The following is a 72,089-nucleotide window of genomic DNA, read 5'->3' as shown; positions in this document are numbered from 1 at the left end:
CCGAGTAATACTGAGACCAATCCTAGAGAGCATGTGAAGGCAATCACTTTGAGAAGTGGTCATGAGGTTGAAAGTAGGCTTCCGAGTGAGAAGCCCAATGAACACACACCCGAGGTTATAGAGATTAAGGAGGGAGTAAGCAAAGAGAAGTAGGTAGCACCCCCACCTTTCAAGCCAAGAATTCCTTATCCCTCTAGATTGAAGAATGACCAAGGGGATGAACAATACAAGAAGTTCCTGAGTTTGTTTAAGCAACTCCACATCAATATTCCTTTTGTTGAGGCATTGACCCAAATGCCTAATTATGCTAAATTCTTAAAGGACTTATTAACTAACAAGAGGAAGTTGGAGGAGATGCTTCGGTGATTTTAGATGCGTCTTGCTCGGCGGTGTTGCAAAAGAACATGCCGAACAAGAAGAAAGACCCGGGAAGCTTCATCATTCTGTGTAATATTAGCAATTTGGATGAAGAAATGGCATTGGCTAACTCAGGGTCAGTATCAATGTCATGTCATACACCTTCTTTCAGAAGCTAGGCTTGGGAGAGCCTAGGCCCACTCGGATGACTTTGCAATTGGCGGACCAAACGGTGAGACATCCGAGGGGCGTCATTGAAGAAGTGCTTATCAAGGTGGACAAGTGCATAATTCCTGTTGACTTTGTAGTGCTAGACGTCGATGAGGATGCGGATGTACCTTTGATACTTGGGAGAGCGTTCTTGCGGACTTCCAAAGCATTGATTGACAAGGACGACGGGGAACTAACATTGAGAGTTGAAGATGACAAGCTTACATACCGCCTTGCTGAAGCCATGCGGCATTCTCTTGATTTTGATGATGCTTTATATTTTCTAGATATTACTGATGAGATTGTTGATGAATACATGTAGGAAATGTTTAGTCCGGACCCGTATGAAGGCTTGTTCGACCAAGAGGTGGACAATGAAGAAGTTATGATGTTTGGTTCAACTGAAGAAGTACCATCTACTCCGGGGATCCTGAAGAAAGTGCTCCGGAAGATGAAGAGGACGAGGAGATCCCACCGGAAATGCTCTAAAGCTGTTGGAGACGGGCATGAACCGAACAAATTGGATGCACCATTTCTAGGTGGTCCCAAGCCCGATAATTCACCCTCTACCTTTAAGAGACTTTGCTCAACATGCTTTCAAGTCATGGGTAAGAGGGCAACCTTCATCTGTAAACCCCCGTGAGGTAAGACAAGGTACTTCAAGCTTAGTGACATAAAAACAAGCGCTTCTTCCGAGGCAACCCAAATTTTTAATGTTTTTCTAGTTTTTAGGTAGTATTTGCATGAATAAGGCTTTAAATGTTGGTGCTTTATCCTTATATGCTTTTGCTGTGATTTTCTTGTGGATATTACGGTGTTATCATGTGCCTAATCGTGTGTGTGGTGAAGAATTTTGGTCATTTGAGCGTGTTTTTCGTATTTTCTCTGTTAAAATTGCATTGTTCGGCAGGCTCTGAGAGTATATTTGTGTTCAAGAATTGTCTGCAGAGCCTGCAAAGTTTTCTAACTATCCAAAGAAAAAACACGCCCGTGTGGAATTTCCGCACGGGCATGCGTTTTCATTCAGAGCTCATCCAGAGATGGCACAAGGGCGTGGACTCGCCCCTGTGAGTGACCTCGTGACTTTCGCACGCCCATAGGTAATTTACACACGGACATGCGTGTTCCTGCAGAGACTTAGCAAATTATCCCGAGAGCACACAAGGTTATGGACTCACCCATGTGGGCGAACCTGTGACAAACGTACGGGTGTGGGTATTTTTCGCACGCTCCTATGGATCTCTGCAAAAGAGCTCTCCATCCTGAGAAGGCACAGGGGCGTGCACTTGCACCTGTGAGTTGGGCCTGTGAATGTCCATGCTCGTGCGGAATTTCCACACGGGCGTGCAGAACATTTAGTGATTTTTTTCGCTCGGACAGAGAAGCCACAGGGGCGTGCGACTGCCCCTATGGGTCGGGCGCACAGGAGTAGGTATTTGCCCCACGCCCGTGTGTATGTGTTCAGAGATGTTGAGTGTTTTTCCCGAGAGCGCACAGGGGCATGCGTCTGCCCCTATGAGTCCTTCATGTGGAAGTGCACGGGCATGGGTGATTTTTGCACGCCCATGCGGATCTCCAGGAATCAGAAGGCTTCATTCTCTCTTGATAAATTGTTTAAACCCTATTCATCAGCAGACCTTCAAACGCTCAAAAACATTCTCCGACATTCTCTCGACCTCCCATTATTGGTTTTTGAGTTGTTTAATTGAGTATTTTGCCGATTTCAGGGGTCTTAGCTTCATCTCATCGGTCAACCCTTATTTTTTCTCGTTACCGATTTTCTTTGATTCTATTCGATTTTCTTCAATTAAACTGGCTAATGTGCCTTGGTTTCTTGCTAGAATGATTATGATTTGTTTTTGACGAGCTCTGAAAGTGAGATGGAGATGATTTGTGGAATTTGCCACAAGGGCCGTGTGGTTTTCATGGCCCATGAATCCACACGGGCGCGTGGAATTTCCACACGCCCGTGTGGATCCCTGCAGTAGTGAGTTATGAATGAATCTAATTGAGTTCTTTCCAATACATGTAGTTATGGTCCCCAGATCGAAGAAGGTAGCTGGCAAACGTCTTCGAGAGCCTACTCCTGAGCCAGAAAGCATGGAATTCACACTTCCTGAGCATCGAGCTCGATTGAGTGATTAACAAAGCTTAAGTTTGGTCAAACACGAATCTCGGATGTAAACTCACTTATGGAGGTGCAACAAGCACATGACATGGCTGATGAGGTCGAGGAGCTACTATCGGTGGGTGGTTGGCGCAAGCTGTTGATTATTCGTAACCCTGTTATTTGCCTACTCACATCAGAGGTGCTCGCCTCATTCGAGTTTGACCATTTTTATGCTCATTTCGATAGCGTCGGCGCCATTCAGTTCAGAGCTTTTGGGAAGCATCATAGTATGAGCGTCACGCAGTTCTCCGTTAGGCTTGGTTTATATGATGAGGAGTACACTAAGACGGAGGAGTATGAGTATCTCCCAATTGACATGACGGAAGGCTTATCCCCTCAGGAGGTATATAGAATACTATGTGAAAAGGGGCAATATGAACCAGGAGTGTCTAAGGCTTCATGCCTTTCTTGACCTAGTTATAAATATCTCCACGCTATCCTTAGTAGGTCAGTGAATGGTCGAGGTGATAACACGGAAGTCCTAAGCAAGCAGGAATTTCCATATTTATACTCCATGGTACAGAATGAGCCGATTCATTTGGGACACATTTTAGCGGAGTATCTGAAGTATCGAGGACAGTATCCCAAGGTGGGTGTCATTTTCTCGGGCCTATACACGATAGTACCAGCACCCCTCGGGTTAGAGACAATGGGGCTCATGGGTATGGTCAGGAAATATCCGGATGGTGTTTATGTGCTGAACATGCCATTTGTATTCGAGTAAGCCACAGCAGAAGCTCCTCAACCAGCTTTAGAGTCACAGCCTGAGAGGGATCAGATAGAGACAGAACCTTTTGTGACAGAGGCTCCAACACCAGTATGCATATTTTCACCATCTCGAGCTCATGATCACTTTGAGAGGGTCGAGAGCGCTGTGGGGGTGCTACAGACAAAGATTACTGAGGTCCGAGCAGATGTTACGGAGGTCCGGGCTACACAGGCCTCATATTATATAGAGTTTATGGCACGGTTCGATATCTTATAGAAGTTGCTGGAGCAAGACAAAATATTTTCATTTGAGATGCGAGCCTCAGCAACAGTTGATCCACTGAGAACTCCTCAGGCCCCTCCAACATCACCATCACCACCTCTAACAGCACCCTTTGATCTAGCACCCACAGCAGCAGAGGAGCCAGAGCACGGCACCGACACTTGATTTATTTTGTTTACGTTGTTTTATTACTATTTGCATTTTATTTTGGACTTGTTTACTTAGAAAGGACTTTCCTTCTGAGTTTATTTTCGTTTTGTTGTCTCGAGTTGTATGCATTGCCCTATCTTTTATATACTCGAGTTGTTTTTGTTTTATTGAGCTTCACTGAACCCCCTCATGTATGCGTGCAGATGGTCTTGTCATCATGGGAATTGAGACTTTGTCATGGGCGGCAAATGGTGCTTCGATACTTGGTCGTGTGTGCTTCACAACCTGTTGGAACATCACTCCCAAGGATTTACCTCCATCAATTGCAACTCTAGGAGTCAGGGGAGTATTGTTTTGATTGCTTCTCCCACATTTGTTCTTAATGGATATACATTATGAGTGAGCTTGCATGTGTACATTGGGGACAATGTACAACTTAAGTGTGTGTGTGTGTGTGTGTGTGGGGGGAGTTTCATAGTGCACACATCTCTTTTATATTAATTTTGGTTGATATACATGCTCACATAGCCAATGGCAGTTCACCTTAGTTGCAATGATTGTATTCTTGAGTTTAGGAGAAATTTTAACATTGAATGTCTTCATGCTCTAGTTTTTGCTTGAATTTGCAGGAATTTTTGCCCGATTGACACTTGTTACACTGCTCACTCTTTAAACTCTTTTGGAAACTCATGTTCGATGTTAAAGGGACTAGTTATTTTTGTTTATTTTGTTATTTGAAAAAAAAAATGGTGAAATAAGAAGAAAGAACAAAATAGTTTTGTTGTTTATTTGTGCTTGTTGGGTGGAAAGAGCTACCGCCGAGTCAAGAGATAGCGGAGCATCCCCTTTCCTCTCCGGTGTGATTTATCCTACCTCCATGTTCCAAGAGTTCTTTGCGGTCACAATAGAGTGAATGGTTAAGGGATGAACTCCGCTTGGGCTTAGTTGCGCGAGCAACAGAGTGAAGCGTTGAAGTGACTTTAACACCTGGGGCTTAATTGTGACTAGGGGTCTTTCGCCTAGACCAAAGGGTTAGATCTATATATAGGAATAGGATTTATCACTTGGAATTTCTAGAGCTTCTTGCAACTTTACACAGTGTGAGGTGTTGAGACTGGTTGATTTCTCCACCGGGGCATAGTATAGAGTTAGTCACGGTTGACCTTAGGTTTGGGACCGTGAATTTAAGGATGTCCATGACTCATTAAGCATTAGTTAGGAAGCATAATAGTTGGTTTTGCACTTGAAGCAATAATCCTAGGAGGAACAATATCCGAGTGCCCCACTTTTATCGATTGCCTTTCCCTCTCATTTTATTGTGCCTCTCTTTCTTATTTTCTTTAGTTCGTTTGCATCGATCTTTATCCACACATCATTATTTCATCTCCACTTAGTTAAGTAGCAATCTTGGTGTTTCTATTCCTAATTCCCTATGGATACAATACCCCACTCACCTGGGATGTATTACTTCGACAAACCCGTGCACTTGTGGGGCACACACAAGGGGCGTTGTCAAGGTATTATTTGACGACCCCATGCACTTGACAGTGATTGCATCACGAGTCAATGATATCCTTGATAGCAACCTTCTTCTTCCCCTTACGGGTATTTTCACAGTTTATGGACATTTTCACGACCGTCAGGTTGCCCATCAACAAAACCCGAGACTTCACAAATTCTTCATCCAGTTGTGCTACATGGCTTGCTACATTATCACTACAGTGCCTAAGACCTTAAATGTCATTTTTTGTGTTGATTTCTTCCCGAATGCATTCTTGGGCTCACCTAAGCTTCTTCTAAGCTTGTAACGCAAATAGAAACAATTAAACCACACAAAGGGCATCGATTCTTACAAATACCCATAAATAGTCACAAACATATACATATAAAATTTATACATTTAGGCTTTTATCAACATGTGAATGTTTAAAGAAAGAAAATGCATGTGACACTATTCATGAAGATTTTGAAAGTGAAGAAGAGTTGGAATAGGATAGAGATAGTGGGGCACTTAATAAAGTGTACCATGTAATCATATTTGAGTGCCTTCTATTTATTTTAATAATATAGATGTTTAATTTGATACACATTCTTTTTTATTTTTTTACAGGCTACAGTTTGAGAATTATGTTTTGGATTGTGAAATATGGTTTAAAGTTTCATTTTAATGGGTAATTTGTTGTTGATGTAATCGCTTGTGAAACTTAGTTTATTAAACCAACTTATGCTACTTGATTCCTAAACTTATGTTGTGAAACTTTTTGTCATAATGATGGTCATTTGCTAGTGCTATTGGATTCTGTAATGGCTTAGAGTAGGTTGAGATAATAATGTTTAACTTGAGATTATATGATGTTAATAAAATTTTGACTGTGTAATGTCTCGTATATTATAATATAATTAGATGAAGTTAATTTCCTAGTGGGGTTGTATATAACAATATGGATAATTTTTAATGTATATTTTGATTATGAATATTTTAATGTGTTTCGAGTTTTTTGGTATTTTTGATTTCAAGGTCGGAATCCCCCAACACAAGTAATTCCTAAGGCAACAATGATGGGGAAAATTTTTCCCTGTATCCTGATTTGGGCCAAAGTTAGGGATGGTTTCACAATTTCAAAGCCAAAGCCGGGAAGTATACACTCAGACAATTTCTATCCCACTGACATTTCTAGTTCAACCTCACAATTTGTCTTCTATTTGTTTATTCAAGGATGTAGAGGAGTTTATGCAAATTAGACTCTAAAGGAATATATGTATATATATAGATATATATAACTTCTCTGAACATATAAAAAATCAAAGACATTGTTAGGTCTGGAGACTTGGATTGGCATTAGGTGACAAGCCAAGGGTGATGACATGGCAAAAAGAAATGATGTGGCAATGGTGACGAGGTGACGAGGATGATGATGTGGCTAATGCATGGTGACATGGTGCAAGAAGACATAAGAACTAGAAGATCATGATGGAAGATTATATTTAGAGAAATTCCTCTCATTGGTTCACATGAAGAATAACAATATTTGGAAAGAGCATCAAGGTATAAGGAGCTCTCCTAAAAGAGTAAGTTTTATCTTATGTATGACTTTATCTATCTTTGGTAAGATGCGGGATGATAAACCATATCTTTGGTAAACTCCTTTTATGAGATGTCTATTTCCAAAGAGAGGAGTAATTAATGGATTGACAAGATCATCATGAAGATTGCATAGAGCATAAATTTGAATGAATTCTATTTATGGGCAGAGCTATACAAGGTTACAAGCTATATATGATGAGATGAGATTGAAGATTTGAAGACCCAAGCATGGATGATTGAAGATCATGCTTGGAAGATATTGAAGGCTAAACTCAGATAAGAGGAGATCAAGTTTAGTAACAATATGTTGATGGATCAAATGAAAATCATAATTGAAGACCAAACTTGAACCAAGTTTGGAAAGAAGATTGGGAGATCTTTAGTGCCCATCTTTGGTTAGATGGTTGTTAGCACCTTGGTGGGTGCGATCCTCGAGAGAGGGTCTAGCTGAAATGAGTGAGGAAGGAAGTGGTTGCAGGCAGGAGGAGCTCAAGATGATTCAACTACTATGAAGCAAACTGAAGGAAATGAGAGGGTTGAAGGTGTTGCAAGTTCGGTTGCAATTGGGCTAGAACTCAATAAGTCTTAACAAGGTGGGCAGTGTTGCAAGTTCGGTTGCAATTAGTGTTGCAACACCTAACTTTGGAAGGTGTCCAAGTCAGGAAGCCGGGGAGAAATCTAAAAGAGGAAGATCTATTGGGACGTAGGTGCATCTATATAAGATACCCTGCTTGAAAATTTAGGATGAGCCACGCGTGAGAGACCCCAAGGTGTGTAGGCCGAGGAGAGTGGGCATCTAGCGATCTCAAGAGGGTTTTTCTTTGTCTTTATGTGAGTGAGAGAGTGTGTTGTACTCTTCATTGCTTACCACATTTAGTAGATTGTTTCTCCTGGCTTGGCCCCCTAGATGAAGACAAGGTTGTGCCAAATTGGGTAATCAACTTGTGTATTTTCTCTCTCTTGCATGATTGTTTGTGTGTGTTTTAATTTCTTGTGAGGTTGAGCATTTATTTTGCACACACATACCCCTTCGGAACTAACAGTCATAAAGCTCAAGAAGGATTTCTAACATGATGCAAAAACATATAAATGAATTTTTTTTAAATAAAATATTTAATTTCTCTTAATGTGCTTTTGTCATCAATATCAATCAGACCCTGTGGTCCTTAAGCTAGGGTCTGTGTTGTGCCTGCCAGTATCACAAACATAAGCACCATGATAGGCTTGCGCTAGGTCAATAATAGGATTAGTACCAGTCAATGTTAGGTGACAAGCGGTATTGGCCCTAGCACTCGTAGTCCCCAACCAACTTCTAGCTCGTCCCACACCCGTTGATATGGCCCATTTGACACCTTGATTATGCCACATAAAAACTCAACCTAAATAGATAATTTTAAGTATGAAAATACATTAAATATTATTTCAAGGCTCCACAAACCTTCAACAAATTTACAATGAAATATATATATATATATATATATATATATATATATATACGGAGAGAGAGATAAAAGCCTATATTATTAATTTAGGTTGAGCTAACTCTAACTTGAGTTCAACTCGTTTATTGTTCGAGCTCAAATTTAAGTTCAAGTTCAGTTTGTTATTAAAATGATCGAATCGAACTCGAACCAATATCAAACTGAACTCGAGTTGCTCGCGAACAGTTTGATTGTTTGCCAGCCCTAGTATATATGTGTATGTGTGTATATATGGAAAACTTAATTAATGACTATTATTATTCGATGTTAATATAATTTAAATACTTGCCATCAAGTATTTTTTATATTATTATTATTTCATTTGATGATTAAATTATTTAAATAGGTTAGACAATATAATTTTTTATATTAATAAATACTCAATAATTTATAACTTTTATATATGAGAAATATAGTTTTAGTTATTCTTAAAAAATTGAAAAATAATATATTAACATTTAAAAAGGTTATAACTATGATTACTTGAAATAAATTAATGTTAATTTTATAAAGATTCATGATTAACTTTATCCAAATTTAAATATATTAGAAGGATCAATTTAGCGGGGTTAGGAAGGATGTGGGACTGCTTTTGGATAAAATAATTTGGAATTTAGGTAGGAATTATAAAAAGGTTTATATTTAGAAATTTGTATTTTTCATGAGTGTCTGTTGGTGCTTGATATCGGGATTAATGTAGGACTCCCGGGAATATAAGTTAGGGAATATATTATTCTCATGCTTTATATGATGAAATTATTGTCGGGCATTATTTATTCCTATGAATGCTGTTAGAGTAGTATTATACATGTATTCGTATATTATACTTATGTGTATATACATACTCGTATACTTCATTCATGTATATATATATATGGGTTGTTGCCCTAATGAAATTCATTCACTTTGTTCTTTCATATCTTGTCTATCATGGTATCAGACTCCGGCCGGCCTGCGCCGTGTATTTGTTAGCTCTCCGACGAGCTTTGTCTTGCTGGACTTTTGGTTCCTTCGGTCTTTGTTGGCTCTCCGATGAGCTTTGCCTCGTCAAAGCTTTGTTGCGTTCATCTCTGTTAGCTACCACACGAGCCTTGTATCATCACCGGCACCTTCTTCTGACGAGTGTTGTTCTGCTCTCTGACCTTTGTTCTCTATTACGTTCTGATCCTTGCTTTGATCTCCGATGAAGCGTTGTCCTTATCTTTTTCGTTTGCTTTGACATTCTGCCAAGATTTCCTAATTGTGTTCGTTGTAGCGCCGCCTTGCGACTCATCACCGACAAGCCTCTTCGTCGTGATCCACAGTCACCACCAACCTTTCATCCGGCAAGTCCATCACCAACCTTTCATCTGGCAAGTCAACATCCAAAACTATTTTCTTTCTTTGATTCCCCGACAGCCGTGCATCCATTCAGCAGCTCAAGTTCAAAGCATTTGTTTTATTTTTTTTGTTTAGATTCTATTATTATCATTAACAGTATCTATTATATATATATATACATATTAAAAAAAAAAAAACTCAAGTCCCGGAGGTAATTAAAAAAAAAAAACAGCTCAAGTCCCGGAGCTAATTGTCTTTTTCCCACGCCTTTTATCTATAATCTCGCTTTTTACTTAAAAACAAACTCAAATCCCGGAGCTATTTGACATTTTTCTTTTTTTGCTCTAATTCCACGCCTTTTATTCTAATACACAGTATCCCTTATCATTACTATTATTTATTCCCTGCTTTTGTTAAAAAAAAAAAATGGCCACTTCTTCCTCTTCACATTTTCTTGCTCCAGTTGATGTTAAATTAAATGGTTCCAACTACAAAGAGTGGTTTACTACCGTTCGCATTGTTCTACTTGGCATGGATCTGCTTGGCCATGTTGATGGTACTTCTCCCCAACCCTCTACACCCGATGCCTCATGGACACTTGCTGATCATCGTACTATGACTATTATTTGTCAGTCTTGTGAAATTGATATTCGTATGGAAATTGGGCATCTTTCTACTGCTCATGCAATGTGGGAACACTTGAGTCGTATGTTTGAGCATTCCAGCTCTGCTCGTCAATATGCCATTCTTCAGGATCTCACTCACATCCAGCAACGTGAGCGTTCCATCAGGGAATATGTCAGTGAGTTGCGATCTCTGTGGCGTCAGCTTGATTCTTTGGAGAAGTCTATTTGCTTGAAATGCACATGTTGTACAACTCGCATTCAGTCACGCCAAACACAGTGCACCTTCGAATTTTTGATGCGCCTTCATCCTGAGTTTGAGGTTGTTCGCAGCCAACTGCTCAATCGAGATCCTCTTCCATCTTTTGATGATGTCATTCGCAGTGTTATTGCTGAGGAAATCCTTCTCAGCACATTATCTCCACGACTTGCCTCTACTAACACAGTTCTCGCTGTGACCACTCCACGCTCCTCTCGGGTACCCTCTGGTCTTTCTGGGCAACCACCTCCTGCTTCATCCACAGCCTCACGATCTTCTATTATCTGTCATTACTGTAAGCGTCCTGGTCATATGAAAAGTCAGTGTCTCAAGCTTCTGCACCGACAGCAGCAACAGTCATCACAGTCTCGTCCTTCGTCTCGATCTTCTGCTTCCTCCCCTCAAGCTGCCTTAGTTTCAGCTTCCGTTTCTCCTTCTAATGATATTATCTCTCAAGTTGCTCAGCTTAGTGAACAGATTCATGCTATGCAGCGCGCTCTACCCTCCAGTGCTTCCTCTGCTATGTCTGTTGCATCTGGTATGTCTTCCTCCTCTTGGATTTTAGATTCTGGTGCTACTCATCATATGACTACTGATATCTCTAGCCTAGTCTCCATTTCCAAGCCTCACACCCTTTCCAGTGTTCGTACTACTGATGGGAGCCTTCATCCTGTCACGCAGTATGGTCATCTTCTGACTACCTCTTTTGACATTCCTAACGTTCATCATGTCCCTGGCCTAACTCTCAACCTCCTTTCTGTTAGCCAGCTCACTGATCATGGTCTTACTGTTACCTTTTCTTCTTCCACTTGTTCTGTACAGGACCATCTTACAGGCCAGAGGATTGGGATCGGGCGTAGAGTTGGTGGCCTCTATCACTTAGATTATCTTCGTCTTCCTGCTCTTCCATCTTCTGCTGTTGCCGCTTCTGTGTGTTCTCTTGATCGTTGGCATAGTCGCCTCGGCCACTTGTCTAGTTCTCGCCTGAAACTCTTATCAAGTTCAGGTAGTCTTGGTTCTGTTTCTTCTCCTTCTTCTCATCCTTGTCTGGGTTGTAAACTTGCTAAACAAACAGCTCTTCCTTTTTCTTCCCGAGAATCTATATCCGAATCTACTTTTGATCTTGTTCACTCTGATGTTTGGGGTCCTACCCCCCTCTCATCTCTTGGAGGATTCCTCTATTACATATCTTTCATTGATGACTACTCGCGCTATACTTGGCTTTATTTAATGCGTTCTCGATCTGAAGTTTATGCCATTTACTCTCAATTTGCGCAAATGGTATATACTCAGTTTGGTAAACGTATTAAGATCTTTCGCTATGATGGGGCACGTGAGTTTATCTCTACATCTTTCCGAACAATACTCTCCACTCATGGCACTATTCCTCAGCAATCTTGTCCATACACACCTGCTCAGAATGGGGTCGCTGAGCGTAAACATCGTCATATCCTAGACACTGCATGTGCACTCCTTTTTGCCTCATCTGTTCCTCAATCCTTCTGGGCTGAGGCCATTCTAACCTCTGTCTATCTCATTAATCGAACTCCTTCGTCCCCTCTCTCTGGCATCACGCCATATGAATGTCTTTACTCACTTTCTCCCTCTTATGGCCATCTTCGCACTTTTGGTTGTACTTGTTTCGTTCTTTTGCCTTCCATCGAGCGGAACAAACTCTCTTCACGTTCTACAATGTGCATTTTTCTCAGGTACAGTTCTGAACATAAGGGCTATCGCTGCTATGATCCTCATTCTCATTGTCTTCGTATTTCCCGTCACGTCACCTTTCTTGAAGATACCCCTTACTTTTCTTCCTCCTCCCCGAATCTTTCTTTTCTTCAGTCTCCTTCTAGTGCATCCACTTCTCTCCCATCTATAGTTCTTCCGAGTTCCACTAATACTTTCAATCCTGTGTCTGTTCCTGCTGTCTCAACAAACACTTCCTCTGTTCTTCCTTCCTCCAGGTGCATTGATGAATCTAGTGATTCACCTTCTCTCACCTCCGATCCACACTCTCCTGAAGATGTTCCTGTTATCTCCCGTCGTTACCCAGACCGTCTTCGACGTCCTCCTGCTCGGTACGCACTCTCTCTTCTCTACCTACTCTCCTGATTTCCAGGCCTTTCTTGCTACCATTCACTCTCATTCCGAGCCACAGTCTTATCGCGAGGCAGTGAAACATCCCCATTGGCAACAGGCTATGACAGAGGAACTTGATGCTCTTCAGCGCATGCATACATGGGATCTTGTTTCGGTTCCATCTGGTGTAACTCCTATCAGCTGTCGGTGGGTTTATCGTGTCAAGACAAGAGCTGATGGTAGTATTGAACGTCACAAAGCACAACTTGTTGCTCGTGGCTTTACTCAGGAATATGGCATTGATTATAAGGAGACATTTGCTCCTGTGGCCAAGTCGACTACTGTTCGACTTCTTTTTGCTATTGCTGCTGCTCGTCACTGGTCACTTCATCAGTTAGATGTGACTAATGCCTTCTTACATGGGGATCTCTCTGAGGATGTTTATATGATTCCACCTCCTGGTTTCTCTCATCCTTCTCAGCATGTCTGTCATCTTCGCCGTGCTATTTATGGACTCAAACAGGCTCCTCGTGCTTGGTTTGAGCATTTTCACAATGTGGTTCTTGGTCTTGGTTTTACCGAGAGCTCTCATGATTATGCTCTTTTTACTCGATAGACTTCTCGAGGCATCACTATTCTTCTTCTTTATGTTGACGACATGGTTATTACTGGTGATGATGTTGATACTATTCTTTCTTTGAAACAACGGTTACATACCGAGTTTCAAATGAAAGATCTAGGACCTCTTCGCTATTTTCTAGGTCTTGAGGTTGCTTATTCTCGTCGAGGTTACTTGGTGTCCCAACAGAAGTACATCTCTGACATTTTTCAACGAGCTGATATCACTGATCTCTGTACTGCTTCTACTCCTATTGAGCTACATCATCGACTCTCCTCGTCTGATGGTGAGCTTCTGCCAGATCCCACTCGCTATCGTGCACTTGTTGGTGCTCTTATCTACTTGACTATTACTCAGCCTGATATTGCATATGTTGTTCATGTTCTTAGTCAGTTTATGAGTACTCCTCGCTCTACTCATTATGCTGCACTTTTACGAGTTCTTCGTTATCTTCGTGGCACTATATCCCGCTCCTTACTTTTCTCTGCCACATCCTCTTTTGAGCTGCGTCAATATTGTGATGCTGATTGGGCAGGTGATGCCTCTGATCAACGCTCTACTACTGGTTTCTGCATTTTTCTTGGAGATTCTCTTATCTCTTGGAAAAGCAAGAAACAATCTACTGTTGCTCTTTCTACTGCTGAGGCTGAGTACGGTGCTATGTCCTCTACTGCTAAAGAAGTTCTCTGGTTGCGTCAGATTTTGATGGACTTTGGTGTCTCTATCTCTGCCACCACTCCTATATACTGTGATAACCAGAGTGCCATAAAAATTACTGCCAATCCTATATTCCATGAGCGTACGAAGCATCTTGAAGTCGCTCTTCACTTTGTTCGTCATCATTACCTTGCTGGCAGTATTCTTCTTCCTTATGTCCCATCCACGCAGCAGATTGCTGATCTTTTCACTAGGACTCATACTGTACCTCGGTTTCAGCTTCTTGTTAACAAACTCTCGGTTCATGACCCACTGTGAGTTTGAGGGGGAGTGTTAGAGTAGTATTATAAATGTATTTGTATATTATACTTATGTGTATATACATACTCGTATACTTCATTCATGTATATATATGGGTTGTTGCCCTAATGAAATTCATTCACTTTGTTCTTTCATATCTTGTCTATCAAATGCATTATTCACATGACCAAGGAATTTCCTCATTACCATGGGGGGATCGGTATAAATTATGCCAATGACGTTGGAATAAGCATATATAAATAAAATGACTAAAACCTTCACCAATTCTATTTCTTTCATCACATCCTCTTTGCTATAAAAGCTTTCCTCTCTCGCTTTATACACCTAAAGCTGCATACAATAACTAAGAATTGTTGTTGTTATTGTAGTATCAATAATAATAATGATAATAATAAGTTTTTGTTCACTTATTTTAGTTATACATAATTTTACAGCAAAGATGAACTATCAATTTAGAGGAAGAAGAAGATGATAACAATATTGATAATTTCTTTTAAGTCCTTAAATTATTATATTTCATTAGCAATGATGGATGTTGTTGTGTTATAATTGGAAAATATATGAAAATGAAATAAAAAAGGGAAGGAAATTGAATTGATTGATGTTTATATTTTTGTTTAATAAATATGGCTTTATTTGTAACAAGATCATTGCTTAATTAATTATGTAATGTTTGATCATTTTCAACAAGAGAAAGTAATTTGAGTTGATTTATGTATTTTTTTTAATTTTATGTTTAGTGGTAATTTTGGAAAATTATTTATAGTCCCAGGAAATTTGAGTCTAAACCAAATTATTAAAGGAAATGTTCCTTTGTATTAGTAACATATTTCCAACAATATATATTTAAACCAAACAAGAGAATGAAGTATTCAAGAGTTTATCATTCTCAGAAATATATATTCTTGGGAAGCCACATTCATAACGGAACATTTCATATCTTGTATCAAATGTAGTAGTTTATTTGAATCATTATTTTAAATTTTTTTCTTTCAAGTTGTAGACAAAGATGTTGATTTTTTGATAATTAATTTTTTTCTTTACTAATTTCTATGGTGTCTCTACCCCTAACTTCTAACAAATCACCTTTAATAATTTTTTTTACACTTGCAATAACACAAATTGACTTCCCAATTATTCTAGCAAGAGTGCTTTTGTCAATATGTTTTATGTGAGTTTATATTTTCTTTTAATTAGTGGGAATTTTTAATAACAATTGAATACAATTTATTTTATGGAAAAATGTCTCCATATAATACATGTACATGCAATTATTAAGGGAATGGAATGGATTTCTTTTTCTTCTTGTTTTATTTCCTTTTGACAAAGGCGATAAACATCATTGAAGAGATGAGTAGGTATAAAAATATACTAGTTACGGTGTCTTAATTGTCATGCCTTGATCCGCAGGCCTGGCACGAGACAACCGTTGCGACAACTCAAGGAGGGACACCCTCGCCACTCAATCCTTGAGTTGCCACAAGGCTGACAAAAACCTGGGATAAATCAATACTAAACAGAATTTACAAGTTCAAGATGCACAAATAAAGAACACAAAGATATACAGGGAAGCAAACATTCTAGTGGATCCATAGTCTTGATGCAATGAGTTCATGTTCAACAATAAACATACATAGGATTTAACATGAAAAAAGACAAGCAATGTATGGCCAGCACTCCACCTCGTTCAACAGAACTGGAAGTTAAAACCTGAAAGGAATGGAGAGGGTGAGTAACTAGTGTTACTAAGTGAGTATGTTAGCACAATTCTAGGAGAATATACAAATAATCGATGAAATCAATAACATCAAACTAGGGCAATATTACATATAGACAAGAACCCTTCAACATATATAAGATATACATACATATATATGAAAGGAACCATGGCTAGTATATATAAAAATAATTTTTTTCTCTAAATTGAGTATCCACAATTCGGAACCCAAGAATTTGCATTAAACAAGTTTGAATATCTTTAACATGTAAAAATGCTTTCATTCAAATGATATACCACAAGGTATACAAGATATATTACATTTCGAGAGTCCTTTGGCATAAAAACATCAAAATTTTCAAAGTATGAAACCAACATGTCGATCATCAAGTAATGGTCTAAAAACCTCTCTAAACTCTAGCCGTGATTGCGGCTAAGCTTAGAGCCATCAAGGCACTCATGCCCTTGATGTTGACCCACCAGTTCTATATGATGACTCTAGAATCACGATGTATCATCCAAATCAAGAATTCTACGTGCCACCTAAAAAGGAAAGAAACTGGTCTTCACACTACCTCAATAGGCTGCTTATGAGGACCCACTGATGCAACAAGAGGGTTACAACCCCATCACAATCAGAAACTAAATATAGAACAGGGCCAAAGCCCATATAACCTTGAAAATCACCAGCAGGTGTATCAATAATACAATTCACGTAAGCCGTATCACATGGTCCTTGTTCAGGACAATAATCACATCTCGGGAAAGAGCATCAATTCCTCATAAATCCATGCCACAAGTATCACAAGTATATAAGCATCAAATGTCATTTAAAACCCGACATACCAATGTAAACATAAGCTTTTTCATCATAGTTTAATAACATAGAAACCCTTTCCAAATCAATCAAATCATCAAAAGCATAATTATATGAGTGAGGTTTTGCAAATTGTTCCAAACCTATTACCAATATAGTCATGCTAACGAAGGTTTCACAAACCAATTCCTGTAATAAATACCAACACTATCAAAAGAGAAAGATTAAATATGCTTTTGAAATATCTTTACAAAGAAAATAATGAAACTCAATAGAACAAACCCTGGCATTTGGCGCAATTAAACACAAACAATACCCATGATTGTTGTAGCTTTACCCTCAAGTAATTCATTAAATATCACCCAAATATAATAGTAAGTCCAAGAACCATTCAAGCGTAGTACCTAAGTCTTCCATAAATAACATGATCATACTACCTCTATTGCATTCCTCTCAACTCGATATCACCCTTGCAATATTCCTCAAATAGTGTCATTACTCCCAAATATCCAACATTACTTTATTAATATTAAATTAGATATAAAAGCTCTCAAAAGTGAACTCCCTCTTCTTAGTAGCATTATTCCAAATAATTCTAGGGAAATCACAAGAACCTTCAATTTAATAATCCAAATTCATTCCAACACTCTACACATACAACACAAGTTATCCATCATTATTCTTCTAAAGAATTTCCATTGTATTAAGATAGGCACATCAACTTATGAATTTCAATTCGACAACAACTATAGTCATTAGTATATATATCCTTTTATATATTTATAGAATCAAACTACATTCAAACTCTATATGCTTCATTTACAATATCATACCTCAACAACTTTAGAAGTCTTACCACACTAGAGTAATTAAGTCACCCTTAGTCCACACATATTATCTAGTAAAGGTTAACCTCAACCTTGCAAGAACTACCTGAAACTATACATCAATTAAACCCATTATTCTTCCTCATTAACTTCATGATTTATAACCGCACATTGATTTATTGAGACAACAATTTAATTCATCAAGACATATATGATCGACCTCCTTTATATCTGATAATGTTATTATAGTTAATATGATATTCAATAATTCTCATTCATTCAAAAGGTATATACTTCAACAGATTCAAACTTGATCATCACATCTCAGGGTCACAACAAGATTTTCCAAAGAATTTATGATAAAATGATTAAAACCATTCTTATCATAGGATCCATACTCAGGGCAACATTTAAATAAAGGGAATGAAATCCATTTCCACATGTATCCATGCTATAAGTATGTTCAAATAAATAAGGGCTCATAAATCAATTCAATTCCAAAATACCAATATAATCACTAACACATTCATCGAAACATTAAGAGTTTCATATATAACTCAATGGTATAGAAATTTATTTTTAAACTGATTAAAGAATCAATTCATTGTGATAAAACCATACAAAACTCTCAAATAAAAGCAGATGAATTTTAAGTAATGTTCTAATAGAATCATGCAATCACAAAACCAACTCACAAACCTAGGTGAGAAAAAATCCTAGTGGTATCATTCCTCCACCTGCTCCTTGCCTTACGATAAATCTTCACCACCTAACTGACCAACCCCACACACACAACAATAACCAACAACAAAAAAAATTAAATAAAGACTACAAGAATGAACCCCTAGTTTATTATGCAACGCAATCCTAACAAGACCTAAGGTTGGCTCAAAACTAGGTTCCAAGGTCCCCAAAGAGCTCCTAAGGTTTTTGGTTTCTCTCTAAACCAAAGAAACAAGGAAAACAACTACAGTTCATCGGCACTACAGTACTATTACAGTAATCTCGAAAACAAAGAAGAAGAAGGTTCATAAATTTCACAAAAACTAGAGCAATACCAAGCAAACAAACATTCTTCTCAAGTTCCAACAACAATAAGCAAGAAGAAGAACACGGATCGAGTTCATAGTCCAAACCCTAAATCCACCATTCACTCCACAAGGAAGAAGAAGTGAGAAGGCTTACCTCTTGGTTCAAAATCAAAGAATAATGAATCTTCAAGATTACACAATCTTCTCTCAAGCACTCAAGCACTAAACAAGCAAGAAGGAGGCAAAGATGGAGATCAAAACCAAATCCTTAATCTACCATGCCATCCAAATATCAAGGAGATAGACAAAGAGGGAATGGAATTCTTACCTTTTGATATCAAAGAAAGAAGGCTTCAATCTTCCAAAAAGGAGAGAATCAACCAAGGTTCTCTTTTAGTCTATTAGAACACCAAGGGAAATGAGGGTAACAAGAATGAGGAAAATATATAAGGGGTTAGAATATAAAAGACAAAAATACCCCCAACAAACAGGGCGTGTGACCTTCTGTGTGGGCGCACACGCAGTTGTACAACCCTTTGGTTGTGCCGTGAGGGCGCATGGCTTCCCGCACAAGATTTTTATAGAGTACTTGCTCACACTGTATTGTAGCAGGTTACTGTTTATGAATATGGTTTTGTATGCAAGGGCACATCAGCCCACACACTCTTCTATCAACCCCGTGCGGCCCGCACGGCCCTAGGATGGGTTATGTGGCCTCCTATGCCGGTGCAAAACCTCTAAATGACTATACCTTTCAAATAAATGTAAAAACAACACTTCTTTTGCTCATGTGAGCACGGGTTCGCCCGCGCGAGTTGGAAACAATGCCAACTCATCTCTCGCACAATCTAAACCACTTGGTTAGCCATATGGAGGCAAATACAATAAAAAATTGATCAAAGTTTTGACTGCAAAATACAAGAAAAGGTTGAAATACCAGATTAAGGACCTATGGGGGCAATAGCGACCTGTCACATGCACCCAAGATAATATATCATGAACCATAACCCCACGATGGTAAATATCTCTACCAAGCAACCCAAGAGGGGTGGAGAATAATACTTCTCCCATAGGGGCCTAGTAAACAATAAACAAATAATAATGTACAATTTTTTTTACTGTGTTATATAATATTTACACAATTCAGTACAATACCGATGGCAAGGTATTTCAGTACATGGCTTGCCCATCACCATTCTAATGAGATACCATTGCCATACTAGTGGTTTTTATGGATTTGTTTTTGTGACAATGAAGAAGGTAAATAAAATGAGCAAATTTACTACTAGTTCTACTTAATCTCAATAGCAACCAACTTCCATGTAATTCAATAGAAAATATTATATGTATATATAATTATCTCCCTAATGAAAAATGCAAGATTCCCTATTTTCAAATACTTCATGGTATTAGAGTGCCTAGATCCTATTATATTTAATATGTTATTTTAGTTTTATGTAGCTGCTTTCAATAGCAAGATCAACAATCATCTTCTTCATCCATCAACATTCAACTTCTTTAACATCTCTTTTCCTTATATTTGATGTCAGGGCTTTACATAAACATTTTTAAATAAAGTAAAACCAATTATTGCTCTAGATCTTCTCTATCCTTTCTAAACAAAATAGAGGGATAATTTTTTTACAGGTTTTTTTCCATTCATGAACAAGAAAAGTGATTGATTTTACTTATATCTGTTGTTGTTTTTTTGTTTGTTTTTGTTTTTTTTTCTTTAGTAGTTTAGTATATTAGTATATATCCATTGCGGAACTAGAACTCACTGGCAAAGGGGCTCAACTCCAAGTGTTAAAAAAAAAAAAATTCCAATAAAGTAATTGTTTCTAATGAAAGATAATGTAAAGTGCAATCATAATTTGAATATACATATGAAAAAAAAGCATAAATTACAATTTGAATGACTAAGAAAAAGTAACTGCTTTCACCTAGATAACTAAACTATCGTTTGTCCACTCTAACATGTATATTATAATGCATAAGATATATGACTAAAAAAATTAACTGCATTCACCTAAATCACATAAATAATTAAACAACAACTAATACACTCTAACGTGTACACTACAAAGAAAATTAATAAACTGGCACAAAAAAATTGGCAAAAAAAATCATGCCAAATTTATCACAACATTTAATGTGGAACTAACAAACTATGTGAAATATATATTTTTTAAAGAAATATTTTTTAGTTCCATGCTAAATACCTTACCAAATATGCAAATTTAATAAATTTACATGCCAAATGCAGTGTCAGTTGTATGTTTTAAAAAATAATTTAATAATACCGTGCCAACAATACAAATATAATAGTATATTAATGGCGTGTGAAAAATACACAAATATATTAGTATATTAATATCGTGCCAAAAGCACAAATATAATTGTAAATTAATGCTGTGACAAATGCAGTGTCAAAAATGTAAATTAGATAATATATTAATATCATGCAAAATACCGTGCCAAAAATGCAATATAATAGTATATTAACATCGTGCCAAATACTACACCCAAAATTCAAATATAGTAATTTATTAATACTATGTCAAATAAAGTGCGAGAAACACAAATATAATAGTTTATTAATATCGTGCCAAATGTGGTGTCAAAAATGCAAATATAATAATATATTAATACCGTGGCAAATACTACATCAAAAAATGCAAATATAATAATTAATTAATACTGTATCAAAAACACAAATATAATAGTATAGTAATACTGTGTCAAATGCAGTATAAAAAATGTAAATATAATAATATATTAATACCGTGTCAGATACTATGCAAAAATTTAAATATAATAATTTATGAATACTTTATCAAATACCATGCCAAAAACACAAATATTTAATTTTTATTAAATCAATATTTATTAGGTATTTTTTTCTAATAATTTTATAAATTTATTAATTAGTTTATTGTTTTTAACAATATTACATTTTCATCTATTTCCCTCTCAAGGTTAATACATGAACTAGTGATCGCAAAATAGTTTTCATATCATATAATATTTTCACATTTTAGAGGTATGTATATATATAGAGGTGGGCATAGGCCGTCCGGTAACCCGGCCTGCCCGTGCCCGACCGGTATTATAGACAGGCCGGTTACGGGTTGGGACTTTCCCAACCCGTGACCTGGCGAGTTGACTCGCCGGGTTTTTGGAACCCAGCTCCAAATAATAAAGTTTAGGGTTTTTAATGTTATTGTTTTTTTTTTTTTGTCATGTTGGTCATGGGATTTGAACCCATGACCTTAAACTTGAATAGCAAAAACCAAACAACTTAAGCTACAATTTATTTTTAATATTTATTGGCAAAACTTATATATAGATAGATGTAGGATATGGATCAAAATATTTTACATAAATATTTAATTTATAAAAAATTAAGAGACCATATAATAAATTAAAAATTATATAAATCAATCTGTAAAATATCATAGTATCAAACAATAAATTTTCATAAATATTTTTTTTTAAAATAATTATTTTGTTAATCGTCTTTTGGCTCATAAGCACTAAGTCCCTACACATGCACATTGTTAAATTTTCTTAAATAAGGGCACTCTTATTTGTCACATATATATTAGATTATTTTGTTTCAATTTATAAAATAAAAAAAAAATTATAAAAAATTGTTTTTAAATTATGTATATCAATTTATAAAAAAATATATTAGTAAAAAAAGAATATCTTTGATAATAGGTGACTGGTTATACAATGTAAAAACACTATGTGGGCTTTGATTCCTTTCACATCCAGGAAGATACGTAGGCAACTTGATTTATTTTTTTTTTTTGAAAATTTTCTCAATTTATTCCTGAATTTTTAGAAATTTTATGATTTTTTTTTGCTATTTTTTCTGAATTTTCTGAAATTTTTATTGAATTTTTTAATTTTTTTTTGAGGTGGGCCAACCCGGCAGGCTGGCCGGTTGGCCCTCCGGGTCAATGTGGAAGCCGGGCAGTTCAACGGGCCCGGAATCGCCCGGCTTTCTGTGACCCGGATCCGCCGGGTCCAACGGGCCAATCTGTCCCGGCGGATTCTACACCCAGCCAGGCCAGGCCCGGGGGCCCGGCGGGTTGGGCCCGCGGGGCCACCTCTGTCCTCAACAACATCTTCTTCACCGCTCACCCTTCTCAAGTCCTCGCCATCGTCGGCCCCAGCGGCACCAGCAACTCCACTCTCCTCAATATTCTCTCCGTCCCCACCTCCGGCCATCTCTTCCTCGACCCCACCCCACTCCGTCTTTTTCTCTTCCGCCGCATCTCCTCCCACGCCCAACACGAAACCACCTCCGGCCTCGACAGCTCCACCGCCTTCTCTCTCTCTCACTCTTCGCTCCCCTCTCCCTCTCCCCAACCCACATTGAAGCATGGATTGAGTTGCATTGTTGCCAGAAAGCTCAGATTAAATTGGGACATGACCGTCATGAGATCGCCGGTGACCGAGGTCAGTAGCGCGCCACTCCTTGCTATAAAGGTGAGCCCCTTTTGCTCTCTTTGTGATTTTGATCTCTTGTTTCTGGTCGCTTGGTCTGTTTGGTTGATTAGGGTTTGCTAATTTTTTTTATTTTTATTATTATTATTATTATTTTTTTAGATCTGATAGCTTCGTTGTTTAGGGGTTCCCACTATCTTATAATATATCAGTTATTATCGGTTTCATTACCTGAATTTCATGTTCTGGTTATTCCCTTCCAAAGATGATGGCCGTCATTTTTTTTTTTTTTTGCACATAAGTAGAATTCATCTTCCACATAAGTAGAATTCAGTATCTCTTGTGCGTATGTAACTTATGTTTATGTTTCTAATAAGTGAGGTTGCAGGGTTGAGCAATCGCACTACTTCTGAAGGTCTTAGAGAAGCCTTTGAAATATTTGGTGAAGTTATTTCAGGTCTCACTATTTGACACCTCCTTATCGGATCTTCCATGATTGCTTATTGAATGTGTGTGGATTGTCTCCTTGCTAAGGCAACTACATGATATGCTAATCTTGTGTTTTTGTGTTTCGCAGTGAGAGTTGTGACTGATAGAGTTTCCCAAGTCCAATCTTTATGGTTTTCTTTCAGCACACAGGTAAGTCATGAGCTATGGCTTGCAGTTTCATCCACAACCGTATAAATATTTATGTTGTGTGTTCATTTATCAAAGTCGTGGTGATGATCATTCTTTTATGCAAGAATAATGTTTTATGCAAGCTGAGCTTGGGTGACCAGACCCGCTTCGACCAAACAAAGGGATAGTTTTATTTTTGTTGATTGTAGTCCAACAGCAGAGCCAAAGTTTGAGGCTTGTGTTTGTCTTTGTTGAAACTCTATTTGGTTTTGTTTGAGCATCCATGTTAGATCGAACCAGTATTCCTTCTTTTATTTATGCTCAGTTGGTTATTCAGTAATGTGGAATTACCATCTTCCATTGGGTACACAAATTGAAGGTTTACATTTTAACGTATTGGAGAGTTAGGAGTTGAACTTGTAGTTTATAAACGCATATGTTGCACCAGTAAAAAATAATTATATTATCCTATCCCGAGTTTATAAACTAAAATTTTTATGATTAATCTCAGGGCAGAGGTGGGGAGGAGTTATCTATAGAGCTCTTGGCTGCCCTTCAGATATGCTTATTGGGTGGAAAAAGTGGTGCAGGTATCTCCTCTATATAAAAGGCTGCCGACTTGTGTTCTGTTTGTCAGTTCCGTTATTATTGTTGTAGATGCTTTGGAAAATTATAATCTTGGTTGAATCTTGCTAAGTTAATTGTGTTTATTCTATGCGAGTGATGATACCTTCCCAAAACTTGCAAATTGCATACTTGGGAAGTGGTTACTTGGAAAGAAAAATTATAATTGCGTAAGACTTGGTAACACATAGAAATTAACTGTAGGTAATCGGTTCGGTAAAATAAAACATCTTTTAGATATGGATTATGTAATTGGTTTGCTTCAATTGTTTCCGTAAATCTCGGAGATGAGTTTGAAGAGTGTTGTCATATCTTTAGTAGTTTAGTATATTAGTATAATATCTATATATTCTATCTTGATAGATATCTTATATATTAATAGTTTGGTATATTAGTATAATATCTTTATATTCTAGCTTGATAGATATCTTATATATTAATAGTTTGGTATATTAGTATAATATCTATATATTCTAGCTTGATAGATATTTTATATATTAAGAGAGTTTATATTCATAACTATTGCTAGCCAAAGATAATCTCCAGTGTTTGATTTATACTATTATTAAGAATATTTTAGACTATAAGGAAAGATTCTATAATATTATGAGTAGCAGTGTATATGAGCATAAGTCAGCTTTATACTGATCTACGATGGAGTATTGCATTTATTGGATTGACTTAATATGTTATTATTTTTTTTTATCATTTATTTTTTTTGCTTCACCATCTCCTTTATCCTCGGCTCCATTCTCACATTGACCATGTTAATTTATCTCTTTCTTATATTTAAATTTTTTAATGTTAAAATCAAATTGAGCTATTTCTTCCTGATTATGCAAGTCTATGAAGAAGACAACTTAATTTATTTATTTTTTTATGTGACAACTAACATTAATTAAATGTTTGAAAATCAAAATATGAATTATCTTTGTTTTTAATCATAGATACAATCAAATGAAACTATTTCTTCCCAATAGCAAAGAATATCAAGACATCTTATCAACTAGACATGAGCCTCCTCAAATTTCAAGTAATTCCACCATTAACAGTGAACAAATATTAAGGCTTCAAAAGTCACCAATTTATTTGAAAACTTATGCGTTTGCAATAACAAACTCTTCAATCCTGCCTTACACCATTAAAAGAATATTAAAGGACTCTTAATGGGTAGTTGTAATGCAAGATGAACTTCAAACTCGTCATGACAATGAAAAATGAAGTCTTGTTCCTTGGCCTAAAACACAAATATAGTTTGTTCAAAATGTTTTGATTGCATTAGCTACAAATGGGATGATTTGACAGATCATTTAAGACTTAATTGGTTGCACGAGGATTCATGCAATTTTCTAGCAATGACTATGATAAAATATTTAGTCAACTACTTCTCAAATGGTTTATGCACCAATTGACATCAAGCATGCCTTCCTACATGGTTATCTTCAAGAAAAGATCACATAGTGCAAATGCTAATTTTTCGTTCATTTTTTTCTCGATTGTGCCTTTTTAAGCAATCTTTATATGGGCAAAAACAACACCTCTTGTTTTGTTCAGTGATCTCTTACAGTTTCTTCATCTTGGATTCTATTAGAGCAAGGCAGACTCATCTTTCTTTATTTATCAGAGCAATACCAAATTAACACTAAAATTTTTTCCTTTTCATGTTGATGCTGTTTTTGTTATTGGTAGTGATTTGTTCATTTAAATTTGCTCAACTTGGTAATGAGTTTGCTACTAAGGTTCTTAATTGGGTTGCTTTAATTTTTCCTTTGAGTGAAAATTAGACCTTTTCATGGTGATGCCTTAAGCTCTCAAACAAAGTACATTCAAGATCTTGTCACTTGTACCCAAATTCTTGCAAGTTTCTCCATTTCCACATCAACTCTCTGAAAAACGCTCTTCACTCGAGATTTGAACTCTGTTGATCCAACTACATATATAGTGAAGTATTATGCGTCCATTGCAATATTTGTTGTAAATTATATATTTTTTAAATACACCTACATTAATCCATTTCAAAGCTGTTAAGGGAATACTTAGATACTTGAAAGGTACTCAAGATCTTGGCTTGCATTATCTTGCTCAAAAAGTGGGATGATTTCATTGTTGCCCTGATAATAAATCAGTACAAATATTGCTAAATTCCTTGCATGTGAAGTACTCATTTGGTAAGGCTTTAAATCCTATAGCCTTCACTATCATTGTTATAAGCATATATACTACTCTACCACTCTACCACTCTACTAGGAGCATTGGCAACCTTGTTTTAACTAAAATTTATGTTTAATAATAAAGTGTAGATCTGAAGAAATTCTACCCACTTTCCATGTCTTGAATTCAGCTTCATTTTTTTTTTTCTATTGATGTGTTTTAAAGCTTTTTGAACATAATATAAACCAAATTCATTTAGTATCACATGAGGTCTAAATGACACATTGTTTATAAAGTTCTTTATCATATATATGGAGTATTACTATAAAGGTTAATGTGGGTTGAGAGATGATGATGATGATGTTAGGATTTGCGAGGTTGACTGATGAGGAGGGCATGGTAAAAAATGTTGAAAGGATAAGTAATATCACACCAGCATGTTGTTCAAAAGATAAAAAAAAAAATAAAAACCAAAAACCGTATAGCATCATTCGCATGTGGATTTGGAAGGTTAGTAGCCATGTTGGTCATAAAGAATTCACTTATCATTTAAAGTTTTTTAAAGATAGAAATACATGGTCATCACGGTATTAGATATTTGGATCAAAATCAATATTGTATTTATAATTAAGAGACCCTAATTAATATTTTTAAAAAATAAATACCGAATCAAATAAGACATCGTAGTATATAAAGCAAAAAATAAATAAATTGTTTCATGATCAATATAATTGCATTTAAGATACAAGGACCAAATGCAAATTTTCTGGGTTTATGGACCAAAACTCTGCCGTCCCAACTCAATCCTCTACTCTGACGATAACCAAAGCAATCCAGCACTACCTCCAATTCATCCTCGTTCGTTTCATTATGAAGCCATTTTCATTGGACTCAACTACAATTATGCTCCCCAAGGTCTTCCTTTGTTTGTTTGTTTGTTTGTTTTTTTTTTAAATTTTGTAATTTTGCATTTTTTGGATGGTTTTTTGTTCATTTTCAATTGTGTTTTCTGGTTCTTGGATGATGAATTGAATTTATTAAGGATTGTCATGGATTTGGTTTTTCTTGATCTTGGATGATGCATTGAGTTGCTAGGGCTTTGGATTGTAATTGAATGTGGTGTTCCTTGATCGTAGATAATGAATCTGAGTTTCTGGGGTCTTCAATCATCAGCATATGCAGTCTTTTTGGATCTTGAATTATAATTGAGTTTCTAAGGTTTGGATTGTCATGGATTTGGTGTTTTCGGACTTGGATAATGAATTGATGCCATAGCAAAGAATCCAACTCTCCATGGCAGAACCAAACATATTGATGTGAAATTTCACGATTTAGTTGAAAGCAAGGAGGTAACTCTGAAAATTTTGTCAAATAGATGTGCAGGTGGCTGATATTTTCACAAAATGCGTGAATGTTCAAAAGCATTATATGTTCAGAGACTGTCTGGGTGTTTGCAGTCTTCAATCAAGGGGGAGATTGTCAGTATGATTTGAAGCTATTTCAAGTTGTTTAGTTGAAAGTGTGTTTGAATGTCTGAATGTGTTTGAGTTTCTTTGTTTGAATTTCTGATAAGTTGGTTGCTTGGTGTTTGGAAAGAAATGTATGGCCAGGATTGCATCATCAGGTTTTGTGGTTTAAGTTCGAGGCACGGTGTTTGTATGGAATGAAATGTATGGCCAAGATTGAATTTCTTTGTTTGAATCTCTGTAGTACACTTTACTACTTCTTATGACTCGTGCATTTGCGGCGCATACGCAAAGGGATGGTTCAGCAACCTGATTTAAGATTTAAGGCTTCTCTCCCAAATGAATCACAGCTATTGATTGCTTATAGCACATGCATTTTCTGCTTTAATGGGCTCATTTTCATGGGTCTTTGCTCACTAGATAAATATATCTAATTTTTAACCTACATTAAAGAATAAAAATAAATTACAAATCAAATAATCTATTTTAAATTCATATTTTCCAATAAATTACTTTGAAGCAATGTTGGAATTTATTTTTTTTAATATAAATAATTTATTTATATTTTTATTGGAAGAGATTGTGAATTGAAATATTAAATTTAAATAATAAGTATTGCAGTGTTCCTATATGCCCATGTGCTCAAAATTTAAAAGTTATCGTGTTTCCATATATGTGCAATAGTATTATCAACTCAAAAATTCAACATTGACTCTGATTATTTACTATTTTTATAATATTCCACTACATCAAATAATAGTAGTTATTTACTCTTATGTTACATTCAAAATGGAGTAAAGAGATGAAAACCATTAATTACTTAAATAAAAAGCTCATAAAAGCCACTCGATTTTACATCTCTGTCATAAGCACGGTACAATCACCCTATTTTTCAATAAGGATCCAATACATGCCCTTATCCATACATATCATACAATACTGTCGCAACCATGGGCGCTAGATGATCTCACATCCGTATTCAAGGGCAAAAGACAACTTTATAGCTAGCCCCACCAGGGCAAGTAAAGGTACTGGTATTATCATCCATAGGGTAGCTATAAGCATCTGGACAGAAACCCTTAAAAAACGTAGAATAATTAGTTGGTCCACAGTTACTTGAGTTGCAACAATACTCATTAGTTTTGAACACAGTGCAAGGGTTGTTACATCCGCCGTTAGTCTTCAGCTGAGTTGGACATTGCCCGTTGATGTCGGCTGAGCACTGGATCATCCCACGCGCACACCCACTTGTCGGACTAAATTCCATGGGCACGTTGAATCCATCAACCAAAGAGATATCAATGAAATCCAGGTTGTTGTACTGGTTTAGTGCAAACTCAGCAACTGTGTTGGGTGGCTTGCCATAAGCTTGGCATTCTAAGAGGCCATTGCAGTCACCGGTTTCGCAGCTACCATGACCGGAGCTGTCAAAGTTGCAGCCTGTACGTGCCCAAACACGGCCGCCGGTGGTGTCAACGTTTACATTTATAGTCCATGTTTGGTCTTTGTCGAGCTGTTTGCCTCCGCCGGGGATAGAGGCTGCCCATACGGTGTAAGAGCACCGGTTAACAATGTTAAAGGTGGCATTGTTGTCAGGGCAGAAAACAACCCTATAATCAGTCCCTCCAATACAAGTAAAAGTGCTGCTCTCGTCATCCATAGGGTAGCTATAAGCATTTGGGCAGAGTCCTTTAAAGAAATTAGAGTAATTTGTGGACTTGCAATTTCCAGATTTACAACAATACTCATCAGTCTTAAACACCGTGCACGGATTGTTGCAACCTCCGGAGGTCTTCAGTTCATCCGGACACTGTCCAGTGATGTTGGTGGAGCACTTAATGGCATGATTGCAACCAGCGATTGGACTGAATTCTATGGGGACATTAAAGCCCTCAACAAGAGAAATATCAATGAAGTCGAGGTTGTTGAACCCGTTGAGAGTGAACTCGGCCAGAGTGTTGGGTGGTGATCCATAAGTTTGGCATTCCAAGAGGCCGTTACAGTCCCCGGTCTCACACCGACCATAGCCGGAGGAGTTGAAGGTGCAGCCAGTCCTGGCCCAGATACGAGCGTCGTCCATCCGAGGGTTGACAAAGATGGTCCAATTCTGGCCGGGGAGGAGTTGGCGACCACCGCCTGGGATGGCAGCTGGCCATATAGTGTAAGGACATTGGTTTACTATGGCAAAGATGGCTGCATGGCAAACGGAAAGGAGTAGAAAGGAGAAGATGAAGATCGACATGATGGTAATGGTGAATTGATGTGTTTTGGTTGTGAATGGGATACTAGTCTTTGTTTCTTTATTGTTTTCCTTGAAAGTTTCAATGATGGTGTGTTTGGTTGCGTATGAGAAACTATTCTTGGTCCCTGCAATGTATTCTTTGAAAGTTTCTAAAGTTAAGTTTGACCCGTGAGATAGAAACGTCAAGCATTGAAAACATGGATATGTGGGGCAGGTGAAGACCTTGAATCTGGACATAGTTTGCAAGTGACTAAAGTTCACAGATTAGGATGAATTATATATATACATAAAGTATATACATTTATATAGATTTTAAGAAATATATATATATATATATATATATATATATAAACAGTTATGACTTAAGAATGTATGGGTTTAAGCTAAATTATCCATGCGCTTGATAGGTTTGTTAATTATAAATTGCTTTTATTTTAAATATAATATATAACATATCACATATGGATTTATAAGGGGTAGTTTTGTACTAATTTTTTTTAACTTTATGATAATTTAATATTAATTTTTAATTTTATGCATTATTTATAAAAATAAAGCATAAAAAGTAATGTAGTGACCAACGCTAGAAGAAAATAAACATTTCACGGCTGTTTGTAAGTCGTTTCAAGACTATTTAAACCATGGCGACATCATATCAGTGGTTTATAAATTACCATAAATATTGGTGTTGCAAAGCGTTTCGCAACTGTTTTGAATAACCATCTAAATAACTGTCTTAAAATGTAGAATGTATTTCACGACGCTTACAAATCGTCGCGAAGTGACATAGTTTGCTAGGCGAGGTTGCATTTCACGGTGGTTAATTAGTAAACCATCTCACAATGTGATCACTACAAGAAAATAGGATTATCAAAGACAGAAAATTCTATCATTCATGGGTTAAATTTCGTTGGTGATGACTATTACTAACGTAATATTCTGTTGGAATTTTCCACCTTTGAAAAACAAGTCACTAATACTATTATGTTGGGAAACAACTATTTCATCGGTGATGTTGAAGTATCACCAACGAAATAATCCATCCCTGAAAGTATTTAACCAATGGAATTTTGTCTCTGATAGTATTATTACCCCCATAGAATTCCATCACTAATAGTTTTTATCACCCACGGAATTCCATCTATGAATATGTTTATTACCAACAGAATTCCGCCACTAAAAGTATTTATTACCGACGAAATTTCGTCTATGATAGTCTTTATTACCTTTGGATTTTCATCTCTAATAGTGCTTATCACCTACAGAATTTCGTCTTTGAAAGTGATAGTTTCGGAGGGGTACTAGTGTGGTAATTTCCACTCAATCTCTAATGTAATGTAAGCACGCACACACTTAATGCAAAATCAAACACGCAAGAGAAAGGAGACATGAATTAGTTACCCAGTTCTGCACAACTTGCATACGTCTGGGGGCTGAGGCCGGAGATCAATAATCCACTAACAGAGGTGAAAAAATATGAGTGCACATCTCACACTCATCCTCACAAAGATAAAGAATAATTCTCTCTAGATTACCCAATGCCCACTCTCACTCACCCTTACCTAAGGGATTCTCTCCGGTAGTACATCCTAAATCTCATAACAGGGTCTTATATAGACGTCTCCACATCCCAAATATAGCGCATTCATTTTTTAGAATCTCTGCGGCTTCCTAACTTATATACCTTCCAAAGTTAGACGTTACAACTCTTGTTTTAACTGAGCTTACAACGTGGCTCACCTGCCAATCCTGACTGAGTTCTAGCTTTCGTTACAATGTGACCTTACGATGCTCCCAGTCCTCCAGACTATGCCAGTCTAAGTCAATGCAGTCAACTCCTCTTGAGCTCTCATTGCTAGAAACTAGCTTGTCTCCTCACCTCATATCAGTAGGTCCCTTTCCCGAGGGTCGCACCCACCTAGGCACGAATCCGTCTCATCAAAGAAGGTTATCAAATATCTTCAAAAACTCTTTCCAAACTTGATCTTCATTCATCAAAGTTTGGTCTTCAATATTCTTGTTACTAAATTTGATTTCCTTTCATCTAAGTTTAGCTCTTCAATATTTTACGAGCATGATCTTCATTCATCCAAGCTTGGGTAAACAATATTTTCCAAATATATGCTCTTGCCAAAAATAGCATATTCTTCAAATAGCTTCACTCATATTTAGGTTATATCTGAACTTCAAGTTGTTTTGCTAAATATGGTCTTGAGAATTATGTTGGCTTGTCCTCGCCTTTCTTTGTTTGTGCCTTTATTCTATTTGAATGTTGACGTAACTTCAACATTTGTGTTATCATCCTCCAATTCTACTGTGAAGGGAGGAGAATGTTTAATAAATTATTCAGAAGGAGTTTGTCCCAAGGATGGCGTACTTTCAACATCTCGAACATCTAAATTTCAAAAGATGTATTAATGCAGAATGAATAGTTGAATAAATAAATAAAAGAATACCTTCTGGGACCAATGGCGAATGGTGTTGTACTTCATTCTCTAAGACAGTTGGTATATCATCTAAGCCATGGTTAAACACAACTAAGGACAAAATAATAATAAATTGTAATTAATGATAAGAAATTGAGGATACCATGTGGGTTATCAGGAATTATTTCCTCAATCACTAAGCTTCTCAAAGAAAAAAATAATAATAAATAAAAGGAGTTTTTATAAAATAATATTCCAAAAGTAAATATATGCATTTAAAATAAAAAAAGCATACAATTACGAAGATTTTGGGTGGGTATGACATTTTCTGATGGTGTTCCATCAATTTGTATACCTGTAAAAAAATAATAATGACAATAAAAAAATAATAAAAAATTTTAATTAAAAATAATAAAATGGGGGCTTTTAAATAAAATATATATAATAAAAAAATGCGAGGAATAGATATACATATATATATATATATATAAGTAAATAAATAAATAAATAAATAAATAAATAATAATAAAATAAAATGTAAAAAATAATAAAATAAAATAATTAAAAAAAAGGCAGACCAATAAAAAAGGCAAATAAAGCTAAAAAGGCGGAGGTTCATCACAACGCCCTTTTGCTTGTGAACTGCAAATGTAAGGGTTTGTCGAAGTGATAATACCCTGGTGAGTCGGTAGTCGTATAAAAAAAGAATAGTGATTAGAAACACCAAGATTGCTATTTAACTAGAATGAAGATGAATTGATAATGGTGTAAACAAAGTCAATGAAAATGGAAATAACAAAAGAAGACGAAAGAGAGACGCTATAAAAATGAGAGGAAAGGCAATCGATAGAAAGTGGGGCACTCGGATATTACTCCCTCTAGGACAATTACTTCAAGTGCAAAACCAACTATTATGCCTCATAACTGATGCTTAATGAGTCATGTAAATCCTAAAATACACGGTCCCAAACCTAAGGTCAACCGTGACTAACTTTACGCTATGTCCCGGCGAAGAAATCACTTAGTCTCAACACCTCACACTGTGCAAAGTTGCATAAAACTCTAGGAACTCCAAGTGATAAACCCTATTCCTTAATATAGATCTAACCCTTTAGTCCAAGCGAAATACCCCTAGTCATAATTAAGCCCCAGATACTAAGGATTACTTCAACGCTTCACTCTATTGCTTGCGCAACTAAGTCCTAGCGGAGTTCCTCTCTTAGCATTTCACTCTATTGCGACCGCAAAAAACTCTTAGAACGTGGAGGTAGGATAAATCACACCGGAGGCGAAATGGGATGTTCCGCTACCTCTCGACTCACCCTCTCAACCCTCTCCAATCTTTCTTTGTCTAACCTCATGGTGTGTCACTCACTCACAAGGATAACCAATGTAGGCTCTCAACCCTAGTGTCACTCTAAAGGAAAACCCATTCAACAATCATTCAAAATTAGAACTCAATTAAAGATATTAATTAAAGAAACATAATAGAAAGGTTAAAGAAACAATATCATCCTAGGGTTTACAAATCCAAATATCCATTAGGGATTTAGTTCTCCATGGAGCAAGATACAATCAATAATAAAATCGAAAGTAAAAACATGCAATCCATAAGTAAAACCCCTTTGGTGTTCATGTCGATGGTCTTGTGGAGTAGCCTCATCTTCTTCAAAGGTTCCCTCGTCAAGCTTAGGGCACAACTCGCTGAATCGATGCCGATGAAAGCTTCCCCAATAACTCTCTTCTCAAGTAATTTGCTACAGTAATTTACTACAGTACTCCTCTAAAATACTCCCGAATCCACACTTTTCATCGAGGCAACATAAACGGGCACACGTATATGCTGTAGATCGCATTGTATCTTCAAAGAAAAGCACATTTGACAACAATCTTGCTAGCTTTGCACAAGTCGGAACACATAAGTGTGACTGCCTTTATGCCCCTCCAATTTGCATATTTCCTTGAACATAACGGAGGTTGGCACACACTCACATGCCTTTGAGCACAACTTATGTCTTCACTTTTGTTTACTCCAAGAGTTTATCAACCAAGTGCACTCGCAATATATTTTGGCTTCTTTCTTCTATATTTGTCTCCACAATTCTACATGCACAAAAGAACACAAATACACATATATTAGCGATAAAATCTGATAAAATTAATGCTCATCGTAAGAAAAGAATACTTCGTATTACTAATATATAAGCACTTATCAGTTCACATGCAGGTGTTTGTAAAAATATAATATATATATATATATATATATATTAGTATATATAATAATAACAAAAGTAAATAAAAATTAATAATAATAAAAGTGAAGGTTATTATGCAATATCAAGAAAAAAAGTTATTGTATATGTTAACATATCTCGAGTTCGTTGTCATTTTACAAAAGTAGGTGGATTGGCATTAGAGTAACTCCTGTTGGAGATGGGGCTAGAGGAACCAATAAAATTACTTTCATTGATGAATTATGATCTTCTTGAGGATTGACCTTGCTCCCTTGTGTCAAGCACTCCTTAAGTTAAAGATGTAATGCTTTGATTGAACAAAGCTAGCACATTGTTGAACCACTTCTGCGCATAGACTAATAGGAATTTACCACTCTTGTTATGCTCAAGAACATAAAAAAAATCTGAAGTCTTTTGGTGAGAGAAATGAAACTAGTAGCCCACGAGGATCCCAAGGGAGGAAGGCTTTATTTTGATATTAACATATTTAGGAAAATATTGGTCGTAACTAAATTAACTCCCAAAGTGATAAGGATCATAAGGTTCTGCATAAGTATCCCAAGCACATCGTAGTGGAAGAACTCCACAATGAAGACAAATTGCATACTCTATGGTATAAGAATCTAAAGCTTCTATCTTAGTAGAATATCTAGGGTCTTATATTCTCTCATTGATAAACGCCTAAATGTGTGCATTTTATACATATTTATATTGTACTATTCATGTATTTATGTAGCACGAAGGAGTTAGGAAACGGCAAAACCTCAGGTCTCACTGACGGGTTTTTTGACGGACGTTGATAAGAGACCAAATGTATGTATGTATATCTTGATTCTGTATATGTTTGCATTCTATTTCGGATGAATCAGTGCCCGTTTTTTGTCTAAATTAGTTATATTCTGGTTGCAGGCCTCGAAGAAGCTAAAATGAACTCGAGAACGCAATTGGAGGAAATCAGCACCAAAAATCATGTTTTTGAAGCAAGAACACTGTTGCAGTGCTGTAGCAAGGAAACCGGGTCCTACATGAATCAGGCTGTGATAAGCCCCTGTGTGATAAGAATGCGAAGTATTTTTTCTTTATGATGAGTATTACTTTTATCAGGTTTTAGCGATAATATGTGTGCATTTATGTTACTTTCATGCGTATAAGGTTGTGAAGCCGAATGTTAAAGAAAGAAGCCAATGTAGGTCGTGACCGCACAATTTGGAGAAAATCTTGAGAAGGTTCAAACGCGAAGTCATAAGTCGGGTTCAAGATGCAAGAATGTGTGCCAACCTCCTTGTATTCAAGTTAGCACAATGATTTTGAGGAGCACAAAGGTAGTTACATTCGAGTATCCTGGCTTGTGCATTGATAGAAAGATCTTCACCAATGAAGCCGTGTATTGAAGAAGCAAGGCGATTTACGACGTAAATGTGTGCCCGTTTATGTTACCTCGATGAAAACATGGATTCGGGAGTGTTTCGGGTCACTACTGTATCAGTTTCTGTTCACAGCCGGCCAAAAAAGTGAAGTTCAGAGAATATTTAAGGCCGATTCCAGCCCTATTTAAGGCCGATTTCAGCCCCGATTTCAGAATTGTTTTCTCCATCTTTTCCCCAACTTTCAAGAGGGCGGTGGCTAGGGTTTTGAGAAGTATTGGCAAAGGGTTTGGAGTGGTTCTACGGCTTCAACATCGCGCTCCACTTGGAAGAAGGTTATTGGGGGAGCTTTCGTCGGCACCGATCCGGCGAAATGTGCCTTAGGCCGAACAAGGGGACCTTTGGAGGAGACGAGGCCACTCCACAAGACTATCGACACTACTACCGAGGGGTTTTTTCTATGGATTACTTGTTTTTACATTCGATTTCATTGTTGATTGTAACTAGCTCCATGGAGAGCTAAACCCCCTAGTGGGTACTTGGATTTGTGAACCCTAGGATGTATTTGTTTCATTAGGCCTTCTATTATGCTTTCATTAATTGAGGTTTTATTTGAGTTCCAATCTTGATTGTTTGATTGATTGAATCCTCCTTTAGAGTGACACTAGGGTTGAGAGTTCATATTGGTAACCATTGTGAGTGAGTGACACACCATGAGGGTTAGACAAAGCTAGATTGGAGAGGGTTGAGAGGGTGAGTAGAGACGTAGCGGAGCGTCCCCTTTCCCCTCCGATGTGATTTATCCTACCTCCATTTCCTTGAGTTCTTTGTGGTCATAGTAGAGTGAATGGGCTAAGGGATGACCTTCCGCCGGGGCTTAGTTGCAGAGGCAACGGAGTGAAGAGTTGAAGTGATTTTAGCACCTAGGGCTTAATTGTGACTAGGGACCTTTCACATGGACCAAAGGGTTAGGTCTATATCTAGGAAGAGGATTTATCACTTGGAATCCCTAGAACTCCATGCAATTCTATCCGAGTGCGAGGTGTTGAGATTGTTCGATTTCTCCTCCCGGACATGGTATAGAGTTAGTCACGGTTGACCTTAGATTTGGGACCGTGTATTGAAGGATTTCCATGACTCATTAATGCATTAATTAGAAAGCATAATAGTTGGTTTTGCACTTGAAACGATTGTCCTAGGCGGAACAATATCCGAGTACCCCATTTATATCGATTGCCATATCTCTCAATTTTATTGTGTCTCTCATTCTTATTTCTTTTATCTTTTTTTTTTATATATAAATCTCATTCATCATACCCTTAATTTATTCTCATCATAGTTAGATAGCAATCGTTGTGTTTCTATTCACTATTCCCTATGGATACGATACCCACTCACCTGGGATTTATTACTTCGACACCCGTACACTTACGATTTACATGTATATTCGGTTGTGTCAGGATGTGAACCTCGCCGGCACTGCCCGGCCCAAGCACCGCCCGCGAGACCCGCTGAAGAATTTGGAGCTTTCATTGTAGCACCCTGACCCGGTTTTTGCGAGCGAAAAGTCAGTGAGCCACGCGGGCACGGTGTGGCCCGCGCACCGCCCGAACGGCTCTTGGCGGATGGCTTTTAAGTAAAGCTAGGGCTTGTTTTTTGGGAGAATTTTTCCACATCTATCATCGTCTCTTTCCCATCTTGGAGGCTGTCGGCGGGGGCAACTTCACCAGAGTTAATTGAGGCTGAATCTAACGATCTAGAGAGGGAAAATCGAGGGGAGAAGCGTTATTGGGCAAGATCTTCATCGATTCCACCCTTGAGAAGCTTGGAGACGACGAGGGAAGCCGCCCCCATTGCTGCATTCGTGGAAGACATCCACGCCTTTCCTCTTCCTCTTCTTGTTCTCATTGTTTGAGGGAGTTTTTATATGCATTTGTTAGTTGTTTTCATGAATCTATCTTGTGTAGTTTCATACATGGATGGCTAAACCCCAAGGTCACCCGATGTCGGTGAACCTTGGGGTGAACTTGTGTTGTTGAATGCTTTGATTTGCTTAATGCATGTGGGTTATTCATGGTTTAAGCTTGGTGCACTTTTATGTGTTGATCTTGCATAAGAACTCTAGGTTGTACTCGGTACGTGACCATCGCCCTTGCACTAGACACGCCTTGCTTAATGGGGATTTATGTATGAACACGCCGTGACCATCTGGTGTTTCATACCCCTTCAACCATTAGGGTAGGACCTAGGTTGAGTATTGGCCCTAACTAGAGATTTCCCTGTGTCTATTGCAATCGTAGGAGGATTTAGCAGGAAAAGATTCTAAGCCAATACTCGTATGGGATTAGGGATCATCACCGTGACCATCGGGGTGATCTAACTCTGGATCTCTCTTGGCCTGAATCACCACGTGCTTAGCAATTCTCGCATTCTTTTAACCCTTAGTAACCCCGGAGGGATCCACATCTATGACTCTCTCATTTCTTGATTTTCCTCTTCTTAATCGGCTCTTTCGCAATTACTTGCTTAGTTTTACTTTTGTTAGTAGTTTTAAACATCAAGTGATTTGTAGGTTAGACAACGAGTGAAAAGGAAGTAAGGGTAGCTTCTTGGGCCTAGGGAATACGACCCTCTCATGCTCGCACGAGAGGTATTAGTTGACTACCCCGTGCACTTGCGGGTAGCTCATCAAGTTTTTTGGCGCCGTTGCCGGGCGTCGACATTGAATTCTCCGAAAACTCGTAGCTCGTTGATTTAACCATTGTTTATTTTATCTTCTTGTTTTTTTTATCTCTCTCTTGTAAATATTTCCATTTGCACACTTTTATCTTCTTACCCTAATCTCGTATTACTCTTAACGATTGGCCGTTAATTCTGGTGCGAGGTACCTATCTTATGACAAGAGGAAGACTGAAAAATTTGGTAGAATTGGACAGCGAGATTGATAGGACTTTCTGCCAGAGGTTGAGAGAAGGAGTAGAAAGTTTAGGGCAGTAGGAATTACAGATTGAACAGAGTTAACCATTAGTTATGGCGGAACCTAAGAGAACTTTGTCTGACTATGAGAGACCGCAATTCACAAGTGATGAGTTTAGCGTACAAGCCCCTACTGTTACAACGAACAATTTTAAGATTAAGGCTAGTATAATTAGGATGATCCAGAACTCTGTTCAGTTCAATGGTTTAGCCGATGAGGACCCTCATGCACACCTGTCCCATTTTCTTCAAATCTGTTCAACCTTCAAGATCAATTCTGTCTCAGATGATACGATTAGGTTGAGATTGTTTCAGTTCAGTTTACGGGACACAGTATACCGATGACTCACTTCACTGGCCCCCGGGTCCATCACTACTTGGAAGGATATGGTTGAGAAATTCGTCGCTAGATATTTCCCACCGAGCAAAGCAGCCTGATTGAGATAGGAAATGTCTTCTTTCCGATAAGGTGACTCAGAAACGTTGTTTGAAGCTCATAAGAGGTTTAAGGATCTCTTGAGACAATGCCCGCACCATGGTTTTGCATCTTGGATGAGAGTGCAGATATTATTTAATGGGCTGAACTATCAAACCTGACAACTTATTGATGCTGCAGCATGGGGTTCATTAAGCAGTAAATATCCTGAGGATGCAGAGCAATTGATTGAAAGCATGGCTAGCAATGAATCTCATTGGAGCACTCGATGAAGACCACAAAAAACAACGGGGATTTATAAGGTGAATGATACCACTGTTAGGATTATGCCCTCGAATGCCAACGAGGATACTTGTATTTGGGCATTTCATTTGTATTATACATTCTTATTCTTATTATATAGGCATTTATTTTGATGTTCATATAAATCTTGTGATGGCATTATAATTAGTTTTGAATATCATAGTCCATGTGTATTAAGTTAAACCTTCTACTCTTTGTGGGATAAAGAGAAGAGCACTAGAAGGGTTTGGTACTTATACACTTAAATATTTTGTAAATCAGAGAATCTTTAATTGGGCATTAAAGGTTCGTAAGGATTTGTATGACATATACTTTAACAAAGAGTGCTAGTTGAACACTATGGAATAGTGGAAGCATATGTCATAAATACATCATTGGGAAATGGTGTATTCGAACATGACTCGCAATAATCCAATCACATGGTTTTTACTCTTTGACAGTCAATGATTGGGATTGTTGGTTATGATCATATAAGTGGACCTTAGACCTGAGGTATCATGATCACAATGTACTTGTGACGTCTTGTCTGTTACTAGAGTTGTTAGCCTCAGTTTACCTTTTGGTAGGGCCAACCTCGAAGTGCGACTATGTAGGGCAAGTAGAAGTTGTGAGTGATCACCAAGAAGAAATTCTTTCTCTCAGAAGTAAACGAGTCAGTATCCTATGCGATTATAAGTATGTGAGATTAGAAGACCTTGGCCAAGGCAGTCAAACTAATCGTGTGGGATACAAAGGGTAGTTTGGTAATCTCACCCTACTATAGTTATTCGCATATGATCGAGTTAAGTGAGTTTGACAATTACCATGGTTCTCACTCGGTTGGGATACAAGAATGAAAGGTTTATACACATATGGTAATCATAATTGGAAAGGTTCGTAATGATCTACTCATTCGTGTTCAATTGGGCTATGACGTGGGGCCACGAGGCTGGCTAGGTGTCACCCACGTCCTTTGGTATCCTCCCATTGCAAATCAGAACGAACCTAGGGAGTCACACTTAAAGGGATAAAGAATCAGTCTCGTTTTGAGTACATAGGTAAAATTGTCAATTTACAATTTTACTTCACGGGATGAGTGAAATTGTAAATTGGTCTAGGGTTTTTGTCTTAAGTTTAAATTTTGATTTAAATTTGATGGAGTTGAATAGATAATCAAAATTATGAGGACTCAAAGATAAAAGTGGTTTTAGTTAGATTAGGACTCATATTTCTAATTGAACTTCTATGGTAATGTTTATCATATTATGAAGGTTCATATTTTGAATAAGACTTCATAGTTGAATGATGTTTATCATATTATGAAGGTTCATATTTCGAATAGAACTCATAATTGAATAATGTTTATCATGTTTTATGAAATTTCTATAAATATGACTCCTCTCCAACTATAGACCGAACTCAATTAATTCTCTAGTGAGAAAATCCCCTAGCTCTCTCTTCCTCTCTAACCCTAGCCGCTATTTGGAGAAGAAGAGGAGATTGTCTCTTAATTTTGGCGTGTGATCTAGAGGCGTGGAACTTTTTTTCGGTGCTAGGAGATCTACGACAATCCGAAAGATAAGTTCGGCGCATCAAAAGAAAGAAAATCATCAAGAGATAATTTTCTAGGCCTTTTAATTAAATTAAGTTGCTCATTAAAACAATTAGAATATATATCGCAAATATATTATTGCTTCCGCATGCCCTTTTAATGTTATTTGATTTTTGCGATACTACCTAACAACCACCGCGTTAGCCGCGAAGGTAGAAGCATTGACTAAGAGGTTTGATCAGTTTATGTTGGGCTCGAGCGCAAATTTTGGAGCAGTCCTATCTTGCGGTACTTGTGGGGCTGCACACTCAACTGTACAATGCCCTATTTCTATTACCTCCCCAGGGCCTGTTGAGACAGTGGATTATGTTGGCGGTGGTCAGAGGGGCTAAGGAAACACATACCGACCCATGTATAATTCAGGGTGGAGGAATCACCCCAATTTTTCATGGAAATCGGGGCCGTAAGAAAAAAAGACCACCACAACCTCTGGGACCTTAGTTTCAACCTCATCAAGAATAAGGGAAGAAATTTACCACTAAAGATGTACTGACAAAATTTATGATCAACACTGAGGCAAAATTTCAAAATATCAATAACTAGCTAACTTAGCACAGTGGTCAATTCAACGAGATAAGCACATTATTAAGAAACCTCCAAGCATTAGTCTAATTACTCGAAAATCCAAGGGAGCCTCCTGACAACTAGCCAGGGCAAATGCTGAATGACCACAAGGCAGCCTCCTGAGCAATGATGTGTAGAATCCAAGGGAGCACCTCAAGGCTGTCACTCTTAGGAGTGGGAGACTGTTGGAGGCAAGAGCCGAAGTTGGCTCAAGTGCCAAGAAGGATGGGGTGACCATCTTGGAAGACCCCGAAGTGGCTGAGCCGGTTTGTGGGGAGAATAATGACAAGCAAGGTAAGGAACCCGCTAATCCGTCAACATTGAGGGTTCCTGAGTACAAACCCCCTGTCCCTTACCCAGCTAGGTTAAAACAAGAAAAGGAGGATGCTCAGTACAAAAAGTTCCTCAATATGTTCAAGCAGCTGGATATAAATATTCCACTCATTGAGGCATTGGCCGGAATACCTAAGTACGACAAGTTCATGAAAGACCTTCTTACCAACAAGAGGAAGTTTGAAGAGCTGGAGGCAGTGGCACTCCCTAAGAATTGTTTGGCAATGATTTAGAAGAAGCTTCCAAAGAAGTTGACTGACCCTGGGAGCTTCATCATCCCTTGTATGATTGGGGAGGGCATGCAAGAGAAAGCACTGGCCGACTCTTGGGCCAGCATTAATGTAATGTCATACAAGCTATTCTTGAAGTTGGGATTAGAGGATTTGAGGCCCAAGAGAATGACGGTGTAACTTGCAGATCGATCGGTAAGGAACCCAGGGGTGTTGTTGAAGATGAACTGGTGAAGGTGGACAAACTCATCATTCCTATGTACTTTGTGATACTTGATGTGGATGATAACATTGATGTCCCACTGATCCTTGGGCATCCTTTCCGTAATACTTATGGTGCTCTCATCAATGTAAAAGGGGGAAGAATGAATCTCAGAGTGGGAGAGAAGAAAGTTGTTTTTACACTTCCTGAAGCATTGACACAAACCTTGGATCATGATGACCCCTTATATTTTACCGATGAAACTAATATGGTCATCTCTGATAGTATGCAGGATGTTTTGGCTATGAACCTATTGGATGAATATTTGGAAGAAGTGGACATCATGGAGGATAAGATGAAAGTCCCTGTTCCCCCTCTAATGCAGCATGTAAGCTATGTGGGAACAGATCTACCACCAAGTCGTAAAAATAAGAAAAACATGAAAAAGATGTGGCACAAGGTGAACAAAAAATGAAGGAGGGGACAACGGTCATGCTAATGCCACCAAGGGAGGTTGACCATCTTTACTTTGAGGGGCAAGGCAAGTTTCGAGTATCTTCATGCCTCTCAATGAGTTTTCCATCATGGAACACATCTCTTGGAATTAGAGGTAACTCGACTTCTTTTGATCCACCTTGAGCATGAGGTAAGGTACGTCGAGCTAACGACGTTAAACAAAGAGCTTCTTGTGAGGCAACCCAAGGTTTTATATTCGCCGTTCTTCATTTTTCGTATTCTTGAATTTTGATTGGTGTGTTGCTTATGTTCTTGTGTTCGTTGTTATGTGATTTGTGTTTGTGTGTTTGCTTATTGGTTCGATGATAATCCTTGCTCTCTTATAGTCTCTTTTTGTTGGGTGTTGTGTGGTTGCGTTCATGTTCATTTCGATGAGTAAAATGTAGTATTTGAAGTGTTTTCGAGGTTGCAAAGGGGATATTGCCATTTTTTATGAGTTTCCAGGTTTGCTCAGGCTGCATGTGGCCTATATAGTCCACTGGCGTGAGGTTCGCGTGGTTCTTAGCATGCCAGGCTGCGCGTTGCGTGATTGCGTGCACCTCGCACATCACCCCATCCACCACCCACACAGGCCCTACACAGTTTGCTGGCTACGCACACCCATGTACACGCGAGCACTGCGTGCCTATGCAGTACCCGCACATTGTGCAGGAAAAGCCTTAAGTGGCTGGCCCTTCACTCCTTAAGGCCACTATTCATCTTCTTCTTGTTTTCTTGAGTTTTCTCTCATTTCTCCTCTGATTCTCCTCATTTTTTCACCATTTTTCTTCATTTTTTTTTCTCCTCTAATCTTCTCTTCTCCCCTTTCAAACCCCAATCCCACCATTTATTTGGAGTTTTACTGACTTTCTCACCGGATCTACTCACCAAGGTATTTCATGCCCTAACTTGAGATTAAAGCTAAACTTGAGTTTTGGTGGGGATTATCTTCAATTTTGAATGTAAATATTGTTGTTGATTGTTGTGAAGTGATTGATGGTGAATTTTTATGCTTTTTAGCATCTTTTGTAAAAATTTGAAAGGCATAAAAACAAGGGAGACTCTTGTAAAATGTTTTCTTGCCATTTACTTTTTCTTGATTATTTAACATCTTTCTAGTCTCCTTAGTTTATTTTCATGAAATTTTTGGTTTAATCTATGGTTATATGACGTGTAGGATGCCGAACAAGCGAGTTGCTTCTAAAAGGCCTAGAAATGAAGATGTATCTACCGGCGACCTTCCTTTCACGCAACCCCAACATCGGGCTCGGTATATGATTTTGAAGACTAAACCATTCAGCATTACTCGAACCATTGAGTGGGACGACCTCGAAAATTTAGGTTTGGCCGACAAGGTGTTGAGTTTGATCTCCCAGAATGGGTGGGACAAAGTGTTGGCAATTGAAGAAGTGGCCTACCGCGAGATTACATTGGAAGAGTTCATCAATCTATGAGCGTTCTATAGTTTGGACTTTATTTGGGTCTGTATGACGAAGAGTTCATCAATCTATCTTCTTCCCATGAGCTCCCTATAGACTTTCCAGCCCGGATGACTCACACCTGATTCTGGAACATAATCTCGGGATTTAGATCAAATGAGTCCAAGAAAACGTCCCACCTACATAAACCTGAGCACCGCTACAGACAAGGGCTATTCAGTCGTGGTATTGCAGGTCATAGTGAAATTACCAGGGAGATTACACGTGCTGACCTACTTATGATGTATAGTTCGATCGAGCGGTACCCGATCAACCTAGGACACTTTTTCGCTGCCCTACTTGTCCGTCAGGGGACTTATGCATGCCTCAGGGCTATCTTTGCTGGACCCTATGTTATGCGCCTAATGCGAGGTATGGGCTTGATTGCATGTACTGCAGGCATGCAGGTCGTTGGTGGCACTACCCCTTTTGGGATGGCCACATTATGCGCCATGGGACTAGTAGACCAACGTGGGGGTGAATATACCCTTATTCGACATTCAGTCACGGGCGAGCACGTCATTGACCCCCCATCCCAGTCCGAGCCCAAGTCTGAGGAAGTGGCACCGGTTGAACTTTGCCTAAAGGAAATTCAGAGCGAGATTCAGTCCCTCCGACGTAGACATCAGGGGGCCATGATCATACTCAGTCAGCTGACAATGGACATGTGTGAGGTTCTCTCTTTCATTCGCCGATCTTCATCTTCTGCCGGTATCTCCTCCGGAGCCATCACTTCCACTGCACCGGCAGCACCTACAAAGACCCGTCCCAAAGATTGGGAGAGCAGGGCTTTCTTTTGTATCTTTTACTATTTCTTATGTTTCCGTTTGGTCATGTTTTGCACTTTTCAGTTAGCAAGGGTTCGTGCCCTGCTAAGCTTGTATTTTCTTCTTTTGGTCTATGGTTTTCTTTTTTTTTTTCCCTACTTTTTTGTCGGTCGAATCGTGATATGCTTGTCTATGTTTGTAGGAACGCCGAGATGTGGGTCCCACCCCCTCTTTCCTTTATAGTCTTGACAGGTCCATATTCGTGCGGGCTCCAAATATTCTTCTACATCGAAATGGGGCAGTTTCTTTTTACCTTTATCTTGTATTTTCTTTTTATATCTTTTTGTTCCCCACCATATACTGTTGATTATTGTACATTGAGGGCAATGCACGACTCTAGGTATGGGGATAGGGTATTTCATACATTTTCATGCTTGTTTACCTATGATAGCTATGATTTCATTGTTAAGGACTTCCTAGCATGGTAGAATGATAGTTGTGAGTTGTACATTATCTGTACTTGAATGTAGTTCTGTTTCATCTCTAATGCACCTTTATATCTGTTCACGAGCACTTTCACCTTGTACACTCCAACCAACACATCATTATGATTTTGGCATTAGATTGTTAAATTCTATCTTTAATACTCTTTTAAGAGCTTTTGAGTTCCTTCTTTGTTTTCTTTAGCCTAAAGTGAACTATTGTGGCAAGTTTCATACCAGGGGGCATGAGATATAGTATGTACATGTGAAAAAAAGAGTCTATGTCAGTATTCCTTTGCTCGTGTAGCATGAATGTGTCTATGTAGACTGTATTTGAGTACGTTAGGTGGCTCTTGTGCCTAGTCAGCATGTGCATCCTTCAGAAAGATTGTAAAACATTTTGGTGCAGTCTACTGATAAGTGCTTGTGCGATATGAATGCGAAGCGTTCATTCCTTATGTTGAGCATTACTTTCCTCAGTTTTCTACATTAATATGTGTGTTTTATGTTATTTTTACGCAGGTAGGGTTGTGAGGCCGAGTATGAAGGAAATGGGCCAATGTGGATCATAATGCACCTATTTTGGAGGAGATCTTGTTAAGGTTCAAACGCGAAGACATAGGTTAGGTGTGAGATGCTAGAGTGTGTGCCAACCTCCTCGCATTCGAGTGAGCACATCTATTTGGAGGGGCACAAAGGTAGTCACGCTCGAGCATTCCGACTTATGCATATAAGAACAAGAGCCCCGCCAACATGTACATCATTGAAGAAGCAAGTGATTCACGACGTGAATGTGTGCCCGTTTGCGTTACCCTGATGAAAGTATGGAATTGGGAAGTTAAGCAGGTCGAACACTGTAGCAACACTGTAGTAATTAATGTAGCAACACTATTCACAGCCGGCCGATAAATCAGAGAAACAGAGAATCCACACGGATGTGTGGAAATTATCCACACTCGTGTGGAAATTCCGCACGGGCGCGTGTATCGTCCACGCCCGTGGAGTTGCCCGATTCCAGCCCTATTTAAAGCCGATTCAGCTCCGATTTTGGTATTCTTTTCTCCATCTTTTCCCCAACTTGTGAGAGGACTTCAGCTAGGGTTTCGAGGGGTATTGGCCAAGGTTTTTGGGAAGTTCTACAGCTCCGACATCGTGATTCCAATAGGAAGAAGGTTGGTAGGGGAGCTTCGATCGAGGCGTATCCTATACCGAACGAAGGAATCTTGGGACGACGAGTAGAGGACTCTCCACAAGACCATCGACACGACCATCGAGGGGGTTTCTTTATGGATTCATTTCTTTTACATTTGATTTTTTGATTGTATTAAGCTCAATGGAGAGCTAAACCCCTAGTGGGTACTTGGATGATTGCGAACCCTAGGATGTATTCGTTTCATTGAACTTCTTTATTATGCTTTCAATAAATTGATGTTTATTGTGAGTTCCAACCTTGAATGCTTGATTGTATGAACATTTCCCCTAGAGTGACACTAGGGTTGAGAGTTCTTGTTGGTAACCTTGTGAGTGAGTGACACACCACTAGCGTTAGACAAAGCTAGGTTGGAGAGGGTTGAGAGGGTGAGTCGAGAGGTACAGGAGCGTCCCCTTTCCCCTCCGACGTGATAGATTCTACCTCCGTTCCTCGAGTTCTTTGCGGCCATAATGGAGTGAATGGTCTAAGGGATGAACCTCCGCTGGGGCCTAGTTGCGCGTGCAATGGAGTGAAGCGTTGAGAGGATCTTAGTATCTAGGGCTTAATTGTGGCTAGGGACCTTCCATCTGGACCAAAGGGGTAGGTCTATATTTAGGAAGAGATTTATCACTTGGAATCCCTAGAGCTCATTGCAACTCTATGCGAGTGCGAGGTGTTGAGATTGTTCGATTTCTCCTCCGGGACATGTATAGAGTTAGGCATAGTTAACCTTAGATTTGGGACTATGTATGTAAGGATTTCCACGACTCACCATTGCATTAATTAGGAAGCATAATAGAGAGTTCTTGCACTTGAAGCGATCATCCTAGGTGAAGCATTATCCGAGTACCCCATTCTTTATCGATTGCCTTACCCTCTTCTTATTTTTCCTCTTTCACTTGTTGTATTTATTGTTGAGAATTGAATCAATTTCACACTTATCACTATTGATATTCCACATAGCTAAGAATCAAATTAAGTATTTTCACTCCCTACTCCCTATGGATTCGACCCCGCTCACCCGGGATTATTACTTCGACAAGCCCGTGCACTTGCGGGATATAAGCAAGGGGACCTTGTCATCTACGTTAGTCGGACTCAAGAAAAAAAAAGTGTGTATGTTTGTATATATGTGTGAAAGAAATAAAGTATCTCTCTTGATCCCCTTGAGCTTGCTACGTAGTCACTTGAAAGTTAGAGTTTTATCTAGGAACCAAAAGACTTTTAATTGAGTACTAAGAATGTCTTTAGCATTTTAATACCATTTTCATTATGCGTGGGGTGAATGGGCACCCTGGGGTAATCCAGGGTGTGGAGGTCAAGGTTGGGAGTGAGCACACACTCACAGGAGCACTCTAGATAAAACAAAGCTAGTATTACTTGACTATTCATTAAACAGCTCACATCTTGATTTCTGTCCATTCATGCTTGTGGAGTCCTTTACACTTGAGCTTAAGGTCATACATTTAGCCACTTATCGTTATCCTCATGTTTTTCATGTTTTGTTAACTTGAGGGCAAGCAAAAATTCAGGTGTGGGGATGTTTGATAAGAGCCTAAATGTATGTATGTATATGTTGATTTTGTATATGTTTGCATTCTATTTTGGATGAATCAGTGCCCGTTATTCACCTAAATTGGTTATATTTTTGTTGCAGGTTTTGAAGAAGCTAAAATGAACTTGAGAACGCAATTGGTGTGAAATCAGCATCAAAAATCGCGTTTTTGAAGCAAGAACACTATTACGGTGCTGTAGCAAGAAAACTGGGTCCTACATGAATCAGGCTGTGAACCCCGCGGGCACTGCACGGCTCGCGCACCGCCCGCAAGACCCATTGAAGAATTCGGAGCTGGCACTATAGCACCCTCGACCCGGGTTTTTGTGAGCGAAAAGTCAGCGAGCCACGTGGGCACAACGTGGCCCACGCGGCTCAGGGCGTATGGCTTTTAAGTAAAGCTAGGGCTTGTTTTTTGGGAGAATCTTTCTACATCTATCATCATCTCTTTCCCATCTTGGAGTCTATCGGCGGGGGCAACTTCACTGGAGTTAATTGAGGCCGAATCTAACGATCTAGAGAGGGAAAATCAAGGAGAGAAGCGTTATTGGGTAATATCTTCATCGATTCCACCCTTGAGAAGCTTGGAGACGACGAGGGAAACCACCCTCATTGCGATGTTCATGGAAGACATCCGCGCCTTTCCCCTTCCTCTTCTTGTTCTCATTGTTTGAGGGAGTTTTTATATGCATTTATTAGTTGTTTTCATGAACCTATCTTATGTAGTTTCATACATGGATGGCTAAACCCCAAGGTCACCGGATGTTGATGAACCTTGGGGTGAACTTGTGTTGTTGAATGCTTTGATTTGCTTAATGCATGTGTGTTGTTCATGGTTTAAGCTTGGTGCACATTTATGTGTTGATCTTGCATGAGAACTCTGTATTTCAACTTCTAGGTTATACTCGGTATGTGACCATCGCCTTTGCACTAGACATACCTTGCTTAATGGGGATTTATGTATGAACACGCCGTGACCATCAGGTGTTTCATACCCCTTCAACCATTAGGGTAGGACCTAGGTTGAGTATTGGCCCTAACTAGAGATTTCCCTGTGCCTATTGCAATCGTAGGAGGATTTAGCCGGAAGAGATTCTGAGCCAATACTCGTATGGGAGTAGGGATCATCACCGTGACCATCGGGGTGATCTATCTCTGGATCTCTCTTGGCCTGAACCACCATGTGCTTAGCAATTCTAGCATTCTTCTAACCCTTAGTAAGCTCGGGGGGATCCACATCTGTGACCTCCCTCATTTCTTGATTTTCCTCTTCTTAATCGACTCTTTCCCAATTACGTGCTTAGTTTTACTTTTGTTAGTAGTTTTAAACATCAAGTGATTTGTAGGTTAGACAACGAGTGAAAAGGAAGTAAGGGTAGCTCCTTGGATCAGGGAATACAACCCTCTCATGCTCACACAAGAGGTATTACTTGATGACCCCGTGCACTTGTGAAGACTCTTACAACTGTAGTAATAATGTAACATTTATTGTATCACTTTATGGAATTTTTGGCAGAAATCCTGAGGCTCTTATAGGTTCCTTCACCCCCGTAAAGAAGGCCGTGAAGCTAACCCGAGAAGGACTTTAAAGGGGATTTTAAGGGCTTTTTGGGTAGCATCCCCTCCTACCTCCCACCACGCACTCCCATCTCAAAATCTGGGGTAAATAAAGCTCAAGAAGACATCCTTAGGAGTGGAAATCGAAGGAAGAAGCAGGATTCGACAAGATCTTCCTTCATCTCCTATTGTAGAAGCTTGTAGAGGGCATTGAAGCCACTCATTTGGTGGCGTCGTTGGAATCTCTCCATGGCTTGTTTCTCTGCATTCATCACTTGAGGAAGTTATATGTTGTTTTATTTGGTTGTTTTTATTGATTTGATCATGTATTTTGTTAGTATGAACAACTAAACACGAAAGTCACCGGATGTTGGTGAACCTTGGGGTGAACTTATGTAGTTGGATGCTTTGATCTATTTTATTACAGTTGGTGAGTTTGAGATTCAAGTTTGGTGTAGTTTGATGTATTGGTATACATGAGAATTCTGTAGGTCGATTCTAGGTTGTACTTGGTTGAATGGACAACACTCTTGTACTAGGCACACTTAGCTTGGAAGAGATCCATATACAAATACGCTATGACCATCGGGTATTTTGTGCCCCTCCAACATTAGGGTTGGACCTAGTTTGTGTTTTGTCCCTAATTAGATATTTCACTGTTTTTAATGCAATCGTAGGAGGATTTGGTTGGAAAGATTTCCGTATCAATACTCGTATTGGATTAGGTGTCAATTGCCGTAACCATCGGGTTGACCTATTTTAGGAATCTCTTGGTCCAAACCACCAGTTACATGGTAGTTTTAGCATCGTTCTCACTTTAGTAGCCCTAAGGGGATCCACATGTGACCAGCTTCATCCCTTGATTTTTACCCTCACTTTACCTCGACTGTAGACATCCGTCCTAGAGTTCTTTCTATTTCTTTGTAGTTTAGAACACTCATTCAAATCTGTAGGCTAGACAACACGTGAAAAGGAAGTAAGGGTAGCTCTTTAGGCCTTGGGAATACAACCTCCCATGCTTGTATAAGAGGTATTACTTGACGACCCTGTACAATTGCGGGTATCACACCACTCACCATTATGTTGTAGAAATGGAAATGGATGCCATACAAAATTGTCTTCATATTTGATAAATTTTCTCACATTTAAAGGACAATCAAATGAAGTGGGAGAAGCATTCATATAATACAACATCCTTGGTATCTCCAAAAGTCCTGAAATAGTAGACGTGCCATCATGAATTTTCCTTCGAAGATATATTCTAGGGAAGTGACATCCGACCCATGCATAGAGAAAATGAGAAGGAAAAATTTTCATAGGAAATCCAGGACCTTCATATTATTGACCATGGCATTCAACCCTACATATATGTGTGTTAAACTGCGGGAGCAAAAGCAATCTTCTTCCCATACACAATATTAAAAGCCATTATAAAAACTCATGGTCTAATCACATTATAGTTGCTTGGCATGATGAAAAAGCAAATTCAAAGAGGCACAAAAGCAGCTAAATCAGTATCAGGAGAGGGTTTTAGAGGAAGATCAGGTCTTGAATCAAATCTTGTTCTCTTTCTAAAAAAGTCTATCCAATTATCAAAAGACATGTCTTTGTCATGTTGAGAAAAATCTTGTCTTGCAAGCCATTGATAGATATCAAAAAGATTTCTCAAATTTGAAAAGGCAAAAATTCCTCACTGGTGAAATATGTCATTAGTAAGGATGAATTCATCATACATGTCACCACAAATAGGAAGCCCCCCAAGCCACTTGATATCCCACAAAGAAATTCCTACCTCCCCATGTAAGAAATGAAAAGTGTTGGTCTCTGGACACCATAATTCCACCAACGATTTATAGAAATTAAGATCAATGTTGTATTGCCCAATTGAAGATATAATCCCTCCCACTAGCTCTACATGGGATAACTCATTGGAATAATTATTAATGACATTCTTAGCCCAATTAGCGTAATCAGAAAAATCAATCAACTCATTTCTGATAGGATTCTTACCCTTCCATCCCGGATGGTGATTGATGATCTTATGTCCAAGAGATTGGAAAACATTCGAATCTTGTGCACTCCCTTCAAGCTTTAAGTAAATTGCATCAATCCTTCTATTTTCCTACCAACGGTTCTGAGTAAGCCATGCAGTGACTAAACTAGCCAAAAGGCACTTCACCACTCTAAATACTCTTCCCCTTATAATTAATAATTGGCTCAGATTCTATACCAATAGTAGGGATATGTTGAGTAAAAATTTAACCATGTGGGGATTCATTGAAACTTTGGTCAATGTCCCAAAATGGCTCATTCTGCGAATTGTCAGCCATGCAATACAAAAAAGAACTTGCAATTCCTACTTCTCTCACTCAATCTAACTAAAACTTTTCGTGAGAGAAGTATGAAGGGGGCATTTGTTTATATAAAAAAAATTTAATTAATTAATTATTATAAATAAAAGATATACATATATCAAATGCATGTCCTAATTCAAAGCAAACCAAATTTTGAAATTTGTTTATCTTAATCACATATAGCCAAATCAAAATGGAATTAGGATAATATATGGTTAAGATAAACAAACTTGATAACATTTGGATATATTTCAAGATTAGCCGAGAGCACAAATCTCGGGGCAATCTAAAATATTCAAATATGAAGGATCAGTCTAGGCCACAGATCTCGATGCGACATAAATATTCAAATCATAAGATAAGCCGAGAACACAGATCTAGAGGGGATCTATATATTCAAATCCCAAGATCAGCTGAAAGCACATATCTAGAAGTGATCTAAAATATCCAAATCTCAAGATCAGCCAAGAACACATATCTCGAAGTGATTTAAAATATTTAAATCTTAAGTTCAATCAAGAGCACAGATCTCGAGATGATATAAAATATTCAAATCCCAAGATTAGCCATGAATACAAATCACGAGGGAAATATATATATATATATATATATATATATATATATATATATATAATGATAATAATAAAAAATGGCATCAGGTTAAATAAAAAAAACAAAACAAATCAAATCAAATAAAAAATAATAATAATAATAAAATAAAAAATAAAAAAATAAAAAATAATAATATAATAATAAAAAAAGAAAAGATAATAATAATAATAAAACAAATAATAATAAAAAATAATAATAAATTTATAACAAATAATAATAATAATATAATAATATAACAAAATAATTAAAAATACTAATAATATAATAGGAAAATAAAAATAAAAATAATAAATATAAAAAATTAATAATAAGATAAAAAATAATAAAAGAAGATTTAAAAAAAAAATTAAAAAATTTAATGTGTTCATCGTGGAGTGCGTGTTGATCGTGGCCACCGCCACGATCAACGCAACCATTGACAACTACCTTAGAGCTTCACGATCAGCACGCTGCGCAACTGCCCCTCTACTATATTATGATGAAAAGATGGCATGAACCCTCCTGAAGCTCCAGAAGATTTTTATGAAATTGATGTCGACATTGCTGATCAACTACAGAGTCAAATGGAGCAAGATTATGATATTGGTTCCACAATCAGAGACAAGATAATCCCTCATTTCGTTAAAGTTGTTGAAGGCGTTGAACTTGGGAACATGGATGATAGTATGTGAGCACTCAGATGATGATGATAATGGTGGTGATGTGGATGCTTATTACCAGATGTTTCTCAAGCATCTCAGACTTGATGAAAAATTCTATGTTACTAAATTGATTATCAATGGAATCCCCACACTTGTGCGGTATTAAGGAGAAGATGATATTTTTAGTGAGCTCACCAAGTCAAAACCCTTGAGAATGTTTGATGTTTCAAGAGAAGAAAAATCTTGCCTGGGTAGGATGGAGTTAAAGAGGGATAGTCATGGTCTAAATTCTGGCAATTATCTCCATTCTGAGCATCCTTTAGTCTGTAATGGGGTCGTACAAGGAATACTATCAAATGAAGAATACATGATGTTTCTGGAACTCAACCCTAGTGTCACTCTAAGGGAGAAATCATTCAGCAAGCATTCAAGATTGGAACTCAATTAAAGACATCAATTAAGGAAAACATAATAAAAGGTTAATGAAACAAATACATCCTAGGGTTCACAAATCCAAGTACCCACTAAGGGGTTTTAGCTCTCCATGGAGCAAGATACAATCAATAATGAAATCGAAAATAAAAACATGTAATCCATAGGAAAACCCCCTCGGTATTCATGTCGATAGTCTTGTGGAGTAGCCTCGTCCTCTCCAAAGGTCTTCTTGTCAAGCCTAGGGCACACCTCGCCCGATCGGTGCCGATGAAAGCTTCCCGGATAACTATCTTACAAGAGAAATGTGGTGTCAAAGCTGTAGAACCACTTCAAAAAACTTGCCAAAGCCTCTCAAAACCCTAGCCGCCGGCCTCCCAAAAGTTGGAGAAAAGATAGAATAAAAGATGAAAGATGGATCCCCAAATTAGTACAAGTCGCAGCTTTATAAAGGGCTAGAATCGGGCATCCACAAGGGCGTGTGGAATTTTCACATGCCCTTGTAGATTTCTGGAAATATGCTTTTCTACGAGTTATGAATAGTAACTACTACAGTGATTTGCTGCGGTTTTCCGCCAAAATACTCCCGAGTCCACACTTTTCATCGAGACAACATAAACGGGCACACGCCTATGCCGTAGATCACGTCGCTTCTTCAATAAAAGGTCTCATTGGTGAAGATCCAGCTATTATTGCACAAGTTGGGATACACAAATGTGACTGCCTTTGTGCCCCTCCATACCATTATAATTGCTTGAGTGCATGGAGGTTGGCACACAGTCACGTATTTTCAATCACAACTTGTGTCTTCACATTTGTTCACTCCAAAACTTCATCAACAAAGTACAATCGCAATCCACTTTGTTTTCTTTCTTTCATATTTGGCTTCACAACCCTTCATGCATGAAAATTCACAAATACAGATGCATTAGTGCTAAAACCTGATAAAAGTAATGCTCATCCTAAGAAAAGAATACTTCGTATTACTAATACACAAGCACTTATCATACCTCTCATGCAAGCACGAGAGGGTCATATTCCCAGGGCCCAAGGAGCTGTCCTTACTTCCTCTTCGCGTGTTGTTTAGCCTATAGGATCGAGTGAGTGCTCTAAACTACCAAAAGAATTAAGAAGAGCTGTGAAAAGAGTCTACAGTTGAGATAAAAGGGTGAAAATCAAGGGGTGAAGCTGGTCACGGATGTCGATTCCCCGAGGGCTAATAAAGTGAGAAGGATGCTAGGACTACCATGCAACTTGTGGTTTGGACCAAGAGATTCCTAATATAGATCAACCTGATGGTCACGGTAATTGACTCCTAATCCAATACGATTCTTGATATGGAATTTCTTCCGACCTGATCCTCCTATGATCGTATTACAAGATGGGAAATCTCTTATTAGGACCAAAACTCAAACTAGGTCCAACCCTAATATTGGAGGGGTACAAAATACCCCCTGGTCACAGTGTATTTGTACATGAATCCCTTCCAAGCTAAGTGTGTCTACTACAAGGGCATTGGTCACACCACCAAGTACAACCTAGAAATAGACATACAGAGTTCTCATGTACACCAATGCATCAAAGTACACCAAGCTTGAATCTCAAACACACCAATTGCAATCAGAATAGATCAAAGCATCCAACTACACAAGTTCACCAACATCCTGGTGACCTTGGGGTTTAGTTGTTCATGCTAGCAAATACATGCTCAAATCTATAAAAATAACCAATTGAAGCAACATAAAACTCCCTCAAGTAATGAATGTAGAGAAACAAGCCGCAGAAAGCTTCCAAGGACGCCACCAAAGGGATGGCTTCCTTGTCCTCTACAAGCCTCTCAACTAGTAGATGAGGTGAGATATTGCCAAATCTTGCTTCTTCCTTCGATTTCCACTCCAAAGAATGTTTTCTTGTGCTTTCTTTACCGCAGATCTAGAGGTGGAGAAGAAGGGTCTAAGTAAGAGATGAGATCCCTATGGTAATTGCATATTCTTTAGCCGGTTTACGGGCATCTTCATGGCCATCAAAAAACCCGTCAAGGAAACCAAGACTTCGCCGTTGCCGAACTCCTTCATTCTAGAGTGTATACTACAGTGTTGCTGAAGTGCTCGAGGCTCTAAAACATTTTTTTTAGTGTCGATTTCTTCCTCATTTGCATTGTCGAGCTCACCTGGGCATCTTTGAGGCATGTAACACAAGTAATGAATGGCTAAATGTAAGACCTCAAGCTCAAAAAGTAAAGAACTTCACAAGCACAAATGAAAAGAAATCAAGATAGTAAGTTGTTCTATGAGTAACCAAGTAGAAAATTAGTCTTGTTTCACCTAAAGTTCTCCTATTAGTGTGTGTAAACTTCCAACCTCATCCTCCACACTCTGGATTACACCAGGATGTCCATTCATCCCACACACAATGATAACTGGCATTAGAAATGCTAAAGACACCCTCAACAATCAGTTAAGAGTCCTTCAGTTCCTAAATTAAACTCTAGCCTTCAAGTGAATATACAATAGGTTCTAGGAGATCAATAGAGATATTTTATTTTATTTTATGAGTATATATATATATATATATATATATATATTTCCTAGTCTGACTATCGTAGACCGCACAAAAAATCTTTCTGGAGGATGCACATGCTGATTAGGCACAAGAGCCACCCAACTTACTTGATTACATGTCTACATAGACACATTTGTACTTTATTCGTAGAGGAATACTATCACAACCTCCTTTTTCTTCTCTCTTTTTTTTTTTGAATATACACACTGTATCTCATGTCCCCTGGTATAGAAACCTGCTACAAAACTTCACTTAAGGCTAAAGATAATAATAAAGGAATCAAAAAATCTTAAATAAATTGAGTGTAGAATTTAATAATCTAATGCCAATCACAAAGTGATGGGTTGGCAGGAGCATATATGGTAGAAGTTTTCATGACAAAGCATGAAGGTGCACTAGAAATAAATTAAGACTTCAATGATAGCATAAACACGTATACAACTCACATCTATCATTCTTTCAAGCTAGGAAGTTCTTAACTAAGCATCATAGCTATCACAGGTAAGTCAAGTATGCAATCAAATAGAATACCCCATCCCCACACCTAGAGTCATAAATTGCCCTCAATGTATATAAATTCATAATGCATGGTAATAGATAACAAATAAGCACAAAGAGATGTTGTAAAGAAACTTCACCATTTTTGGTGAGAATTGAACAATACGTATATTGATACGGGGTAAGTTTGATCCAAGAGGGGTGGTGAGAGTGAAGCTCCTTTCATAATAATCCTATAAAGACCAAGAAGCTTATCACAACTCAAAACTCATAAATATGAAGAAGTAAACTGACAAGAGCAAAAATAGATAGAGTTTAGCAAGGACTAAACACTTGCTAAAGACAGAGTATGAACAACAGACATAACACAAAATATGGCAAAGTACTAGAAACAATCAACAAGAACATCACAAAAACAACTCATGTGTGCTGTGTATCTGGTGGGAAAAGTGGTGCCATAATATGGTGGCAGTAGATGTGGTGCCAATAGAGGAAGAAGACCCGCGAATAAAGGCTAAAACCTCAACCATGTCTCCCTCGATTCGGCGCTAGGATACAACAATCTCCCTCTGTCCCTACTCAAGGACCCAAAACTGACACGGGTCTTTACCTGTAACTCTTGGAACCTAATCTTGAGTGACTCTGAGCCAACATTCATCTCGGACTCTGATTCTATTTTTGCCTCATGCTCATGAGATGGCTCGACATCGTGCTCTCTTGTTCCTAACACTGTGTTCCATAGTAAGTACCATCCTTCCTCCCTACTATCCTGATAGACGACAAAGTGGACATCCCAAGAGGAGTGGTGCTGTCAATGATGTGCATGCCTTGAGTACGCTCGATCAAGCCCATACCTCTAATCAATCTCGTGATGTAAGGTCCGACAAAAATGGTTCTGATGTGCACGTATTGTCCCTAATGAGAGAAGATGTTTGTGAAGAGGTGCCCCATATGAATCGGGTAGCGGTCGAAGATGCTGTAGAGCATGAGAAGATGAGTGCATGACACAACTCCTATAGAGTCTGACCGACCCCCAACTCCTCTAGTTAGTAAGGTGTGAATATAGCGATGGGTGGCATTGGTTATTTGGGATGCCTTCCTCTTCCTAGAACTGCCAATGGTGGCCCAATACTTTTCTGGCGAAGTATGAGATAGGAAATCCACGGGTAAACAATGAAAGTCAGGTGATTATGTATCAGCACCGGTGTAGAGCCCCAAGTAAACACCCAAGTCAGTGTGATCAATCTTGTACCTCTTCCTGAAAGCTTGGAATGATAGTGAGCTTACTTGTTGGACAAAGTTGTAGTGCCTAACCACCTCAATCGTAGGTAGGTTCTTTGATGTTAAACACCTTATCCCAACCATCATGCTATATGTGCTCTAAGATAGCTTCATTCAAGCCCAATGCCCTTATGACATCCCAATCTATATGACGGACCATGCCAAATGATTTTTGGGCTAATCATTAAGGTATCTTATTTTGTGCTCTCCATTTTTGAAGCGTGGTTCAATAATGGGAGCTACGCCATCCCTCCGTACTCGCTTGGAGGTCATACGCTTCGTTGGTATATCTACAAGACAAGAAGCAAGTGATCAAACCAAGATTAAAAGAAACAAATGATCATGATAGTGGTGAATGAGAAATTACAATATTTTGCTACAGTAATCCCCAAACAATTTTGCAAGAGTTTCCTTAGAACGTGGAGAATAAAATTTTTTTACAAGCATGTATATTCCCCCAAAACCCATAAAAATAACAAACAACCATTCCCCAACAATATAATCATCCATTCATCAAGAAAAATTGAGGGGAGAGAAGAAGAAATGAGTATTCTCAAAACTAGGGTTTAGAGAGACATATCTTTGATAGTTGATGAGAATGATGGTGAAACACCCAATAAACCTTGCAAAACAAGTGGCAAAGAGGAGGAGAGTGTTCTAGAGTAAGAAAATTGGAGAATAATGGTGAAAAAATGAGTGAAAAAGGTAGAGAAATGAAGGGGAAATGATAAGAAGAGGAAGGATAAAATAGGAGAGAGAAAATATGGTGAATAGGCCCATTAAAAAGCCTCCCCGAGGGCTTGACGGGCAGGCTCATGGGCTAGATAGCCCATGAGTTCTCTCAAGGAGCCTTGACGGCCTCCTTAATGGCCGTTAAGGAGGTCAAGAGCTTCACAGCCCTGCATGTGGGCTAGAGAGCCTGGCAAGGCTCTCGGCCGGCCTTCATAGGTAGGGTTGCCCATGAAGCAACCTGTGAAGGCACTTATTGCTCTTAAAACACTCTCTACACTCATGCAACTAACAAATAATGATAATGCACTCATAACCACTTCAAATAAAGCATAAAAACTCATATAACAATTATCAACTCCAAGAATAATCATCAAAATACTCCAAGCACGCATGAAATGATAACCAAATACAACTAAGCTTGCATGGAAACCTAAACAAGGGGAAAATCAAACAACAGGCAATGAAACACAAGTTTGACAGGTCACATACAAAGAAGAAGAGCATGAGCATGATACACAACTAAAGAGAATAAGTAAAGAGATACAACAACTAAACACACAATAATACGAATATAAGAGACGAATGGAGAAAAAAATTGGGTTGCCTCCTAAAAAACACTTGTTTAAGGTTATTAGCTTGATTTACCTTCATTCTTACCTTCAAGGTGGAACACATGGAGGAGAGTTACCTCCGGTCTTCTTGGATATGTTGCCACATGGGAAATTCATAGAGATGCATAAAAAGACCTTGTCCATCTAAGTACAATTGGTCTACCTTTTTTGGCAGTGATAGTGTAAGATTTATTCCTTTTTTTAGCTTTTCATTCACCTTGCACCACATTTTCTTCAAGTTTTTCTTCTTCTTACTACTTAGCGATGGGTTTGTCTCCACATAGCTCACATGTTACATCAGTGGAGGAGTAGAGATGTTTTTTTTTTTTACTTCTTTGTTGTCTAACCCATCCAAGTATTCATTTAATGGGTTTATTGCCAAGATCTCCTGCCCACAATCAGAGATAACCATGTGAGTATCATCAGTGAAGTAAAGGGGATCATCATGATCCAAGATGTGATTCATGGCATCGGGGAGTGTGAAAACAACTTCCTCTTCCCCTACTCTTAGCGTCATTTTTCCTCCTTTCACATCAGTGAGAGCACCTGAGGTGTTGAGGAAGGGTTGACCAAGGATTAATGGGACCTCGACATCATCATCCACATTGGGAATTAATAAGTGTTTGTGTATGCATATTATTAAGTATATTTTACTTACAATGAGGATTTCTTGTATCAGATTTTATAGCTCATTCTTGTGTATTTTTGTTCTTTTATTCGCATAGGGTTATGAAGGCATCCTAAGGAAGAAAGAAGAAAAAATAGACTATGGAGAATCTATTTGGAGTTATTTTGCAAAGATAGAATGAACAAGACACAATGCTTTCGTTATTCATGAAGGTGTGTGCCATATTCCAGTGATTTACAAGTCAAACAAGAGTTGTAAGGGCCTCAAGGTTCATGACCCAACTTGTGTAAGAGTTTCAAGAGTTCTTCCAATAAATTTGAAAACAAAGAAAGTCATACAGTCTACCACACGGCACGTGTACCCACCATAGTGGCCTCGATAGATAAAGAAGCAAAGTCTGGGACAATTTTCTGCTAAGTGTTGGGTTCCAGAGAATTCACACGGCCATATGAAAATTCCACACTGTCGTGTGGTGACCTGTGTGAAAATTCCACACGGGCATATGGCTGTGTGAGCATTGGTGCGGACGTACAATTTCAGACTTTAAGTAGCTGATTTGAAGGGTTTAGAGGTGTCTTCTTTTCTACTTTTGGAGGAGGCCATGGTGAGGACTTGGAAGAGGTTTTTTTTCTAGGTTTTAGGGAAACTATTTGACCATCAAAATCAATTATCTTCAGAGGAAAGCCGTTGGGGTAGCCACCGATGGCCTTGCTTTGCCAGAGTGTACAATAAGCTTGACGGAGAGATCCTTGGAGAAGGAAGGACTGTTCTTGAAGATCATCATCGTAAGAATAGAGGGAGTTTTCTTTATGGAATACTTACATTATCATTTGATTTCATTCTTAAAGATGTATTGCTCCATGGAGAGCTAAACCCTTTTGGGCACTTGGGCATATGAACCCTAGGTTTTTATTTGTTTCATTGACTATTATTTTGTTTCCTTTAATTTAGTTTTTAATAGAGTTTCAATCTTGTTTTCTTATTGCTTGATTTTCCCTTAGGGTGACACTAGGGTTGAGAATCCATCTAATCATCATTTTGATGAGTGACAACTTCATTAGAACAGAACGAGCAACATCGGATATTTTCTGATTATGCTAGACCCTTAGTTTTGGGCACACAATCAAGTATTGTGTGACCCCAGATTACAGCTCCGAATTTTGAGATAAACTAGCATTCATCAAAATGATTCAACAATCAGCACAATTCAATGGTTTGGCCGATGAGGACCCAAACAACCATATAGAGAACTTCTTGGAAGTTTGTGATATGCTTAAGATTAACGGTGTATCGGATGATGCTATTATATTGAGGGCATTCCCATTCTCTCTCAAGGGAAGAGCCAAGAAGTGGCTACATTCTTTGCCTAAGGCCTCCATCACGACTTAGAACGAGATGGTCGAAGCTTTCCTTGCTAGATACTTTCCTCTGGGGAAGTCGGCCAAGCTTCGCAATGAGATATCGTCGTTTGTGCAGATGGAGTTAGAGTCATTGTTTGAGACATGGGAGTGCTTCAAGGATCTTTAGCGGAGATGCCACAACACGAATTTCCCAAATGGATGATTATTCAGACTTTCTACAATGGGTTGAATCCGAGTACAAGACAGTTGTTAGATGCCACCGTAGGAGGTACAATGGGGAGTAAAATCCCAGAAGAAGCCAGACATTTAGTAGAAGATATGGCCATGAATAGTTATCAGTGGAATGCGTGAGAAAGGAAAAAGGTGGCCGGGCTCTATGAAATAGATGCAGTAACTTCATTAGTGGCTCAAGTGGAATCATTGAGTAAAAAATTAGACCTTCTAACTTCTAATAGAGTGGCGGCTGTGACTACTTGCACCGGGTGTGGTGGAGGACATGTTCCCTCTGATTGTTTGATCTCTATTGGTGATGCATCTTTAGTGGAGAAAGTCAATTTTGTGGGTAATGTAATGAGGAACCAAGGGAATCCATATAGAAACACCTACAATCCTGGTTCGAAGAGTCATCCCAATTTTTCGTGGAGCAACCAAGGACCACAAAAGGCCATGACACCACCAGGTTTCCAACAACAAGCCCAAACATGGAGAACATCGTTTCAGGCTTGGAAACCCGAATGACCGATTTAGAAAAGGCCTTAACTAGGTTTGTGCAATCGTCAGATACAAGGTTTCAATCAGTTGAGGCTACACTTCGTAACCACACTGTTTTTTTGCACAATCTTGAGAATCAAGTGGGGCAAATTGCGAAGTCTCTATCGGAAAGACCACAAGAAAGCTTACCAAGTAATACTGAAACCAATCCTAGAGAACATGTAAAGGCGATCACTTTGAGAAGTGGTCATGAGGTTAAGGGTAAACTTCTGAGTGAGAAGCCCAATGTAGACACATTCGAGGTCATAGAGGTTGAGGAGGGAGCAAGTAAAGAGAAGGAAGTGGCACCCCCACTTTTCAAGCCAAGAATCCCTTATCCCTCTAGATTAAAAAATGACCAAGGGGATGAACAATACAAGAAGTTCCTGAGTTTGTTTAAGCAACTCCACATCAACATTCCTTTTGTTGAGGCATTGTCCCATATGCCTTAGTATGCAAAATTCTTGAAGGACTTGTTGACAAACAAGCAAAAGTTGGAGGAGAGTGCCTCTGTGATTCTAGATATTTCTTGCTCGGCGGTCTTGCAAAAGAATATGCCTAACAAGAAGAAAGACCCGGGAAGCTTCATCATACCGTGCAACATTGGCAATTTGGGTGAAGAAATGGCATTGGCGGACTCAGGGGCCAGTATCAACGTCATGCCATATACTTTCTTTCAGAAGCTAGGATTGGGAGAACCTAGGCCCACTGGGATGATGTTGTAACTAGCAGACCGAATGGAGAGACATCCGAGGGGCATCATTGAAGACATGCTTGTCAAGGTGGAAAAGTACATATTTCCTGTAGACTTTGTAGTGTTGGACGTCGATGAGGATGCGGATGTATCTTTGATACTTGGGAGGCCATTCTTGTACACTTCCAAGGAATTGATCGACATGGACAGCGGGGAGTTGACGCTGAGGGTTGGAGATGATAAGCTCACATACTGCCTCGCTGAAGCCATGCGACATTCTCTCGACTTCGATGATAATTTGTATTTTTTAGACACTACTAATGAGATTGTTGATGAATACATGCAGGAAATGTTCAATTCGGACCCGTACAAGGGTTTGTTAAACCAAGAGGTGGACAATGAAGAAGTAATAATGCTTGGTCTGGAGGAACATGTACCATCTACTCTGGGGATCATGAAGAAGGTGCTCCAGAAGATGAAGAGGGCGAGGAGATGCCACCGGAAACGCCCCAAGGCTGTTGGGGATGTGGAAGAACCGAACAAGTTGGATGAACCATTGCTAGGTGGTACCAAGCCTGATAACTCTCCCTCTACCTTCAAGAGACTTTGCTCTTCATGCTTTCAAGCTACGGGTAAGAGGGCAACCTTCATTTATGAACCCCCGTGAGGTAAGATAAGGTACGTCAAGCTTAGTGACGTTAAACAAGCGCTTCTTGGGAGGCAACCCAAGTATTTATTGTTTTTCTAGTGTTTAGTAGTGTTTGCATGAATAAGGTGTCTAGTGTTGGTGTCTATATGTTTTGAATGCTATTGCTGTGAGTTTTCCATGAATGTTCGGTGCTTACGTGTGTTTTTAATGTGTTTGGCTAAGTTGGTTGGTCGTTTGAGCATGTTTCGTGTTTTTCTCTGGTGTATTTTGTATGCTAGACGTAGGCTCTGAGTGTATCTATGTGGTCAGGAATTTTCTGCTGAGCCTGCAGAGTTTCCTAAGACATCCAGAGAAAACACACTGGCGTGTGGAATTTCCACACACCCTTGGGTCTCTATTAAGAGCTCATCCAGAGAAGGCACAGGGGCGTGGACTTTCCCCTAGAACGGCCTTGTGAGTTTCGCACGCCCGTGGGTAATTTTTGCACGGGCGTGCGTCTTCTTGCAGAGAACTAGCAATTTTTCTCGAAAGCACACAGGGGCGTGAACTCACCCCTGTGGGCGAACCTGTGACAAACGCACGGGCGTTGGTACTTCCGGCACGCCCATGTAGATCTCTGTAGAAGAGCTCTCCTCCATCTCGAGAAGATACAGGGGCGTGCACTTGCCCCTGTGAGTTGGACCTGTGAATGTCCACGCCCGTACGGAAGTTCCGCACGGGCATGCGAAACACTTAGCAATTTTTCTCGGTTGTACAGAGAAACCACAAGGGTGTGCTGCTGCTCCTGAGGGCCAGGCGCACGGGCATGGATATATTCTGTACGCCCATGTGGATATTTTCAGAGACATAAAGTGGCATCCAGAGAGCGCACAAGGGTGTGCGTTTGCTACTATGAGTCTCTCTGGTGGAGGTGCACGGGCGTGGGTAATTTCCACACGCCCGTGCGAATAAACAGAACGTCAAAAGGCCCAAGTTCTTTTAAAAGTCTCGTTATTTCTCTTCTTTTTCATGCTCCTCATTCATCTGAGGGCACACATGCACACTTTCCCGAGTTTGTGCTACCCATTTGGAGGGATTTTTACTTCGTTTCCCTGCCGAATCAAAGTTTTAAAGTTCAACTCATTGGTAAGCTCTATTTCTTGTTTTTCTTCGTCAATTCTTGATTTTAATCAATGAAACTGGTTAATGTTGCTTCATTTCTACAATTATAGGGGTATTGCATGCTTAGACGAAGTTAGAAACAATTAAATGGTGTCTTTTTGGATTTTTGAGGCGCGGCCGTGCAGTTTTCATGCCCTGTGGATCCATACGGGGGTGTGAAAATTCCACACGACCGTGTGGATTTCTGCAGCATTATTCCTTTGAGCCAATTTGAATGATTTCTTTTGTAATTCTTGTAGTTATGGCCCCTGGTCAAAGAAGCAGGATGGTAAGTGGCCCCGAGAGTCATTTACTGAGCCCAACAACATGGATTTCACGATTCCCGAGCATCAGGCTCGCTTTGGGAGGTTGTCGAGGCTAGGATTTGGTCAGATGTGTTTTCCCGACATCGATGCTTTGCGGGAGATTCAGATGGCAGGTGCTATGGTGGAGGAGATAGAAGACATGCTGGCGGTTGGCAGCTGGGGCTGTTTATTGTCGATTAGAGACCCCGCCATCCGCACATTGACGCTCGAGGTCTTAGCATCATTCGAGTTCGATCACTCGTATCCTACTTTTGATAGTATTAGTGTCATGCAGTTTCGAGCCCTCGGACAATATCATAGCTTGAGCGTGACTCAGTTTTCTATCTTGATGGAGCTATATGATGTAGCATATATAGAGACAGAGGAGTATGAGCAGTTTCTCATGGATTATCCTGGGAGTTTGATGCCGTAGTGTGCTTACAGTGCGTTGTGTGGACAGGGGCCGTATGAGCCCGGGTTTCTAAGGCCACCTGCTTCTCCTGACCGAGCTACAGATACATTCATGCCGTTCTAAGCAAGTCAGTGAATGAACGTGGTGATAATACTGGTGTGCTCAGCTGACAGGAGCTATTATACTTATATTCGATGGTACAGAGCACACTAATACATCTGGGATATATTCTGGTAGAGTATCTTCGACATCAGGGACAGTATGCCAGGATCGGTGCCCTATTCTTTGGTTCCTACATTACGAGGCTAATCGTCGATATGGGTCTACTTGAAGCGATCAGAGGGGCTGAGAAGGCGACTGTACCCACTCCCCTGGGCATAGAGACGATGAGATTGATGGGGATGGTTCGCAGGGTCTAATCCAGAGTTCATGCATTGATTACACCTAACCCCAAGGTAGCAGAGGGAGATGATGTTGATGCTGAGGCTTCTCAGCCCGATCTCGAGCCTCAGCCGACACAGATGGAGACCGAGGCACCTTCTGCAGCACAGGATCAGGCCCCGGTGCACATGGTTTCACTATCTCGAGCCCATGATCATTTTGAGAGGCTCGAGAGTGCTGTGGTGGTGCTATGGACTGAGATTGCTGAGGTCTGAGCAGATATAGCAGAGATCCTGGCAACACAGGCTGCTCGGTACGCAGAGTTCATGGCAGATTCTTGAGCGAGACGTTACCTCATCGTTTGTTCTGCGACCACGGACTCCTCAGGTTCCTCCGGCATCACCACCACTATTCACACTGGCGCCATTTGATTTAGCACCCATAGCACCAGCAGAGCCGACAGTGGACGACACCGACCTTTTGACTTTATTTTTCATTTATTTACTTCCGCATTTTATTTTGGACTTGTATACTCAGAAAGGACTTTCCTTCTGAGTTTATCATCATTTTGTTGTCTCGAGTTGTACTCATTGCCTTATCTTTTATATACTCGAGTTGTTTTTGTTTTATTGAGCTTCACTGAACCCCTCGTGTACGTGTGCAGATGGTCTTGTCAGTATGAGAATTGAGAGCTAGTCATGGACACTACCAATGTGGGCCATGTGTGCTTCACAACCCGTTGGAACTTTACTCCCAAAGATTTATCTCCATCAAATGCAACACTAGAAGTCAGGGGAGTATTGTTTGGAATGCTTCTCCCACATATGTTCTTGATTGATATATATTATGAGTGAGCTTGCATGTGTACATTTGGGACAATGTACAACTTAAGTGTGGGGGAGTTTCATAGTGCACATATCTTTTATATTAGTTTGATTGTTATACATGCTCACATAGCCAATGGCGGTTCACCTTAGTTGCAATGATTGTATTCTTGAGCTTAGGAGAATTTTTAACATTGAATGTTCTCATGCTCTAGTTTTTACTTGAATTTCTAGAAATTTTTCCCAATTCACACTTGTTGCACTACTCACTCTTTAAACTCTTTTGAAAACTCAAGTTTAACATTAAAGGGACTAGTTATAGTTGTGTCTTGTGTTAATTTTCAGAAAAAAAATGGAAAAAGGAAAAGAAAGAACAAAAATAGTTTCATTGTTTAGTTATGCTTGTTGGGTGGAAAGAGCTACCACCTATGGAGTATGAAGCTACTCTCATAAGTCGAATACTAGTTATGCCCTAATGAGAGAAAGTGCTATCTCATGGGATGAGTGAAAGCTACCACCCCGGTAGAAAGAGCTACCACCTCAAAAGTGTGAAATTAGCGGCCGCTTTGGAAAGGACTACTTTAGAGGATGTGTGAAGCTACTACCATCTTTTCAAATTTTCGTTACTTTTTTGTAGATAAATAAGTCCTTTCTACTTATAACTTTGAGGAGTATATCTTGGGTTGACTTGAGTGAGTTTACACACTTACACGATTTCAGGTTTGTTGTCCTTTTTGATTGAAGTTTTTAGATAGAGCATTGATTTTTTGTATTTAATGTTGAAACTTCCCTTACTTGTGGAATGCTATCTTTGTATGCTTTGGTGAACCTAAGGCCAAGCATTTCCAATATTTCCTTCATCTATGCCTTAATATTTTAAATTTTTCTTGAGGACAAGCAAAAGCTTAAGTGTGGGGGAGTTTGATAAGTGCTTGAGTGTTAAAGAATGCGAAGTGTTCTTTCCTTATGATGAGCATTACTTTTATCAGGTTTTAGCGCTAGTATGTGTGCATTTATGTTATTTTCATGCATATAGGGTTGTGAAGCCGAATGTTGGAGAAAGAAGTCAATGTAGATCGTGAATGCACCATTTGGAGAAAATCTTGAGAATGATCAAACGCGAAGACATAAGTCGGGTTCAAGATGTGAGAATGTGTGCCAACCTCCTCGTATTCAAGTTAGCACAATGATTTAGAGGGGCACAAAGGCAGTCACATTCAAGTATTCAGGCTTGTGCATATATAGCAAGATCTCCACCAATGTAGCCGTTTATTGAAAGAGCAAAGTGATCTACGACATAAACGTGTGCCCGTTTACATTACCTCAATGAGAACATGGATTCGGGAGTATTTCAAGACGGTATTGTAGCAAGATACTGTAACAATTCATTGTAGCAGGTACTGTTCATAGCCGGCCGAGAAAAGTTATTTCCAGAGAATCCACAAGGGCGTGTGGAAATTCCACATGCTCGTGGGTTAATTCCATGGGTTGTGTGGTGACTCCACAAGGGCGTGTGGATTCTCTATTCCAGTTCTATTTAAGGAGATTTCAGCCCCGATTTCAACATTCTTTTCTCCATCTTTTCCCCAACTTGAGAGAGGACGGCGGCTAAGGTTTGGAGAGGTATTGGCTAGGGATTGGGAGAGGTTTTATGGCTCCGACATCACGCTCCGTTTGGAAGAAGGTTAGTGGGAGAGCTTTCATCGGCATCGATCCGACAAGGTGTATCCTAGGCCGGACAAAGGGACCTTTGGATGAGTAGAGGCTTCTTCACAAGACCATCATCATGAATATCAAGGGGGTTTTCTATGGATTACTTGTTTTTACATTCGATTTCATTGATTATAACTAGCTCCATTGAGAGCTAAACCCCTAGTGGGTACTTGGATTTGTGAACCCTAGGATGCATTTGTTTCATTAAACCTTGTTATTATGCTTTCATTAATTGATGTTTTTATTTGAGTTCCAATATTGAATGATTGATTGATTGAATGCTCCCTTAGAGTGACACTAGGGTTGAGAGTTCACCTTGGTAACCCTTGTGAGTGAGTGATACACTGTGAGAGTTAGACAAAGCTAGATTGGAGAGGGTAGAGAGGGTGAGTTGAGAGGTAGCGAAATGTCCCCTTTCCCCACCGATGTGATTTATCCTACCTCTATTTCCTCGAGTTTTTTGTGGTCATAGTACAGTGAATGGGCTAAGGGATGACCTTCCGTTGGGGCCTAGTTGCAGAGGCAACGGAGTGAAGCGTTGAAGTGATTTTAGCTCCTACGGCTTAATTGTGACTAGGAACCTTCCACCTGGACCAAAGGGTTAGGTCTACTTCTAGGAAGAGGATTTATTACTTGGAATCCCTAGAACTCATTGTGATTCTATACGAGTGCGAGATTGAGAGATTGTTCAATTTCTCCGGAGACATGTATAGAGTTAGGCATGGTTGACCCTATAGATTTGAGACCATGTATTGAAAGATCTCCATGACTCATTAATGCATTAGTTAGAAAGCATAATAGAGGGTTTTGCACTTGAAACGATTGTCCTAGGTGGAATAATATCCGGGTACCCAATTTATATCGATTGCCTTACCTCCCCTTTACTTGTGCTCTTTTTCTTGTCTCTTTTACTTTTGTTACATTACATCTTGTCACACAAGTATAATTCACTTTTCACTTAGTTAAGAAACAATTTAAGTGTTTTTATTCCCTACTCCCTATGGATATGATACCCCCTCATCTGGGATTTATTACTTCGACAAACCCGTGCACTTGCGGGACATACGCAATGGGCATTGTCAATGGCTAAATCAGCAAGCTCTAAATTTTCTGAGTATTCCTCATGGGTCCCCAGCAACGGTGCCAAAAACTTGACTCGCGATGTGAATACTCAAAAATGCAAAGGGTTGTCAACTAATACCTCTGGCACAAGCATGAGAAGGTAGTATTCTCAGGAACCAAGGAATTACCCGTACTTCCTTTCCATATGTTGTTTAGCCTACAAGATCAAGTGAGTTCTGTAAACTACCAAAAGAATTAAGAAGAGCTAAGAAATGAGTCTATATATGAGATAAAGGGGGTGAAAATTAAGGGGTGAAGCTGGTCATGGATGTGGATTCCCGTAGGGCTACTAAAGTGAGAAGGATGCTAGGACTACCATGCAACTTGTGGTTTAGACCAAGATATTCCTAATATAGATCAACCCGATGGTGAAGGCAATTAACCCCTAATCCAATATGAGTATTTATGCTGAATTTCTTCCGACCAAATCCTTCTACGATCGCATTACAAGGGGTAAAATCTCTAATTAGGGCCAAAACTCAAACTAGGTCCAACCCTAATGTTGGAGGGGTACAAAATACTCGATGGTCATGGTGTATTTGTACATGAATCCCTTCCAAGCTAAGTTTGTCTACTACAAGGGTGTTGGTCACACCACTAAGTACAACCTAGAAATAGACATATAGAGTTCTCATGTATACCAATGCATCAAAGTATACCAAGCTTGAATCTCAAACACATTAATAGCAATAAGATTAGATCAAAACATCTAATTACACAAGTTCACCAATATTCGGTGACCTTGGGGTTTAGTTGTTCATGCTAACAAAATACATGCTCAAATCCATAAAAATAACCAATTAAAGCAACATAAAACTCCCTCAAGTAATGAATGCAGAGAAACAAGCCGTGCAGAGCTTCTAAGGGCGCCACCAAAGGGATGGCTTCCTTGTCCTCTATAAGCCTCTATAATAGTGAGGGGACATCTTGACTAATCTTGCTTCTTTCTTTGATTTCCACTCCAAAGAATGTCTTCTTGCACTTCCTTTACCCCGGATCTAGAGGTGGAGAAAAAGGGTCTAAGGTAGGAGATGAGATCCCTTCAGAAAGCCCTAAAAGCATGTTTTAAAGTCCTTCTGATAAATGCTTGAGTAGACATATTTCTCTATATATTTTATATGCTTTGATCATCACTTTTACCATGGTTTATGTCTCATATAGTGTATTTGGTGTTCTTTTGTGCAATTAGGTTGTTAATGCCTTGAAGGAAGAAAGAGAAGCAAAGATAGGTTATAAAGACGCATTTTGGGAGTTCTTGTACAACCTAAGGGTCAAGACACAAGAGGAGCTTATGTACATAGAGGTGTGTGCCAACTTCCAAGAGGATTTAGGCCAATTTGCTAGTTGGAAGGGCACAAAGGCAGTCACATCTCTATATCCCTACATTATGTGTAGAATGCTAGACCTTCCAACTGATGATTTGATGAAGAAAATTCTTATAACCTACCAAGTGGACATGTGCTTGACCATGTGGCCTCAAGAGAAGAGTATGCGAGACACGTTCATGAAGAGTACTGTAGCAAAAATGCATCATGGTACTGTAGCGACATTGTAGCAAAAACATTGTTCATGCGACCGAGTGAAATTTGACGCTGGTGCGTGTAGGCACGTGACAGTCACAGTTTAGGCCTATAAATAGCCCTTTTGGTTTATTTTTTGTAGACTTTTTGCTAGCGTTCAAAGGGAAAAGCGGCTATTGTTTCAAGAGGAGGTCTTTGACGAATTTGGGGGGTGTACTTCACCAACTTTGATAGATCTTTCCTCCGTCATGGAATCACGGGGGCCTTCGATAACTTAGCTTCAGAGAAAGATCCTTCAAGATGTTAAGCGACCCATCAAGGCCATCACATGAATTGGAGAGGGTTTTTCTCTATAGTTTGCATTGATTTCTATTCCACTATTATTTGCTTTGTAACTCGCCCCATGGAG

General features: G+C 38.9%; 1 protein-coding gene across 1 annotated transcript; it reads right to left on the bottom strand.

The window, feature by feature from the left end:
* Positions 1-28,882: 28,882 nt before the first annotated feature.
* Positions 28,883-30,510, bottom strand: LOC120277713. The gene has a single exon (XM_039284565.1). The coding sequence runs from the start codon at positions 30,508-30,510 to the stop codon at positions 29,011-29,013; it is 1,500 nt and encodes a 499-aa protein (XP_039140499.1). The 3' UTR covers positions 28,883-29,010.
* Between the last annotated feature and the right edge of the window lie 41,579 nt (positions 30,511-72,089).

The sequence above is a fragment of the Dioscorea cayenensis genome, chromosome 15 (genome assembly GCF_009730915.1).
Source record: "Dioscorea cayenensis subsp. rotundata cultivar TDr96_F1 chromosome 15, TDr96_F1_v2_PseudoChromosome.rev07_lg8_w22 25.fasta, whole genome shotgun sequence".
In the NCBI taxonomy this organism is placed as follows: Eukaryota; Viridiplantae; Streptophyta; class Magnoliopsida; order Dioscoreales; family Dioscoreaceae; genus Dioscorea; species Dioscorea cayenensis.
The sequence above is the reverse complement of the archived record's forward strand: the minus strand, read 5'-3'. Positions and strand labels throughout refer to the sequence as shown.

What these genes read in the sequence shown, in the direction of transcription:
- LOC120277713 (XM_039284565.1), bottom strand. Translation starts at nt 30,510, where the DNA reads ATGTCCAGATTCAAGGTCTTCACCTGCCCCACATATCCATGTTTTCAA.